The sequence below is a fragment of the Pongo pygmaeus genome, chromosome 21 (genome assembly GCF_028885625.2).
Source record: "Pongo pygmaeus isolate AG05252 chromosome 21, NHGRI_mPonPyg2-v2.0_pri, whole genome shotgun sequence".
Taxonomy (NCBI): domain Eukaryota; kingdom Metazoa; phylum Chordata; class Mammalia; order Primates; family Hominidae; genus Pongo; species Pongo pygmaeus.
This window is the reverse complement of record NC_072394.2, coordinates 55360424-55432512: the sequence shown is the minus strand read 5'-3', so window position 1 is coordinate 55432512 and position 72089 is coordinate 55360424. Positions and strand designations below refer to the sequence as shown.

General features: G+C 39.7%; 1 long non-coding RNA gene across 1 annotated transcript; it reads left to right on the top strand.

Annotated features, from left to right (window-relative positions):
• Positions 1-33982: 33982 nt before the first annotated feature.
• Positions 33983-71452, top strand: LOC129021635 (uncharacterized). The gene is made up of 4 exons (XR_008496098.2): positions 33983-33994; positions 43956-44018; positions 47890-47938; positions 71388-71452. It is a non-coding gene; the product is annotated as an uncharacterized LOC129021635 (long non-coding RNA).
• The last annotated feature ends 637 nt before the right edge of the window (positions 71453-72089 follow it).

Here is a 72089-nt window from a genome sequence, read left to right as displayed (position 1 = left end):
GTTCATGACCAGGGAAAATGCCCCGTTTTTCTCCACTACAATTGAGGTGGGAAGCATCTCTCTGAGCCCACTTTTAAGACCAAAATAAGTGAATATGAGCTGGGCCCATTTAATTTTAGACAATTCAACTTGCTGTGGACTGTTCAGAGCACCTACCTAGGAGGTGATATGGTTTGGCAGTGTCCCCACCGGAATCTCATCTTGAATTGTAACTCCCATAGTTCCCACGTGGTGTTGTTCTCATGGTGGTGAATAGGTCTCATGAGATCTGATCGTTTTATAAGGGGAAACCCCTTTCACTTGGCTTTCATTCTCTCTTGTCTGCCACCATGTAAGACGTGCCTTTTGCCTTCCATCATGATTGTGAGGCCTCCCCAGCCACATAGAATTTTGAGTCTATTAAACCTTCTTTTCTTTATAAATTACCCAGCCTCGGGTATGTCTTTATCAGCAGCATGAAAACAGACTAACATGGGAGGAGATGGGAGCAAAGTGTTTGGCACAGCAGCCATTATGACCTAGGGGAATAAGAGAAGAGGGTGATCCCATATTAACTTAGAAAAGATACGTGAGTCTCTTCTCACGTTTGGATTCTCTTAGAGTTTCCCTCCCTTTTCCATGCAACAGGCTCATGCTGCATATGACTGTTCAAGAATCAGTCAACCCTCCCTCTCATTCCAAATCTTTGTCTTTTTCTCATAATTTGTCATCCACTTGTGATGCTCCCCCTATGCAAATCCTAAGCCTGAATTCTGATTGGCGCCCCCTTGAGGTGGGCAGTCAGGTAACTTACTTTCTCTGAGCCTCCCTTTTGTCCATGTATCAAATGCGAATATTAACAGCCCCACCTCCTTGGGATGGCATGAAAAGTAAGTGGAATAAGTGCATTCAAGCCTGACAAGCCCTGTGGCTGGCACCTGCAAGCACTCCTATTGGTGGCTTCTATTCAGTAGTAGGTTTGATCTTAATCCAAATGCTTAGGGTGCAAAAAGACACATTTACTTTTCTGTCTCCAAACTTAATTTCATTGTCATTTTTTAAATCAGGTGGCATAAAATTAATTTGGAGTCTCCCAAACCTCCTTTACTTGAGGTTGAGTCTTACATTCTAGAGATTGGGGTTCTGGTCACTGGTCATCATTGCTTTCTGTACCGGTATCCAGTGATATGGCCTCATTTAGTCTTGATCGTGAAAGTTAAAGCTGCTCTCTCCTCACCACAAAATGCAAATCCCTATCAGTAATCCTGCCACTTCCTGATTCTCCGTGTTTGAATGGAATTAACATTCTGATTCTCTTCACTTTGCAACATGGTAGGGGAATTTCCCTTGCAGCTGCTTTAAAACTATCAGCCTACCATCCTGCATCAGTAAGATTTGGATGCAGAGAATATTTAATGTACTGGGGCACCTAATGATTGCTGGAAGGCCTGAAAAATCACCTCTAGGAGTGAGTGGAAAAGTATGGCAGAAATGGCCCACTAGGAAACTCTGAGCTCTGCAAACATCAGAAATATGGTGAATCAGGAAGCTGCCACTGCGACACTATGGCCTCAAGAACACTTCCTGATTCAGGATTAAGAAGCTGCTTCTACGGTGACCGACCCCAGAGCCACTTTGTGCCTGCAACATTTGTAACTGTCAAAAAGAAAGATGCTGTGTACTCTGCCTTTCGCACCACAGACCAGAGTCTGGATACTGGGATCGCTTTTAACATGGCCATGGGAACCCCAATTTTCCATGACTGCTTTCCAGAAGAAAACACAGAAGCAGCAGGGGTGTGACTCCAGGCTCCCTCCTGTCCTCTATTTTTAGAAAAATGCAAAATGGGACAAGATGAAGAAGGATGGAGAACTTCCAGACAACTACCAAGTAATTCTCTCCCCATCTCTTCCAACTCAATTTCCTGACACCCAGGAAAGATGACCCTGTGGTGGTCAATGCAGGAAGACTCATATGGATGGGTTAGCAAGTTCTCCCTTGATGTTGAGCAGCATTATTGGGGATAAGGTACCTGACACCTTCAGTATAGTCCAGAGCCTTTGTAGACTCTGCATAGAGTCTACATATTTGCACAAAAATGTCGTTATACAAGTCCTTTCTGGTTATTTATTCTTGTAGTGCTCTCCTCCCAATCACCCTGCTGGTGTTATTACCTCCCATTTTACAGATAAGAGAACAGAGGCCAATACAGATGAAGTGTTCAGTGTCACAGAGCTGCAGGGCAAGATTCAGCTTATGTTGATTCTAAACCTTATTCAATTTGGATTCTCCTTTAAAAAAGGAATCAAAATTACAGATACAAAATTAGATAAGAAACTGAATATTTATTTGAAATGAGAAAATAAATCAAGACAAATCACAAATTTTAAAAAGCTAACAAACCACAAACATCACAAAATCTAGAAAAATAACTTCATATTTTATTAACTGCCTGACATCTCTAAAACATTTTTCTGACATTTTTTGTTTTATACTCTTTGATCACCTCTTCATGACAAAGATTTTATAAAATATTTTTCTATAGAGAAAATAAAAAAAATAATTCTAGTCTTTTCCCCTAGCATGGTTGATCAAAACCTTTTCTATTATTGATAGTTTACAAATATTTATGTGAGCTCTATAACACATTACTGGTAATGTCATAGACATTTTTAGAATTGTCAAATTTGGGAAAGCCTCTATGAAATTTCTTTCATACATGAGCTGCAGAATTTCAGGGAAATTTCAAGCTTCTTTGTGTAGTGACTAATCTTAAACATGCTTTGAATTAAGGATCCCCAGTTACCAGTTTGTCACTTATACACTTACTTAATGGTGTATTATGAGTTTTATGTTATCTTCATCTATGTTAGTGTTCTGTGTCAAATCAGCAAGAAATTTAAACAGTGGAATTATGATAATTTTTTAAATTTCCATCAAAAAAGAAAAATAATATGTGGTACATTTATAATTGTGCATGCTGCCTTAATGAGTATACTCTAGAGAGAAGAGAACTTCCAATTTAGCTAAGTGTTGATGAGAATCAAATCCTCCACTTACAAGGGCACACATATCTGATCTTTAGAAGAATTTTCAGCAGGCTAGCTTTCTGCTCCTTTTATGCCAAACTCTTTTTCTACTCTACTTACCATTGACAGTACAGACACCTTACAATATGTTTATATTGCTGTGCTGCCATTGGCCCCGCACCTGCCCACTGCAGCATTGGCTTCATAGGCCTAGTGGGTGCATGAGTGTTCCTAGAAGTCATTCCTATACCAGGATACTAGCAGTACCTTAACCATAAATGAAAGTGATGGACCACCACATGTATATATCCTGCTGCTCCCCATATAAACCTACCCTCAACTCACCTTTCCAGGAACTGGATCTTAAAATGCCAGTGGCCATTCTAATGCCATCTAACTCAAAGAGAAGTATTGTGGAGGGGAAGTAAGAGTGGGAAAAGATAACATCTTAACGAGAATGGCCACTGGCATTTTAAGATCCAGTTCCTGGAAAGGTGAGTTGAGGATAGGTTTATGTGGGGAGCAACAGGTTAAGCATAAAACATTATGCTTTACAGATTTTAGAGATACATATAACCATGACAACAAGTTGGTAGGACCCTCCCAGGGCCTGAAATGAGAGAGTCTCAGAAGTTTAAGCTTGCTTGGCCTCAAGGTTTATCAGCACAACTGGAAACCAGATCTGGAATTTCTGACTATCGCAGCGCCTCTTCCCACTATGCCTGAAGACATCCCCATTCCGAGAAGTGTCTGCATAGTCTGGGGACATCTTCTTTCTCAATATTAGCCACAATTAATAATCAGAAGCAGAGACACAGCCACTTAACATATATCAACCACTCTTCTGGGAGTGAGCTGTCATCCTCCAGTTCACTTTTCCCGAGATAGGGAAATTGATAGGTCACTAGTGTCTGTGAATAGCACTCAAAAGGTATCATATTTATTTTAGCTGCAGCTTCAAATCAGTGGCTATCTGCATTATGAAGAACATCATTCTATAAAACACATTTGGTCTTCATTTTTCAAATGCTCCTGAAGGAAACATATGGTAATCTGTTTAACTCTGTATTCCATAGAGATACCTAAACTCCATCCACCAAACACTCATGCTATTTTTATTATAAAATTCATGTCCTTTTTCTACCTTAAATATTCCCCCTTTCTGCTTAGATGCTTAAAAATACCCGAGGCCACAAGACTACCCTGCTTACCATCAAATTCATGAGTCAGGCCCAATGGTCATTAAATATAACAGAAATATTATTCACCAGGGGGTTGACAAGTACACATTGGTGAAGCCCATATTCTTCTGAATTTCAGACTTGAACTATTTTGAAGTTATTTGTTTTGTATCAAGACTCAAACTAACACACAGCCTTGATTTGATCTTCTGAATTATTTGTCTCCTGCTAGAAGCTAACCTCTGCAAGTTTCTTTTGACTGTCCAGTTTTGAGGCTCTGTCTTAGAATCTGATTAGTTTTCCAGATCTGAATACGCTTCTCCTTGCTTCTATTCTCCCACCCATAGTGTCATTTAAAATATGGATTCTACTTTGTAAGTACTCCTAAACTGACTGCCCTTCCCTTTTCCCAATGAGAGCTCCATGTGGAATGTGACAATGAGAACTCCAGGTCTCCATTCTAATGATACAATTATTATTGATGTTTAAACCATAAACCAGAGTTGGCATTTAATTGGAAGTTGCTTGCCAATGCAAGGAAGGAAGCATAGTTCCTAAAATTTGGTTTGTGGGATAAGTGGAGTTCCTCTTAAAATCAGTACAGTTCTTTGTCCCAAAGCAGGCATAAACATGAAATATTAACCTATCTTTTGCTACACATAGCAGTATTTCCAAAAGATGGTCTATGACCAGATGATTCTCTATGGTCACATATATTTAGAAAACGTATCATTTTAAATCCTCCTCTTTGGTTTTCATAATGCTCATTAGCATACTTAAGGCTCTAGGGGTCCTTCACTAAAGTAAACAAACAAAATCTTTTTGCTTTTTTAAGTTTCCCAATTGCACTTGATCGTGGAATATTTTTTTCCTCTAACATCCAGTGAAACTCATACTCCCAAACCACACTTCGGGTAATGTTGCCATAACAAATTTTAATTTTTCATTTCTAATTTTTCAGTAACATAGTATGCTTTTAATGAGTAGATTTTATGCAATAAAGAAACATCTTAATATGTTTAAAACTGTTTGATTAAACCTTTTTTTAAGATTGAGAAAAACAATAGAAGAAATGCTTGCATAAAATAATGTAGAAATTTTACGTAAACCTCAAAATAAGAATCAGAGTTCAGAGTCTGAGTTCTGAAGACCTTGAGTTGCCTTTCTGCAGCATCCTCAGAGCATAATTAATGGGATTAAACAACTGACTAACTGTTTATTTACTCATTCGTTAGTCACTAGTTTATTCTTTGATTTATTGAGCAACTGCTAAGTGCCAAGCACTTTTCTAGGCTCTAAAGATATCATAGATGACTTGCCCATAGGGAGTTGTAGCCTTTTGAAAAAATAAACATTAAATAAATAATAGCACAAACACATATTTAATTTTAATTGATGTTCTCTAGAGGAGAGGAAATTGGTGGAGTAATGACATGTAACAGGAGAAAATGGCCCAGTTTCAGGGAGGAGGATGTTGTTCCCTGAGGAAGTAACAATTAGACTGACATGGACAGAATGAATTGAAACAGATCAGGTTAAGGCAGGAAGAAAGAGGATGTTAGTCCCCCAAATAGAATATGCAGGAAGGAATTTTATTGGTTGAAGGAAATGGAGGGAGTCCCTGAGGCTTGAATTTGGAAAGAAAAAGAGAGAGGAGTGTGATGAAGCTAGAGGGGTGGACAGGGGCCAGGCTGGCTTAGGCCTGGCAAACCAGGAACATATATGTGCATGTGTTAATTCCAAGATCAGTGGGAAGCATGACTGATCCAACCTCCCACTTTCAAGGTCATATGAAAAAGAGTTATTGATTTAGAGAACAAAGTGGATTCTATCCTGATCCACTTAAGCATCATTTAATGATAAAACATTGCATGCAAAAAAAGGACGAGAATTAGGCAATGCAAAATAAGAGGCTTCAGTTATACAAAGTGAACTGAGCTGGTTTCAAATCCAAGAATTCCACAGTTATGAGATGAGAACGTGCTGCTGTGTAACCGGAGGTGGTATCCCACATGAAAGCAACCAAAAGACCCGTCACCTAACCGGGTGGCCCCAAATCCACTTTACTTATTATCTCTCTTTGATACATCTCAAATAAATTGGTTTTAATCACAGTTCATGAACAAAGACAGAAGGTGGGATTTCCCTCTCTTCAGCATAACAATTTTCTCAGAACAAGCCATCTTTATAAATAATTCCATATTATCCCAGTCATACTGTCTGGATATCCGGGACTTATTTAATGGAATGGTTAGCTTTAAATATTTCTGGAAGAAGGCTTTTAAAATTTAGAGTGTATGTCTTCATGACAAAAGGTTAGGGTGTGTGATCAAATATTATGTCTTTGGATTTAAAATATCAGAGTTGATATGTGACTGGGAGAGGGTAAACCTCCCAGAATTTAGTAGATAATCCTTGGGAGGGAAATGCCTGCTTGACATTATTTATGATGGATAATAGCAGTAGTATAATTGGCTTAATTCTCCAAGCTATTCCTTTTGTCTTCTTTATCTCTGCAATATGGCATTTCCAAGATTCTAGGCACCCACCAACATAATTTTTTCTCTTTCCTATGTCTTAATGGCCAGGTAGTCTTTAAGTCTTTTTGGATCTATCTCTCACATCTGCTTCCTGCCCCTTCTCAGGCCCAAGAAACCCAGATCGGTTTTCATTACCTCTTTTTAGAGTGGTAATTGTTTTGAAGGTCTCATAAAGGAATATTAGGTAAAGTGGATTTGGGGCCACAACTACTATCTTAGAGTAGTAAAAAGACCATGAGCTTAAATTCGGGTTCAAATCTCAGAGAAGTCATTGAACTTCCTTAAGGCTTGTTTTCTCCATCTAGAAAATGGAGATAGAGCCAGGTTATGACTGCTGGCTACCAGAATGGATCCTGGAGTCCAATCTGCCTAAGTTCTATTCATTGCTTTCCCATGCGACTTTGGAAAAATCACGTAACTCCTATACACCTTAGTTTTCTCATGTAGAAAATGAGAATAAAAATGGTAGCTGCCTAAGGGGTTTGTTGTGAGAACACAGTGAGATGATATATTCAAACATTTAGGGTGGTGTCTAGTGCCAAGTAAGCACTCAGTCATTATTAGATGATGCATATTAAGATTACACATGACCACGTTAGGGCTCGTCCAGATGGCACTTTAGGACTGGCACTTTCTCCTAAAGCCACGTGTCACTCACAAAGTCATAATCTGGTGCCTGTCTGCCATACATGCTGACACAAATGCACCAGTCCCTGTTCCCCCTGGAAACCCTGGAACCATCCCCTTCTTCTTCATTTCCCTTCCCGCATCTCAAGGCAGCCTCACGTTCTCCCATCTCCTTGCTTGATAGCTCTGTAGGCCAGGGATGATGTCTTGTTTCACATTCATGTAATTGGCAATAAATATTTCTTGACAATAAATATTTGATGCATTTGTTGCATGGCCCCATAAAGCTGTATTCTCAATGGATTCATTCCACACTGGAAGGTCGCCATTACAGTCCTGCAGAGTGTTGGGCTGGCCTCCCTGCTGCAGAAAGCAGCCCCATGCAGAAGGATGTCAACCCCCTCCAGATAGCTTAAAGACTAACATACACAATTTCACCCTAGGCTTTTGTAGGTTCAGAATGTTAATTTCCCAAAATCAATCCAAAGGTGGAAATTTCGCATTTTGAAAATTGACTGGTTTTGCTAGGTTTTCTCTCTGATACACTACGACAATGTCACCTTTTCAGTATAGTCAGGTTTTTGGTTTTTGGTTAAGGGATTTTAACTTTTTAAATTTTTTGGTGGGGGCTATAGTAGAGATAGCATATTATACTGTTTAAAATCAAGAATTAGACTTTCTGGGTTCTAATCCCAGACTTACTAGTAACCTTATGCAAGTTATTTATGAGTTCTTTTCTTATCTATAAAATGAATGATAATGTTGACTCTTCATAAAATTGTTAATACTCAAAAATGGTTAGAACATTGCGTGGTCCACAATACTTTTCACTTCCTGTTAGCTACTTGACTTAGTAGTTCCTTCAGTGATAGTTTTTAGTATCAAGTATAAAACTTGATCCTCTCCAGGACCAGTTAGGTCTCACTGTTGAAAATGTTCTTGTAAGTTTCCTTTATAGCCTGCAAGTGTGACGGTTGTGGTTGATTGTGGGTTGGAGGGAATTCTGCTATGTGCCAAGGTTCCAAGAGATGTAAAGACAAACAGGGTCTCTGCTTTTATTTAAAAAGAAAGATTGAACAAAAATGTGAACATGTAGCTCATAATGCAGGATGTGTGATAGAGAACTACCAGAGGGACAATTTTTTATCCATTTTTCATAGGTGGTGAGGGAGGAGCTCTTTAAGAAGGTGGCAGTTAGACTGAGATATGAATATAACAAAGGAATTATCATGCAGAAAGCCAGGGGACAGAATACCAGACAGATGGTTTGGAAAATATAATTAGTGAAGCATGTATCTGAATAAAGTCTGTCTCACTAATCTAGACCAGCGATCAGGAAGCTCCAACTCATGGGACATATCTAGCTAGTGGCTTGTTTCTTATGAATAAAGTTTTGTTAGAACACAGCTACACTCATTGGCTTACATATTACCTGTGTCTGCTTTTGTGCTACAATGGCAGAGCTGAGGAGTTGTTACTATGAGACCCTATGGTACACAAGTCTGAAATATTTACTATCTAGCCCTTTACAGAGAAAGTTTGTTGACCTGTGGTCTAAACCATAAGACCCACAAGGGTGAGGACCACATTTGTCTGCCTTTCTCATTGCTGTTTCCTTCAACCTGTATTTGACAGTAGACTCCGGAAATAACTGGAGAAGCAGCCAATGTAAGGTATTAGGTGCTGGTGACAATTTTTTTAAATCTCTTCAAAGATGAATTCAGAACACATAGTTGTCCTTTGAGAGGACACCATTTGTTCCCACATATACCGAGAAGCAGAAATACAAAGTGTTGGCCTAGGTAGTAGCTACACATTGTAATCCACCATATGAATGCCCTGCAAGGTACTTAGATTAAGATTGTTTCCACCCTGAAAAGCAGCAGTGGTTCTGTAAGATGTCACCCAATTTGGCAAGGAGCGATGTACAAGGAAATCATCCACTTTGCCAGCTTTTCAGGAAACCTCAGCATGTGTGATATGCTAATGCCAAGCAGCATTTCTTTAGCTTGGCACATACCACAGCTTCTCCATGATGGCACCATGAACATTTGGGGTCAGAGAAGTCTTTGTTGTGGGGACTTCCTTGTGCATTGTATGATTGATGGTTAGCAGCATCTCTGGTCACTACACAATAGACACCAGAGCACGTACTTCTCCAACCAAAACATATCTGACAAATGTTAGGGGCAGGGGACATGAGGATGAGCAAAATCACCATCAGTAAAGAAGTACTGACGTACACTGAAAATCTCCTCTTCCTTCTTTCTTTTCTTTTTTCTTTTTTTGAAGATAGTCTTGCTCTGTTGCCCAGGCTGCAGTGCAATGGTGCCATCACGGCTTGCTGCAGCCTCGAGCTCCTGGGCTCAAGTGATTCTTCCACCTCAGGCTGCCAAGTAGCTGGGACATAGGTATACGCCACCATGCTCAGCTAATTTTATTATTATTATTTATTATTATTATTATTATTATTATTATTATTATTATGTGTAGAGAGGGGGGGTCTCCCTGTGTTGCCCAGGCTGGTCTTAAACTCCTGGGCTCAAGTGATCCTCCTTCCAGAGCCTCCCAAAGTGCTGGGATTACAGGCATTAGCCACCACCTCCTCTTCTTCCTATGATAACTTTTAGGTGTTGGAAGGAGTTGCTCTCACAAATGAATGTGTAGTGATCTGTGATTTTAGTAGCCAACTTTTCAATTCAAATCACCCTGTGTATGTTTGCATCCATTGGGATATGGGTGCCAATCAAAGATGACAGTATTATAATTCCTAGTAACATTATGGAGAGTAACTTTTTCTACTATGAGATAAACTTTTTAAAGTTGTGAAATTTAATTTGAGGTTGAGAGTTCTGTGCCCTCTTTGGAGTTGAGGAGTTCTTGTTGTGATTTTTTTTTTTTTAACATTTTCAGGCACAAATGCAGTCTGGATGCTATAACTCCCACACCATTCATAGATTAGATGTGATAATAAACTTCTGAATTCTCTCTCTGCTCTTCATGATGGCTGAACTAAATCTGCCTTTTTGTCTACAGCTGGTACACAGCAAGATGCAGTACAAGAAGCAGGTGCACACATGGGTGCCATTCTTTGCCAAGAGGATCCAGGAAGGGAGAACAAAAAGAGAGAAATAGAAGAAGAGAATGCAGCAGGCAGGTGCATTCAGTCTTCTCAATGAAAAAGGAAACAGCAGGAATATGTCCTCTTGGGAATGAAAATTCAGAACAATGCCATCTTGGCCTAACTGGATCTTGAGACTAAACATTCATAGTTACTTTGCTTTATACTCCCAATATGACTATAATTTCTGATATAGTATATTTTATTATTATATATGCAATAAATTTCACAAAATTACAAAAATTTTAGTCTAGGTTGCAAACGAGACACCTACAAATATATATATGTGTGTGTGTATACATATATAAAAAAATGTACACATGTGTGTATATATATAAAATACACACACGTGTGTGTATATATATTATATGTGCACACATATATAAGTATATATACACATATATGTATACGCATATGGGTGCATACATATATACATCTATAATATATACATTCTAATAGATATGTATACATATATATTAGGTTCACATTTTGGTTTTAGCTTTGAATTGTAAATATTTAAAAATAGAGAAATTGGCTGGGCATGGTGGCTCATCTTTGTGATACCAGCACTTTGAGAAGCCAAGCCAGGAAGATCACTTGAGCCCAGGAGTTTGAGTCCAGCATGGGCAACATGGTGAGACCCTGTCTCCTAAAAAATTAAAGTAAAAACTGGCCAGGTGCAGTGGCTCATGCCTGTAATTCCAGCACTTTGGGAGGCCGAGGCAGGTGGAAGACCCGCCTGGCCAAGATGGTGAAACCCCATCCCTACTAAAAGTACAAAAATTAGCCGGGCATGGTGGCGGGTGCCTGTAGTCCCAGCTACTCTGGAGGCTGAGGCAGGAGAATCGCTTGAACCCAGGAGGTGGAGGTTGGAGTGATCCGAGATCATGCCACTGCACTCCAGCCTGGGCAACAAGAGTGAAACTTCATCTTAAAAAAAAAAAAATCAAAGTAAAAACAAATTAGTCTGGCACGGTGGTGAGTGCCTGTAGTCCCAGCTACTCAGGCGGCTAAGGTAGGAGGATTGCTTGAGACCGAGAGGTTAAGGCTACAGTGAGCTGTGATTGTGCCAGGGTGACAGAGCGAGATCCTGTGTTAAAAAAATAAATAAATACATACAAATTAAAAAATAAAAATAGAGAAATCTTTCATGGAAAAATTTGGATCTCTGTCTTCTCTTCAAAATCCAAAAGTTATGACACCTCCATCATGCGTGCCTTCTTAAATGATGACAGTCCAGTCGAGACAAGCAGCAGGGCATGTACTTAGAGTTTACCACACTCCCCACCATTCCCCAATACCTTTTCCTTGCCCATTTCACACATTTAGTTCAGCTGCCTGGGATGCGTTGCCATCTCCACTTGCACCTCTTACATAGATTAATTTGATCTTTATCTTTGGCCTTTTTCTGGAGCCAAATCAAATCCTTGTAACTTTCAAATAATCTTGCCCCAAATGCATTGCTTCCATAAATGTTTGTCTGATAGATCTTACCAAGATTTATTTCTCCCACAGTTTTCTCCACTCAAATATATCATACTTCATTTATGACAGCATTTCCCAAAATATGCACTATGGAACAAATATATAATGTAGAAAATATAAGAATTCTATGACTGAGCAAATTAAGAATATTCCATAGTACACAAAGTTAAAAATGTCTTTTCAGTAGTACTTCCCAGAGCCTATAAAAATGCAAATGTGCTTTGTGACTCTCAAAGAATATGTGAGCATTTCTTAGTTTTCCATGGAACTTCAGAAGATTCATTCTGTCACGAGGCAAGATTTGCTTGCTTTTTAAAAAATGTACATTTATAGTCTCCAATATTTTTGTTAATTGTTTTCAACCATAGATACGTTGCAGAAAAGAGAGGCATAGACCATCATCGGGTCATCGACTTTTCATTTTGCAAAGATCATTAAAAAGCAAAATGTAACTACCATCCATAACAAATACCTTTACATAGAAAAGCCATTTAACAAAATAGAAAAAAAATAACATCTAGGTAAAAGACCATCATTTAAATGGAATGTGTTTGCCTTGTAAAATGTGTGCTGTGTTTCCTTTATTTCATTGAATATTTGTATTAACAAAAACTTTGTCACAGACTGTCACCAGTATGCAAAACTGAATTGGGGAAACATTGGTCTACAATGCATTAAATCTGGCCATGACACACATTCAAAAACCACTGTAAAAAGAGTTCACACGTGTGAGGAGAGACCACTGGTTTTCAAGGAAGGATTTTCTGTGAGGCTGTGGAAGTAAAGCTGAAGCAATGGCAAGAGAGGACAAAAATAAGACGAAACCAGGCTTTCCTTCTCAGTGTTTGCAGGTTTCTTTCCACCAAACGTGGTCTTACCTTGGAGTCACGCTGGGGAGGTTTTGAAACCTTGCCTGAGCTGTAGGGACGGCCCATCATAGACTGACGTTGATGGGGACAGAGTGATGATCAAGATACAAAGTGAATGGCTTTAACAGTTTGGATCAGAACAGAGAGAAACAGAAGTGGTACTTTGAGAGTTAAGCCAATGCAGTCTAAGACCTTGAAAATGTGTTATTTATTTAATCCATTGTAAGATGGAAAACGATGATGATACTTATGGTAGATTTTAAGGAGGTAGAAACGCAAGACATAAATATGTTCCAATTATCCATCGTATACATAGATCTTGCCTTCTGACTGGTGGGATGATATTTCTTGCTGAGCAAATTCCTTGAGTTATACTGGATAGGAATTCATGAAAATCCTGATGTATTTTATAGAGTTTTTTTTGTTTTGTTTTTGCCATTTGACCATTACCACTTGAGGAGGGTGATAAAATATAGAGCCTTCAAGTGATCCATTTTTATTTTAAGAAGGATTTTTATTTATTTTTTGTTGTTTTACACATTGGTGTCCTGTTGAAAGATTAATAAATCTTTGAGGGCAAGAACTAAAACTACACATTTTAGGATCCTCACTGCCTGGTGCCCAGAAAGTCCTTGCTAAATACTTTTATGAATAAATGAATGTAAAAATAGTGAATGAAGAACAGAAGACAGCATGTTTATTTTTTTTTCCATTTTTCACTTTTTATGTTAAAATTCGTATTTTGAGATCATTGTAGACTCACATGCAGTTGTCAAACAATAACACAGAGAGATCCTTGACCCAGTGTCTCCTGGTGGTAGCATGTGGCCAAACTATAGGACGATGCCACTACCAGGACAATGACATTGATACAAACACAGAACATTTCCAACATCACAAGGATTCTTCATGCTGCCCTTTCATCGTTACTTCCCTCCTGTCCCAGGTATAATAGAAGTCCAGGCTCCCTACTCAGCCTCTGATGACAACAGAAAGGGGGGCACTGGGATCCCTAACTAATGCTAGGTTGGGGGTGGTTCTAGATCTCCCTTAGGCCGCGCCTGACACCTCCCTGGCTAGAAGGGATAGAAGCACCTTGTTATTGCTCCCTCATGGCCTGCACTGACACGCCAGGGGAGGGGACAGACTTGTTACTTTGGGACAGTGGTGAAGTTTGAATGCTCCCCTGGGCCTCTGACACCAGCCAAGTGGAGGCACTGGGGTGCCTCACTGCAAGTCTCGGGAGAGGGGAAATCTTAGCTTTCCAGTTGACGTTGGCTTGCATGAGTAGGTTTGGGCCATATATTTTTTTTCTATGTTGTTTGGCTAAAGTAGAATGTGTTTATTATTGAAAAGTGTTCTGTCTTACTAGGCTGCCCCTTTCTGGGCCGCTTGGTTAGAAATAACAGGTTTTTGTTATGGCTTTTTTTTTTAACCTGTTGGTGTGTGGCTTATTCAGCTCCAAGTCTGGCATGTATGCAGCACAGAGAAAACCCAGGGAACTCACCACCATGTAATTCTTTGAGTCTCAATAACCCTAGCCAATCTATCCTCTTCTCTCCACCTTTTAGTTTGAGATATATATACATATACATATATATATTACATATACATACATATATAAAAAACATACGCCCATATACATATCTAATACATACACATGCATATATCTAATACATGCACATATATAACATGTACACATACATATCTAATACATACACATGAATATATAATACATGCACATATAATATGTGCATATACATATGAAATACATAAATATGCATATATAATACATGCACATACATATATAATACATGCACATGCATGTATAATACAAACACATAAATGTTTAATACACATGCATATATAATACATACACATATGTGTATAATGCATGCACATATATAATATATACACATACATATATAATACACATATAATACATACACATATGTATAAAAAACATAGAAGTGCACATATATAATACATGCACATGCATATATATGTAATACACACATATATAATACATAAACATACATATATAATACATACACATACACATATAAAATATATGCACATACATATGTGTACATATTTATAATGTCCAGATTTTTAATAGTTAGTGGGAGAAATAGGAAAAATTATGTATACTCGATCTTTCTGGAAATGGAAATCCTCACTTTACATTTAAAAGGGGGAAGTTAAAAAAATCCCCGAGTATAACACATTTCAATGTTCTCCTTGAAGAGTGTGTGTTTTTTATCTAAATGGACACCTACCCAAATATTATTTTAGTGTTCACCCATCTAAAAGCCGTACCAATCGAAATGTAACTGGTGAGTAGTAGGTACCCCATAGTCAATTTAATATATAATAGACCTTCTATTTCAAAAACAAATTCTCACTCATCCTGGCTTTCTTGCTTGCATGCATAAAATGTACATATTTACATTTTGATGTATTACTTTTCTGATATCGACTATCCCCTCATAAAGGCAAATGGTTTACTTTGAATTAACTTTTCTGAACATAAAAGAAACAAAAGGTCAAAAATCTGTAGTTAGAGGCATGCATCTTGATTTTACTTCCACTCTTTTTAGCTAAGGTTAACAGAAACAAACACGCCACAAAAAGTATTTTCTCTAATTTTTCCCATAAAAACACGTTTTTCCTTTTTTTAAAGGAAGTTCACAAATGTAAGAAATCACTGAAGCCCTTTCAAAATAGGGAAAGAAGTTTCAAATCACAGATCCATTTCTGATATGTTCTCATTTAGGAAATGGCACATGTATACATATGTAACTAACCTGCACATTGCGCACATGTACCCTAAAACCTAAAGTATAATAATAATAAATAAATTTTTTTTAAAAAAGGAAATCATGTCATGTTAACACATGGGGGTTTTAGCACATGTGATGCTGAAATTTGCCAGACTTTGGAGACGGTTGCAAGAATAACAATGACGATGGGAAGACGCCTTATTCCTAAGATATTTCGACCTTCCCCACTTGCATGCATGCCAGGCCCTTAACTTAACTTGACCTTTCCTTCTGCCGTTGTGTGGGGCAGGCCTACTGGCAGTCTCAGAGGAAAACACACAATTCGAGATCTAAGAATCAGAAGTAATTAAGGAAGAGAAACTGATATTACAGGCTTAGAACGTGGTGGAGATAAAGTGAGGCCCTAGGGTTATGACAGGAAATTTGGAGCTGAAAACCAAAAATGACTTTTAATTATAAAAATTCCAATTTGAAACCTCAATGACTAGAAACCCAGCTAACAGAGTCACTAGATTAACTAGAAGCAGCAGATTTCTTCCTGCCTTAAATACACACACATCTATATATACACACACTCATATACTCTATCCTTTAAAATTTCCAAGACACATCCTGGGTCAACAGACATTCACAATTCATTAATCTTCTCCCTATGGCTTATCACCTTCTCACCATTAAATAAGAATACCCTTAGTGATGTGAGTCATAGCCTTCATACAAGATCACATTATCTTCCACAAACTGTCTTTAATAAGGTTGGAAGGAAAGGCCTGTGCTTTTTGAAGAACAATTCAAACGAGTGGAATCAAATTGACAACTCCTTTCCAGGGAGCCTTCTCCAACTCTCCATCACTACATCTGGGGGAGACGTCCTACTGTGTGCCACCAGCATCCCTTGAACACATCTCTGTCACAGAATTTATCACTTCAGCTGCTTGATGAGGGCTAGCGTGAATGTCTTAGTTGATTTGATCTGATTTCCCCAGTACCTGGCAGAGTGACTGACATATGGTGAGCGGGTCACAGTTGAGTGGAATGAATGAGTCTTCTACCAACTGACCAACAAATAAACTAAAACAAAAACAACAGGGAACTCTAAGAGACAATACCCTGGTGCCACGTGACCAATGTGAAGCGTAGTAGACAAAGTAGGATTGTCATATTTTTCAAGACAGATGTGTACTGCAGCACCATTTATACCAAAAAGTTTGAAACAACCTATGCCCTCAACATGAGACTAGAGAAATTAATTGTAGGATATTTAGCTGTTTAAAAGGAATGAGCAAGATCAATATCAACACGAGGGACCTTAGAAACACGGTTGAAGGGAAAAAGCAAATTGCTGAATGATTGCGCATCATAATATTTTTATATAAAAGTAAAAAGAACACGAAGCAACTCTACACATTTTGTGTAAAAATAACAAAACAATGATATACATTTTCTCAGGGAATAGAACATAGACGCAATTTAATTATTTGAATTAAATCAGAGGCTATATTTCAAACCTCATAACTGGTTTCCTTAGGGGAAGGGAGGAGAACTAAAATGAGGATGATATCAAAGGGGCCTTTACTTCTATTCATATTGTTCATTTCTTTTTAGAAGGAACATACTTCAGTTACATCTATAACTTGCAATTTTCCTACACACTTAAAGCTGGTACGTTCCTAGACTTGAAACCTTTGCAAATAGTGACCCCAGTGCTCTAGAATATCTTATGAGGATTTGTGGGATTTTTTCCCCCTTTCTCCTTCTCTATCAAAAGCTGAGAAAAACATTTGTGAAGGATATTGTTTAGGCCAATCCTCCTCCTTTTGGAACGATCTCCTTGTTTGTCAACTGCCAGCTTTGACATTCTCTCTCACTTCCCACGGTCTGGCAGCCGAGCAGGGATCTGGAGCCAATTTGATTCTCCCCCTCTGAAGAAACAGCCTAGCAGTCTGTACTGTGTTTGGAGAGAACTAGTAAAACGTGCCTTTTTTTCCCTCTTTATTCCAAATGCCCCGGCGTGCGTGTTAAGATAGAGGAAACCTGCTTCATGGCAGAAATGTGCTATCAGCATCTTCCATAGTAATTAATTTTCTGATATGTCTGGGTGTTTGATGGAAGACTCGATAGTACAACAAAAAGCTTCCACACTCCACCCATGATTTCCAAAAGTTTGCAATTGAAAACAGACAATATGGACACAAATGTTTCATAATAATGACAAATGTTGATTGAGTACCATAGATCACAACAACTCTCTGAACTAAGTCCTACTGCTAGCATACCCATTTTAAAGATGAGAAAACTGAGGTTAGGTGAGTTGCAGAAGGTCACATCCCTAACATGTGGCAGAGGCACACTTCAAACTCTGGCCATCTGGTTCCAGGTTTCCATTCTGCCTCATGTCGGAATCTCTCCTATCTAGTTCTTAGCATATAGAAAACCCTCACTAAATACTTCTTGAATACACTAATGAATATTTTACATCTGATAGACCCTTGATTAAAGGGCATTGTGCAAAACCAAGGGCATGGCTAACCTCTTTAGGAATGTTGACAATGAATGGCAGGACGTCAGTAGAAATTTGAGTCAGAAACACATGGATATTCTCCTTGACTTCTACACTGACAAACCTGGGTAGTTTCTCAGTCTCAGGCAGGATTCTAAGATGCCCCCAAGATCCTCTCCCTCTTGTGTTCAACAGCCTGTGTAGTTTCCTCTTTTATAGTGTGGATGAAACCTGTGAATATGATGGGATATCACTCTTATAATTGGGTTACTAATCAGTTGACTTAAAGTTAATCAAAAGAAAAATGATCTGGGTGGGCCTCTGACCTAATCAGAGGAGGCTTTAAAAGAAGACGGAGCGGCTGGGCAAGGTGGCTCACGCCTGTAATCCCAGCAATTTGGGAGGCCGAGGCGGGTGGATCTCTTGAGGTCAGGAGTTGGAGATTAGACTGGCCAACTTGGTGAAACCCCGTCCCTACTAAAAAATACAAAAATTGGCCTGGTGTGGTGGTGCATGCCTGTAATCCCAGCTACTCAGGAGGCTGAGGAAGGAGAATCACTTGAACCCAGGAGGTAGAGGTTGCAGTGAGCAGAGATCGTACCACTGCACTCTAGCCTGGGTGACAGAGCAAGACTCCATCTCAAAAAAAAAAAAGGAGATGGAACATCAGAGGGATGAGCTCCTGCTGGCCTAGGGGAGAAAGCACACTGATGTGCTATGAGCTGCTTCTAGGGCCACATGACAAGAAACCATATGTGACCTCTAGAAGGTGACAACAGTCTCTGGCTGAGAGCTAGCATAAAAGAGGGTGTCAATCATACATCCACAAGCAAATGAACTATGTCAAACACCAGCGAGAGGCCAAGTATGGTGGCTTACACCTGTAATCCCAGCACTTTGGGAGGGAAAGGCAGGCGGATCGCTTGAGACCAGGTGTTCAAGAACAGCCTGGGAAACAGAGCAAGACCTGTCTCTACCAAAAATATATATATATATATTTAGCCAGGTGTGGTGGCAAATGCCTGTAGTCCTAGTTACTCAGGAGGCTGAGGTGGGGGGCATTGCTTGAGCCCAGGAGTCCAAGACTGCAATGAGCTATGATCAAGCCACTGCACTCCAGCCAGGTGACAAAGTGAGACCCTGTCTCTAAAATCTCAGTAAGTGTGGAAGCAGACCAGAGATTCAGATGAGAATCATAGCCTCCACCAATACTTGTTTTCAGCCTCGGGAGGCCCCAAGCAGAGGACCAGCTAATCCATAGCCTGACTCTTGACTCATGGGAATTGTGAGATAAAGTTTGTGTTTTTTTAAGCTACTAAGCATGTGTTAGCTTTTATATAGCAATAGAAAACTAACCCAGATAGTGACACATCATATAGGGACATAACAATAAAATAAAATCATATAGGTGAATCATCTAGCACATGTGTTCTGGCAGTAAATTTTTTGGCCTCCTACCTTCCTTTGAGATGTGAGGCTGCCACTTACTGCTCTGAGGGTGAATGTGATGGCTGGAGCCCCAACAACCATCTTGGCCAATGAGGACAAGAGTCACATTAGAGATGATGAGTGGAAAGTTGGAGGGAGCCTGGAGTCTTTGACCATCACAGAACAACCACACCAACCAGGACTTATGTATGAAGCAATGGCTGTCATGATGAAGCTACACTTCTGGAGTTGCCGTGTTACTTCAGCCCAAATTAATTCTAACTAAATCAGTTATGTAAATTGGCACATAATTCAGCTTACTGACTCACCATCAAGCTCTCACCAAACAAAAAATTGACAATGCTGACTTTATGTCCAGAAGCAGGGTACTTTGGACTTTCTGGAACACAGAAACCCAAGTTATATGTATATGTGTGTATGTATGTATGCACACACATATATATGTGTATATGTATAACTTGGTACATATATATGTGTGTATGTACATACTTGCATAACTCGGGTTATACATACATACTTGTATAACTCGGGTTATACGTGCATACTTGTATAACTCGGGTTATACGTGCATACTTGTATAACTCGGGTTATACGTGCATACTTGTATAACTCGGGTTATACGTGCATACTTGTATAACTCGGGTTATACGTGCATACTTGTATAACTCGGGTTATACGTGCATACTTGTATAACTCGGGTTATACGTGCATACTTGTATAACTCGGGTTATACGTGCATACTTGTATAACTCGGGTTATACGTGCATACTTGTATAACTCGGGTTATACGTGCATACTTGTATAACTCGGGTTATACGTGCATACTTGTATAACTCGGGTTATACGTGCATACTTGTATAACTCGGGTTATATATACATACATAAATATATATGTATTATGTATATACATACATATATAAATATATATGTATGTATATACATACATATATAAATATATACGTATTATGTATATACATACATATATAAATATATACGTATTATGTATATACATACATATATAAATATATATGTATTATGTATATACATACATATATAACTTCAGTTATACATATATACCTGTATAACTTGGATTATACATACATACATATATAAATATACGTATAAATATATGTATATATAAATATACGTATAAATACATGTATATATAAATATACATATATTTGTATACATATATTTGTATGTATATATGTATATATAATACATACATACATATGTAAATATATTTATACATGTAAATATATATTATATATGTAGGGTTACTTCATTTTTGGTCAAGAATTCTGAAGAAGAGAGGAGAGATTTTGTCTTTGATTGTAGGAGGTAGGAGTAAATACTGAGATAGAGAGAGAAAGAGAACAAGGCCTCCAACCTATTTAAGACCCATTCTTCATCAGCTCCATCAGAGTAAGAGGAGGACCATCAGCAGAGGAGAATGTGCTTCTCTCATGGAACCCATTTCAATGCTTAAACCGCAGGCCTCTCTTTTTCTGGAGAGAATTCCTATTTTATTAAAACTGCTGATTGTAACCCCACTTATATATGAATATTGCTCACACACACAGAAAAGGAGCTAATGCGATCAAATACAACACTAATATTAAATTACCGTAACTCATTTACCCTGCCTGCACGTGACTTTCTCCCCCCTCCCTTCACAAGAGCTTGTACATGCACACAAAATCTATAAACTCTTCCTGGGAATACAAAAGCATCCTCTATGATGTTGATAAGAAACAGGACAGTCACTCTCTCCTGACATATTTGTTCTTTAAAAACAAATCAATGGCACAGGCATTTGGCACCTGAATGCAGAACAACGGCTTGATGAGGCAAAGATTGTCTTCATTAAGGACATTAATATTCATAGGGAGTAGAAAATCTGACACAAGAGAGGACTCACTAACCTTTTCTCATATTAGATTTTTACTTCTTAACACAATTACAGTCCGGCAATGACTTAATTAATGCTGCTTTTCGTCAGCCGCCTTTAAAGAGCTGTCAATTTGGTCCTGCAGAGGCTGTCAACGAAACAGAAAGACAGTCATCTCGGTGAAAAAGACACAGGAAGAAATTCAAACACTTAATAATATTCAAAGTGCTAAGCAAAGTCACATATCAACTGGGATTAAGGAGAATTTTTGTCTTTCCCTTCCATCTTGTTTAAGTGAGTCCTGCTGATGGCGTGATTAGGACTTGACTATTGCTTGGGTTTCGAAGATGCAGAGAAACATAGAGTGAAAGATATGGGATGGAAGGAAAGGACCTCCCTATTATAAAAACATGGCATGTCAACTACCTGGGTGTTCTGCTTTTCCACGGTCATGGGGTGTGGAATTGGAAACGACTTGAGAAAGCACATTGTCCAAGAACCTCTCTTTATAGATGAGGAAGTCGGTCAATCCCCTGTGTCTTTGACCCAGATGTCGCAAATTTAATCTCTGCGGGCCAAAATTTCATCTGCAAATATTTTTTTCTTTTCTTAGCATGCACAGGTTTAAAAGTGATTAAAATAAAGGATTTGCCAAGATGTAAAGTTTCAAGATGCAAGCTTTTCTTTAAGACTTAGAGTGTTTAGCAGCTCTAAATCGACTTTTCTTCACAGTCATGACAGGCAGAACCTCAGAGCTGGTGACTGTCTGCGGTTTTAACACGATTTCCCTTGCACGCACCTGGTTGCTTCACTCCTTTCTTTTACCCACTTAGGGTTTCAAGGCCCATGCAATTGTCTCTCTTGCTTTGGGAAACTTAACTTCACCTCTCTTCAAAGACAACCTCAGGATTATCAGTTTGAAAAAAAATTGTACTTTTTCTGATAATATTTCCGTCTGGCTATTTCTTGGCTAAACAGCCTATTCTTGTCACATGGCTGGAATACTCCTCCCAGCTCTTAGCCTACGTCAGAGTCTCCCAACTGTGGCACTATCGATATTTGGGCCTGGATCATTTCTGTGGTGGAAGCTTTCTTCTATATTGTAGGATGTTTAACAGCATCCCTGGGCTCTACTCACTAGATGCCAGTAGCACCTCCCCTACCTTTCAGTGTGACAACGCAAAGTGTCTCCAGACATTGCCAAGAGTCCTCTAGTGGGCAAATTCACCCTCAGCTGAGAACCACTGATCTAACTACCTCTTCACTATCTTCAACTTCAATGTCCCATCCTCAGTGAGGCCTGCCCTGATTACTCTAACCATTCTTCCCTTACGCCCTGCTGTGGCGCCCTGTGCATTTCATACACTGTATCGTGCAGGGTTTGTTTTATTTGTTTTTCTACTCAGTATCTAGATTAAAAGCAGCATGGGAGTAGAGGCAACTATACATTTTATTTGAATAAATAGCATTTGAATAAATGCTTCAGCCTCTAACAATCCACTATAAGGCCAACTCTTAATTATGCCTCATCAGCAATGAGTTTCTTAGATCCAGTCTCATGAACCAATGGCTTTGGGGAAGAAAGGCACAAGGCCACCATTCCTTCCTGTTATGCTATCAGTGATGGGTCACATGGACTTGAAAAACACTCTTTCTTATGACTAAGCAGCTCTGATTTCAGTACTCAATGGTTTCGGAGATTAAGTCCCATTTGTCACACTCTGGACCTTGACTTTTGGTTTGGAAAATATGAATAATCACATAAAAAAAGTGACAGCATGGGGATGCCTTTATCTTTCCTGCCTGAGAAGCTGCTAGCAGTGACTCTGCCTATGAAGACACAGAGGAATATTTGTGGATTTTCTTCGCCCTGGGAGGCTGCTAAACATCCTACAGCGTACAAGACAGCCCTCACCACAGAGAATTACCCAGACCCAAACGTCAATAGTGCCACAGTTGAGAGACCCTGATGTATGCTAAGAGCTGGGAGGAGTATTCCAGCCATGTGGCAAGGGTACACTGTTTTAGCCAAGAAATAACCAGAGGAAAATAGCCTCAGAAACAGCATAGTTTGTTCAAACTGATAATCCTGGGGTTGTGCACAGGCAATGGCATCTGGAAAGGTCTGGGATTGTGTTTGAGGAAGCTAGAGAGGCAACCACATGAGCTAGAGGGGGCTAGGTGGCAAACTAACTGCCGGGAGAAGCACTGCTTAGCCACACAATAAAAGTCCAACAGGTACTCGTTTGCCTCAAGAAGAAGATATTGCAGGACTTTGATCTGTAGTGGCCATCAGAGTCGGGCACTGCTAAAGAGATGGTCAATTTACATTGAGGCTCATTATTATTAGACCGTCTCTGACTGAGGTATTCCCATGTAAGTTCTCTTGACAGGCCCCAAAGAGCATTTCAGTACGTGATCCAGAGTCAACATCAGTCCCTAAAGATCTGTTGGAAAGACCTGTCCAGGACATATCCCATGTGACTAGGGCTGGAGAGACTTTAGATCCTGCCGTTCCAACACAGAATGGCGTACTTTCCAGAAATTGTTGAGCACACAGGTAAAACCTAGTGGGACTTAACTGTCGGATTTTACGTTTAAGCTACCACTCTGGTGGGAGTTAGGATCTTAAGCAGCAAAAGGCATCATTTCTGGGGTGGGCAAATCAGCAGAGGCTGCGTGCGACCCGTTCTCAACAGTGACACTGCGTGGAAGCACCAGAAACAGCAGCAGCTGGGACCTGCGGTCAGTTTCCAGACCTCTCAACCCACCAATTCTCCCTCTGACCAGCTTTTGAAGCAAAGGTGACTCTACAAAATGAATGCAACCCCTGAGATTCAGGACCAATCCATATGGGCATGAGAGCTGGGCATGAGGTCAGGGAAAAATGGCAAAAGAAATATACTAACATTTCTGCTTATGAGTGTTTATGGGAGCTTGAGTAATTAAATGGAACTAATAAAAGAGGTGTGGCTGTTTTTATTCCTCAAGTTGTAGAATCACATTATACTAGTCATGCCTTTCAGAGTTTGCAAATCAACCTGGTATTGATGTCAAGGAAAACTACCAGTAAGGATAACCTAAATGTTAAAATCTCAAAACTTAATATGTGAGATTTATTGCATTTGTTGTTAGTCTTTTTATCTATCTATTAACCCATTGATTGATGGAAGCACATTCATTCAGGCTGGCAAGTTTTAAGATACAGAAGCAAAGAACTAATCATACCTTCCTTCTGTACCTTCAGCCCCTAGTTACATAGGATTAAATACGTAGGCTTTAGCACGACACAGGTCCGGGTTCAAGCCCTGGCCCTGCCACTTATTAGCTGTGCAGCCTTAAACAAGTTACTTAACCTCCCCAAGCTTCAGTTTCTTCAAATGTAAAATTGTGATCATGATTTCATGACAAAGTTAGCATTTACAGTATGGAGAATTTATTGTAAGCCCAGGTACATGGCTTCTTTTTCTGCATTATTTTACATGATCTTTTCAAAATCTCTGTGAGGTGCAGACACTATTTTTTGCAAGCAAAAACCGAAGTTTAGAGATGTTAACAGATTTACCAGATTTTTGAGGCTGATGCAGCTAGTAAGTTGTAACGTCAGGATGCAAACTTAGGCTGCCTTAGAGCTTGTGCTCCAACCATTACGCTATGCTGTTTCTGTCATAGGGCCTTGTGATTATCAAACAACATCAGGCATGTATAAGCACTTAGCACAGATTATAGCGCATTGAAAGTGACCAGTAAATGCTCTCTCTTATAATTTACACACATTAGTATCCTACTCCTAAACATCACCTCCTCCTTACCCCTTTCAACTTATAGTGAAATCACTTTGTTCACTTATTTCACCTTGTCCTAACTCCACACATTTCTGTCTGATGTCAAAGTCTTCCTTCCAAGAACTTTTGTTCACCGAATTATTCCTGTCATTGCTTGAGCTCTTGTCTTCTTGCCCATTTACATGTATGCAGTAAGTGAAAATTTTCATACAATTCTAGCAAAAATGTCGGAGCATCTAAATTGAAATTTGGGATCGATAATAGCATCCTTGCCCCTAATAAGACTTCCCCAAGTTGTGAGTGAGCTTTTCAGTATAACTGCATGTATCGAACTGAGTCTGCAAATAGATTGAGAGCTATAGTTGACTGTCAGTGGAAGTTGATTTGACCTAGAAATCTCTCCAGGGGTTCAAAACATATTTTATCATTATCAGATTCTGTAGATGAAATAATTTGCCTTTAAAATTATCATTGGAAGAAAGATGTCCTGATTTTCCCAATGCAGTACCACCTAATCCTTAGCAGGCCTGAGGCACTGATATGGTGGGGTGGTGGAGTGGGCATGGAGGGCACTGATATTCTTCATTCTGCCAAACTTGGACTCAAGGAAATGTCACCCACAGGTGGTCCAGCAGATGCTCAGAGGGTGAAGCACATTTATCACTGAATGAACCTACTTATCTCTGAGGACTTTACGTCTTTTGGGAGTCACACCTGTCATGGAGAAGACTGAGAACACCTTTCAAAGAAAACCTAATTTACTTAAAGAAAAGTGTGTGTGCCCCTTCAACAATCGTTTTGTGTACTATTCCATGGACAGGATGATGGAACAGACAATTTCAAGCCAAGGCACTTTTCTAAGACACCTGTCTGCAGATAACTGATCATGAAATACAAGTGTCTCCAACGCCCAGGAAGAGGGATTACGGCTGCATCCACCGTGATAGGCTGGGGCAGAGATGGATGTTTGCACACCTGTTTTAAGTAAATCCTTCCCTTCTTAAGGAAATGAAGAAAGGTTGTCAAATCTAACAAAGAGTCATCTTCATCCTGGACTCCCCTTGCCTTCCCCATTATGGAGTCTGAATCATGTGACAGGGAAATGGAAAAGACCATTCTCATTCTATAAAATGGGTTCAAAGTAATGTGGGGAGAGAATTCACGATAAATAATGATAAGCAATCTACTTGTTTGGGAATCAGAATGCAGGTATAACAGAATACACTTAAAATGCAGATCACACTACTATTTTCATAATCATCAACATTTGTTTGTGTTGATGTATATTTACATAACATTAATTGTAATAATAGACAAATTTATTGAATGTTTACTGTGTGCCAGGTAAAATTCCAGATTATTTACATGGCCTATTGTATTAGTCCATTCTCATGCTGCTATGAAGAAATACCAGAGACTGGGTAATTTATAAAGAAAAGAGGTTTAATTGACTCACAGTTCCACAGGGCTGGGGAGGCCTCAGGAAACTTATAATCGTGGTGGAAGGCACCTCTTCACAGGGTGGCAGGAGAGAGAATGAGTGCCAGCAGGAGAAATGCCAGACGCTTATAAAACCATCAGCTCTCATGAGAACTCACTCACTATCACGAGAACAGCATGGGGGAAACCACTCCCATGATTCAGTTACCTCCCACTGGGTCCCACCCATGACACATGGGGATTATAGGAAGTACAATTCAAGATGAGATATGGGTGGGGACATAGCCAAACCATATCAGTTATCTAATTTATTCCTGACAACAATTCGATGTGGAAGTAATCACTATTTGCATTCCATGGGTGGGGAAACTGAGGCTTGTTGAGGCTAAGGTCCTTGCACAGTATGACAGAAGTAGTAAGGAGAGGAAAATTCAAGCGAAGCCGGTTCTCTTTCACTTTGACATTATATTCTTAATATTCGGCAATATAATCTCATCTCACACACACAATGTGTGTACAAATTTGTGTCTTTGTGCACACTCCCAGATTCTCATATATGTTTGTAGATTGCATTCTGGGATGTCTCAGATAACGCATGAATGCAGAAAGAGTGGGATTGAATAATTGTGCACAGCAATAATCTTCAGGGTGGCTGTCAACAAGCCTTAATTTAGAAATAAACAAAGTGAAACAAAACATGCAAATATGGTAATAGCAGGATGCTGCATTTACCCCTTGTCTCTTTAATAAACAACTTGGAACCCTGAAACAGAGAAGCATTTAGTGTTTGGGTGTGTGGAATCTCATCTAAATGCCTAACACAACTTCTATATCAAAGGCACTCTGTGACAGGAGGTATTGCATTTAGCTGCACCCATTTTGGATACTTTTCAGAAGCAGTTATCGGAGGAAGAGATAAAAATAAAATTTTCAGTATAAACTTGTGCTAACTCTTACTTTCACTTTTAATGAAGAGGTCGTCTGTGGTTCTAAGTATGTCTGCAGTTTTCTTTAGACCTCATTTCTTCCCTTCGACTGTAATGAGAGGGGAAGAGAAAAGTGGAGAGCCACTACAAGTCTTGCAATAGTTCATAAATATGTCTTTAAATATGAAACTATCTAAACCCTCGGTGGCCATTACTTATTTATTAAGCTCCCTCTCCAAACTTCTCTCCATATCATGACCACTTTCTGAATTCACACGATGGTCTTTCAATATGTCAAACATTGAACCATTCTCTCTCAGATCCTCTCATTCTCTTACACCTCCACAATCACCTTTGCATTGGCCCAACTTCTGTTTTATGTTCAAATTCAGTGCAATGTGCAATATGCCATTGATTCTGTCATGTCCAATGCCCTGGGATCAGGGATGAAAGTTGGAAATCATCCTTAGAACATGCATATGTTCTCCAGCCAAAATCTTTATCCGAAAGGTAGAACCACAAGCGTGTCACTTTGCATCTATCTAACAATGCACTTATTTTTATAAAAAATAAAGCAAAATGTATAGGGTTCGTTAAAAACATTTTTAAAACACAGAAAACAATGAAGAAGAAAAAAAATTTTAAAACATGACAAATAGTGCCACCCCAAAATAACAATTTTAAATATTTTGGTGTGTTCCTAAATGGCCTTTGTGTGTGCATTTTTTGCACAGCTTTTAGATTGTACTATAGGTAATATTGTGAATCCTCCTGTTAGTAGAATATAAGATTCTCACATGCCAGTAAGAATGTCTTCTAGTCATCATGAAAGAAGCGCAAAGGGAATGCAGTTCCTAAAACACACAAAAAAATAGCATAAAAAGAGGGGGTAAAATTTTACTCCAAATATTTAGTTTTGAAATGCCAACTTGCTTAAAAGTCAAATAGCACTCTTCCTAGTCTGCAGTACAGTATATCTGGTGTATTCTGGATAGTGTGTGTAGCTGAGTGTTGTCTTGCTTATTTACATTTATTCTACTAATTAATTGCCCTTATTAATATTTTACCCGATTCTAAATTCCATGAGACAAGGTACTGTATTTGTCTGATTTTCTCTGTAAATCCAGTTCCTAGCACAATGCCAGGCACATAGTAGAAACTTAGGAAGTATATGTTGAATGAGCAAGTGATTTATCTCAGTTTTCTGTCTAATCCTCAGGTGAAAATTAAATGCCAATCAAACGGCATTGAGATTAGACTCAGAGAAAAGGAAAACAAGGACACTCCATTTTGGTAGTGAACATAACAAGAGGTAAAGAGGCTCCTATCTAACGCAGCATTGTTGTTTTTTTAATTATTCTGTCTGTTTAGAGAAATAAATAATTACAAATCCTTTTGTGAATTTTAATATGTTTAATCTCTGAAAGATTGGACCCAGCCAGGGAGCCCTTATAAACGTGTTAAGCTTTCTTAAATGCCTTTTGGGCAATTCTAAGACTTCTTCATGTTGGGTTGATGGTAATTAATACCATCCCAATAGTACACCTGAGTACTTTATTATTCCAAAAGGCAAAGACAGGAAGCAGTCTTATAAAAATAGCAAGCAGAATTAGGTGACATCATTACATATTGGGTACTTCATTGAATTCTGTGAGATGTTTTATAAGCCTCAGTGTATGAGAAAATTGTATGCATAAGACTCCAGATGTAGAAAGAATCATGGCTCTTTCCCAGGCTTATTTACCAATTGTACTTATTTCTCCTTTAGAAATAGGGATAAACACTTCTACCTCATAGAGTTATCATGGTAGTGATTAATAAATGAATACCTTCAAGCATTGCCTGGCACAGAGTATGTACCCCAAACTGTCCATACTTCTGCCCCTTAACGGATAGTTTCCATACATATACATATATATATATACACACACACATATACGTATATATACACATATATATCTTATTTCTCATTAGAAATGTTAAAATATTTTTTACTGTAGAAATTTTAAGAAAAAACAGAAAAGAGTGAAATAAATCACATTTCATTCTCCATCCAGAGACAAGCATTACTATTACAAATAAACATCTTTTTATTTCAGTAATGCCGCTGGTTTTTAAGTGTTCACAAGTCCTTTAACATTCCTCACTTAAAAGGTAGAGCCTGGTATGGTTTAGATCTATGTCTCTACCCAATCTCATCTTGAAATATAATCCCCAGTGTTGGAGGTGGGGCCTGGTGGGAAATGACTGGATCATAGGGGTGGATTTCTCATGAATGGTTTAGCACCATCCCCTTGGTGCTGTTCTCATGATAGTGAGTGAATGAGTTATCACGAGACCTGGTTGTTTTAAAAGTGTGTAGCACCTCCCTCCATTCTCTCTTCCTCCTGCTCCAGCCATGTAAGATGTGCCTGCTTCCCCTTCACCTTCTGCCATCATTGTAAGTTTCCTGAGGCCTCCCCGGAAGCTGAGCAGAAGTCACTATGCTTCCTGTCCAGCCTGCATAAACTGTGAGCCAATTAAACCTCTTTGCTTTACAAATTACCCAGTCTCAAGTATTACTTGGTAGCAGTTCAAGGACTGACTAATACAGAACCTAATTCTCCTTGACTTGAATGGGGGCCTGGCTTAGTGATTTGATTCTAATGAATAAGTTGAGGAAGTGATGCTGTGTGACTTCTGAGGCTCAGTCATAAAAGGCATCACTTCTTCTGCCTTACTCATCTGGATTGTGCATTCTAAGAGAAGCAGGCCACCATACTGGGGTGGGGGGGGCATCAAGCAGCTTGAGGACATGCCTGCGTGAGAAGGAACTTAGGCCTAAGCCTGTCTCAAACAACTAGAACCTTTCCAGCCATGCGAGTGAGTCATCTTGGAAGAAGAGCTTTCCAAGATGCAGCCCTGGCTCAGATTTTGACTATAACTTTATGTGAACTTGGGCTGGATTCTCTCAGCTAAGCTGCTTGCAAGTTCTTGGCCCAGAGAAACCACAAGATGATAAATGTTTGAATTTTTTAAGCCACTAAGTTTTGGGGTAATTTGTTACACACCACTAAATAACTAAAACAATGACTTTACTTAGTCATGTATTATTGCTAGAATTTCTGTTAGTTTTTTTTTCCTTTCAACTAAGTTCATTCTTTTTTCATAAACTTCCATTGTAAAATATATATGTGGCTTCATCACTTTGGATACTTTACCATAGTGTCTTAAAGTCTCTTTTAGATTGTTTTATTATCTGTAGTTATTTAGGAAACAAATTCTGTCACTTTTTATATGCTTTCTCTCTCATGGTTGTTTACTTCCTTGTGGGAATTGTAATTTCTGACTCTAAACTCATTTGGCAGTGAGTTCAGGGAATTCCTTTGATTAGGAACACCTCCTTGAGGGTGGATTTACACGTTCCTTTGCTGGAACCTAATGGCTTCTTCCAGTTCAGACCAGTTCTAGGTTAATTTGCGGTTTCCACGCTTCACATTCAATAAATAGTGTGACCAAGGACCCTACATCCATGCATGATGTGATGCAGGGTTGGGATTTTGAGTTCTTATTTTAGATTCTTTCACAGGGCAACTAATAAATAAACTTCTTTAAAGCTTCTTTACAATGGCCATGGAAGGCAGGAGAGTTTTTTGAGCTCTGCTTTCACTGATTGCTGGTTTCTGACTTTATGGTGGAAGCTTATTTCCAGCTCCCACCCACCATACAAACTTGAGGCTTCATTCTTCCATCCCCACAGAGACATTAACCACCAGCATCGAATAAACACTTTGTTTGAGACTTCTAAGGATTTCCCCTTCAAGCTTAGCTATGTATTTAAATATATAATTTTCCAGGATTTGTATGTTGAAACAGGACCAGGAAATTTCATACATCAGCGGAATTTGCCCTATTAACCAGGAGTCCTCCAGAATCAGAATCTTCCCTATGTGTAACATTTTTGTGTAATTATATTCATGGTGGCTGTGCAATGTTTTATTTTGTTTTTTTAATTTAATATTATAATAAAATTATTAAAATTTCCAAAGATTATTAAAACTCTTTTAATAATGGTTGTAAAATATCCCATCAAATGAATATACACCGATTTACTTAATAGTCCCTGTTTTTCGGACGTTGAGTTTTTCACTGTTGATGAATAAGAACTCATTTTGTCTTTTGTATTCTTCAGAAAGGAAGGAGATATCTCAGTTTTTTTTTTTAAGAACTGAGGGTGGGAAGCGATGAAATAGTTTGTTCATGGCCATATGGTCAGACAGAGACAGAAGGATGCATTCAGGTAGTTTGACTCCAAAGTGAGCACTCTTCCTAGGTACATTGTGGTATCACACTCTCTTAAGTAATAAGGGGAATGGAGAACTTGTCATTACAACTGCATTCTCTAGCAACCCAGGTCTGCTTACGGAAAGCACCAGGAGATGGCATCTCTCAGCACAGGTTTTGCTGATAGTGCTGGCAGGCAGGACCGGCCAGTCAATATGGATCTCCTAGAAGTTGAGTCATTTATACTGATTGTTCCTAAAATGAAAACCAACATGGAGAACTGCATCTGGGAAGCTCTGTAGTTTGAGCTTCAGCATATTTCTAAAGACTCAAGGGCCCTGAACATACGAACACTTTTATTGTGTGCAATAAACATGAAATTTTATTGTGTGTTCTTTTAACAAACTCTTTCCAAAACTTCACCATAATTTCTTATTCTCTCCGGTGATGATCAGAGTACAACTAAAAAGTCTCCTCCCTTTTTAGCTTTGTATTTGAAAATATTATGCTCACTGAGACAACGGCATTAAATTCTATTGATTCAATACAGTTTATTTAGTCCAAATATAAACTATTTCCAAACATATGTGCTTACTTACAGAACCTCTCTACAAGGGCTGTTTTTCCACAAATACTGTTTAACCCTATTATTTGTCGCTCCATGACCATTACTACCTATAACATAGCATTCTTCCTCTTTTTTAACACACAGATAACAAAAATCATGTCAGATCCTCTTTAATATCACCCTGGATGTCCTGGGGGATGAGGGTCAGTGTCTTATATCATGAATAGTGGTTTACTATTCAATTTCAACTACAATAATCTACCTTATTGTCCAAGGTATTTGTGGCAACACCACGTGGCCTTTTTTCTTCTTTTGATAAAATGGATGCCTTAGCCTAGTCTCGGGCATCTCATAACATGCCAAATTCCTCTCCAAAGCACAGCTTAGAAACTGGCACACAACTTGCATTGGGTCTCAGAACACAGTGAGCACACAACTTGCATTGGGTCTCAGAACACAGTGAGCACACAACTTGCATTGGGTCTCAGAACACAGTGAGCACACAACTTGCATTGGGTCTCAGAACACAGTGAGCATGGGAGCTCTCGTTTCATTGAGAACAGCTGCTCATTTGCCGTGGTGAAGAGGCCTCAAGGTTAGAAGGGACCGAACTGCTCAGCCTTTAATGTTTTTGCAAAATTATCTTGTTGACAAATGCAGCATTATAAATTTGAAGCCATTAGTTAAAAGGATCCATAAATATTTGAATAATGGCCTTTTTAGATTTTCACCAGTCTATCAAACTTGTCACATGTCCACTTCTTACATTTTTTTCTACTGCTGAAAAGAAAAGAACTGAACTAAATCTTATGGGTGGTTTCTAGACATGGGTATTTTGTCCTTGCTTTCAAAATGGAAATGCTTTGCTGAACAGAAGTTGATTAACCAAACCACACCAGTGTGTACTTGGCAGTAATAGCAGAAGGTATACTATCCACTAACATTTTCCTTCCCAGTCCACGCAGTGGCATCTGGCCAGCAGGGCTCCGTTTCCTGGCCTTCCGTGCAGGAACATCCCAGTGATGAGCTCCGGCCAATAAAACTTGAGCAGATATGACCTAAGTCACATGCAAGGAGAGGTTTTATGGAACCCATATGTCTGCTCTGCTGTCTCTTTTTCTCATTTTCTTGCTAGAAATGGAGAACTCTGGGGAAGTGAATGATGGAGCCATAAACTAGAAGTAACTTGGAATTTTGAAACACCTCCTGCAGTCAAGCGAGCCACATGCGAACCATGAACACCAACACTGATGGGTTGCATGCTTGAAAATGCGCTTCTACGGTGTTAAGTCTTGGAAATTTGAAACTGGTTTCAGCAGCTAGCCATAACCCAACAAATACAGTGACCCATTATAAGTTAAAATGGTAGCAAAACTTGTTTTTTATATTCTAGAATTTCAGATTTGTTTTCTGTTTGTTTTTCAGAAAAGATCAACTAAATTTTGAAGCAGTGACCCTTGAATGTTTTTAGAAGGTGAGATGCGACTTGGCTCTGTGTTGTTTGTATTACATGAGGAGTCTATCAAAGAGTGTCTGAACATCTTGGTGACTAGCATAGGTAGGTATTTAATATGTCTTTCTACCACCTGCTTATCTTATTTCTAGAGAATGTGCTACAGTGCTCAACCAACAACTACAAATAACAGCACTCTGAACTCCTGGCAGAGGGTTCAGCCTCAAACTGTCTCTTTGGTGATATCCATGGAAGGTCGTTGTACACATTACATTCATCCACGTTTCTAGGCTTTTTTTTTTTTTTTTTTGAGATGGAGTCTCGCTGTGTTGCCCAGGCTGAAGTGCAGTGGCACAATCTCAGCTCACTGCAAGCTCTGCTTCCCAGGTTCATGCCATTCTCCTGCCTCAGCCTCGCAAGTAGTTGGGACTATAGGCACCTGCCACCATGCCCAGCTAATTTTTTGTATTTTTAGTAGAGATGGGGTTTCACCGTGTTAGCCAGGATGGTCTCGATCTCCTGATCTCGTGATCCCCCTGCCTCAGCCTCCCAAAGTGCTGGGATTACAGGCGTGAGCCACCGCGCCAGGTCACTAGTCTTTCTTAAGGCTATCAATAGATGAAACAGTTCACAATAGAACTTCACCCTTCAGCCCCTTTCAAACCACAACCATCTTCGGGGAATAACACTTTAGTGTTCTCTCTGCCTATGAAATTATTTTAATGGCTAACATTCACTGAGCTTTTCCTATGTGCCAAGTACTGTGCTAGATGTTCTATAAACATGATTCCTGCTAATCCTTATAACAACCCTATAGGATTCACATAATTATCTCCAGGAAACTGAGACTTAGAACGGTTAACCAAGTTGCCAAAAGTTACACAGCTGCTAAGTGGTGGAGCATGAATTTAAACTTGGATCTGCCTTGTTCTGAAGCCATGTGCTGTGGGAATATCACTGAGAACATTATGAATATCCACACGAAAAATTTATTTTATAACCCAGGGTTTCTCAACCTTGGATTGTTGACATTTGGGGCCAGATAATTCTTTGTTGTGAGGATGCTTGTAGGATGTTTAGCAGCATCCCTGGCCCCTACTCATTAGATGTGAGCAGCACCTCCCCTCTCAGAGTTTTGACCACTAAAAATGCCTCAAAGCATTGGGAAATATTCCAGGGGAGGGGGTAATACTGCCTACAGTTGAGAACCACCATTAATACTTAAATGTTAGAAGTAAATTTTCTTCCCCTAAGGAACTGATGTAGTCCTTTCTTTCTGATAAAGAAAATGATGTAAGTGATCATGTCTCCATTTTTGCTATGGCCACCAAGAAGTTTGAAGGCAAATTCAAGTTTCAACTATAGCCAAAAGGTATTCCCAATGTCCTGGGCAATTTTCATTGGTCGTTTTCTAATTCTTTATTTTCTCTGTCTTTTTGCCCCTCTTCCTTATTTCTCTACTTATGTTTTCCATTATAGATGTCTTCTTCTAAAGTCATTTGAAATGCTTCACAGAAGATAGCAAGGTATAGATACAAAAACATTTTTATACTGATTTTGAAATTGACTTGCTTAATTACTTGATCAAAGCTGAATCTTTCTAAGAATAATAAATATTTCTGTTTTTTTAAAAAAATCTTTTCAATAATTCTGTCTGATATTAAGCAAAATCAAAGTTGGATTAGAAAACTGAACTTTATTGAAATTTTCTGGCTCCCAGAATCTTATTTTAAAATAGGTTCAGGGATATTAGAATACTAGAAAGAATAAAATGGAAACCTAAAAGAGCTTCGGAAATAAGTACATTTTTTCAAGTTTTTCCATCACAAGTGTTGAAAAATACCATTCTATTAAAATATTTTTATTATTAAGATTCTATGGACAAGACGTGATGATAAAGCGGATACCTTTCTAAGATGCTTTTCTAAGATTTTGCTACTACTCATGCCCTGAATTGACGCACAGGGATCAGTTCAGCCAGTCGAGAGGCTCCACTTTTAGAATCCTACCACATGTTTTCACAAGTGAATTTTCCAGTCTGTCAATTACTGGGCAGATAAAAATTGGGTCCAGAACAAAGGGTGACTCAGAGGCTCATTTGGAAATTTGGGATTTCTGGTTCTGCTTTGACAGATTTGGAAGAAGAGGCAAAACATTTCCTGTAAATACCATTCACAGTGAGACGAATTCTCACTCTCCTGTCCCTCCATCAAACAGAAATCTATATTGTGCCTTGAGTTGAGGTCCAGAGAAATTATCAATATTCACACATCTGGCACAAATCTGTTGGAAGAAAAAAAACCATCATGCCATCTGTATTTCTTCAATCGTTTTATAGCACAGCTCCAGTCTCTGACCATCATTTTGTCACTCGGTCTTGTAAATATAAAGTTATATTACTTTTTGGCTTGTTTGAGGACACCGTTCATCATAAGGGGAGGATGAGGAGATGATGTCACTGCCGGGAAAAAAAAAAAAAAAAAAACAGCTTTGCCTTTCTCAATCCCCCACCTTCCCTGGAGTGTGGAGGAGCCAAATTTCATCTAGTTTGGCACAGTTGTAGGAATTAACATGACTGAAATGTATGCCAGATTTCAAAACAATTTCTAACAGTTTCTGTGAGACCGTGTAAGCAACTGAAAATTGACATGTTGTGTTGTGCCCGAGTCAGCCAACTGCTGTCACTGCATAATTAGATTTTCCCGCATGAGAGGAAAAAGTGTTCCCTTAAAAAATTATGAAATAAAGCAGAAGCTAATATAAAATATAAGTGGGCCCGTTATTCACAAAGAGGTAGCCTTCCGCCAAAGAATGACTTTGGACACACACACACGTGCACGCACACACACTCACACATACACACCTCCAGGAGAGGCTGATGGCCCTGGATTTCTGCGCTTCACATGCAAGAAATGCTCTTTGCAAAGGGAAGAGGATTTATGGCACAGGCCAGATGGAAGTAGGCCCACTTGGCTGCCCAAGGAATGGCTGAAACCCAGAACCAAGAACAGATTTGGAGCTAATGAATGTGCGGTTCCTTCCTTCTGATAAGGAATAATAGATGGGGCAGAGTATGCCAGGTGCCCCAATACTTATTCTCCCCTTGTCCAACAGTAACAGTAGTTTTTGTTTGGCGCAAAGGCGCCCAGCTAAAGGCTATATACCCCAGGCTCCCCTGCACCTCGGTATAACCATATAACTAAGTTCTGGCGAATGAGGTGTGAGAGGAAGTGGAAGTTTCCAGATTCCATGTCATGTCCTTAAGAGGAAAGGAGGGGTTCCCCCCTTTCTCCCCTCCCGTCTTCCTGAGGGTGGGAGCGCAGGCATCTTTGTCCAGGAGGATGAGATCTATACCATGTGGACAAGAGCTGCACCCTAGAGGCAGCAAAGCAGTAAGACAGAAAGCTCAATGTCCCTGGTAGTTTTAAGTCACCTTACCGACCTTGGACGATGTTCTGCACTGTTCCATCAGAGAATCGCCATTTACTGCTCATTTAAACCATTGTATTTTCATATAGCAGCAGCCTTTTCTGCATCCTAACTAATACTGCTCTCTTGGAAATGACCTTCAGAGTTCATCAGAGCTAGACCCTTGCAGACAGGAGTGTTTACACCCAAGGACATATGTATCTTTGTTTTCTAGTCATGCCTTTCAAGGTAAAGACCTTTCTTCAAATAATTGTATATGTTCAAAAGGCAAAATATGACTCAAAGCATCACATGTGTGATAAGGTGATTACAATTATTGTTACCATTTTACAAATGAAGAAACTAGTTTACAGAAATGAAAAAAAAACCTACCCCAAATTACATATTACATGGCTAAAAATTTTAGTTTTTTTTCATAACATGCTCAGGTGAAATGAGTTTGTAACATATGGACAGGCATTCCAAAAATATTGGCTGATTAACTGAATCAATGACTACATTCTTAAAATAAAGCAGTAGAGGCAAGACTAGAACTCAGGTCTACTGACTTTAAAGACAGTAGTTTTTAACTCTGCACTCTCTTTGCTCCCTGACTATGTCTTAAATTAGGATACTTTGAGTTAAATTTGTGAATAAAAGTTTCAGTGCATCTGTAAAAAAAATAATAATTAATTTAAACATTTTCAATTTGTTTAAATCTTCTATCAAGTGTTTCGTTCCTCTGTGCCCTGTAGCCAATAACAGAAATCTTTAACTTAAACTGGCTTAATTATTACTGGGGCCTTGTTGACTGATGTCACTGAATCCCCAGAATATGATTCGTGCCATCCCTCAGCACAGCTCCTCTCCAAGTTGGCTCCCCTCCCAGGTTCCATATGATATCAGCATGGCTGCCAGCCCCTCCAGGCCTACATCCCATCCTGTTTCATTCCAACAGAAAGGAGCCCTTCCTCCTTGATCTGATTGCTTTATAAGCCTGTTTGTCAACTAAAAATATGTCCTAGAGCAGCAGTCCCCAATCTTTTTGGCACCAAAGACTGGTCTTTGTGGAAGACAATTTTTTCCACGGACTGGAGGTCGGGGGTTGGTTTTGGGATGATTCAAGTGCATTACATTTATTGTGCACTTTATTTCTATTATTACGTTGTAGTATTTAATGAAATAATTATAAAACTCACCATAATGTAGAATCAGTGGGACCCCTGAGCTTGTTTTCCTAAAACTAGAGGGTCCTGTCTGGGGGTGATGGGAGACAGTGACAGATGACATCAGGCATTAGATTCTTATAAGGAGCATGCAACCTAGTCCTCTTGCAAGCACAGTTCACAATAGGGTTCGCACTCCTATGAGACTCTAATGCTGCTGCTGATCTGACAAGAGGCAGAGCTCAAGTGGTAACTCGAGCAACGGGGAGCAGCTGTAAATACAGACGAAGCTTCACTTGCTCACCCACTGCTCACCTCCTGCTGTGCGGCTCTGTTCCTAACAGACCATGGACCAGTACCGGTCTGTGGCCCGAGGGCTGGGGAACCCTGTCCTAGAGTGTTCAGAGCTCTGATTGGTCAGGTCACTAGCTCTAAGAATGTAAGATATGTGGTTCCCAAGAGGTCAAACAGAGTGCTGTTCCCAAAAGAATAAGAAAAAGATATTGGATAAACAACAATAAGAAATACCCACTGCAAGACTCCTTATACATTCAAAACTGCCCCATCATAGGAATCGCTTATGTTTTGCTATGCCTTCCCCCAACTTTGGCCTAAACCATCATTATCGGGAGTTCTTGGCTGATTTCTAATCCTAGACACATACTCATAAACATGTATATAATGATCTATACACAATCAGTACACACATTCAGGTACACACACACTGCTTATTCCTCTGCCCAGTGCTGCCCAGTGCTCATTTCTCTAAATATCACTCATCTTCTGGATGCAGCACTCCCAGGGGCAATCCTGCACCACAGTCCTGGGTTCCAACCACCAGTTGGTCTGTAAAAAATTTGTTGTATAATCTTGAGCAAGTAACTTAACCTTTGTAAGCCTTGATATCCTCATCTGATAATGGGATCACAATCATCCCCATCTCATTGAGAGGATGAAACAAAGAATGCACATAATACTCTAAGCCCAAGGCCTAAACTGACAGTGTATGCTAGCCGGTACAGGTGGTAGGTCATTGAGCCCCCTCTCCAATCCTCCTTCCTCTAGAGAGCCCTAATTTCTGCTGACAATCTGGCCCGAAAAGTCCTTCTTTGAACTTCCATAACACTTAGAATTGATGCAATGTTTATTGGCTCTGAGGCATAAACTATCTGCATTAATTATTTGTCTTCCCAATAGATCAACCTCTGTACCAGAGGTTGGCCCCATTCCCACACTGTGATTTTAACCTCTTTTTGAAGGCTGAGCTTCATAGTAGATCCAGAGTAGGCTAGACCAGGGTCCAACATCCAGCTTTGCCGTTCACTAATGAGATCATGAGCAAATTATTTAACTTATATAAACTTCAGTTTTCTCCTCTGTAAAATACAGTTGATGTCAAAAATAAAGAAGACAATGTATATAAAGTGCTTTAGTATGGTTCCAGACACATAGTAAGTACTTTAAATGACAGCCATTATTTTATATTCCATGTATTTTTAACCTGCTTCAGTGCTTCAATTTCCTACCTTAATCATCCTGAGAAATGGCCATAGAATGAGTTTAATTGACCTAAAGTCCCACCTCTTCTGTGCATGATTGAATCCATCTCCTGACATGTTTTGCAAATATCATTTGTCTACGTGGTCACATCAGAGCAGAAGGTACACTCAGATTTTTGACTAAGGAAATTTCACCAGCCAAGTTCAGAGCCGGAATAATGACAGGGAACTGAGAAGAACTGAGTTCCAATTATGAATTGAAAATGCACCAGAGACTACTTTCATTGTCTCACTTGGTCTTCCAATAATCCTGAATAATGAACCACCCATAATATGTAGTGACTTAAAACAATAATCGTGTAATATTTTCACAATTCAGTGGGTTGGCTGCATAGTTTCTCTGGTGGTTTTATTTGGGCTCATTCATACAACTGCATTCAACATGCAGGTGTGCTGTAATATTCAAAGTAGCCTCACTCATAAGCCTGGAAGTTGCTGCTGCCTATTAGTTAGATCACCTTGATTCTACTGCAAGCCATCTCTCACATGAGCCAAACTATCTTCCTTGCAGCAAGGGAATCTTTATGCAGAGTTCCAACAGGCAGTTTCCAACAGGGCAAGCACCAATGGGCTAGTGATTATCAAGCCTCAGCTTGCATAGTTTATTCCAATAGAGAATAATGTCCCACTGGTCAAAGTAAGTCATATAATCAAGCCCAAGGCTAATCTTGATAGGCACTTAGCCTCTACCTCTGATTGAAGGGTGTGGCAAAGAATCTTTGGCCGTTTTTAATCTATTCCAGAGAGTTTAAACAAGGTAGTATGTGGCAACCAAGTGACAGAGTTTAGGACCAAATTCAGGTTTAAGCATTCCTGTATTTCTTTCACTACACTGATATATAGCATCAGAATAGACCAAGGATGGTAATTTGCACAATCACTTAGATTTGGGTTTTATTTCTTGTAACACATATTAGAGTCCCTACCATGTAATAAACATCATTCCTAGCTCTGGGGATGGAGCAGTGTACAAGACAACCAAAGACCCCGCCTTTTGAAGGATAAGAACATGTCATAATGTAAGATTAATGGGATGACAGTAACCAAAGAAGGGGAAGACTTTAGATTGATAAGTTAGGAAAGGCCTCTCTGTGGAAGCCTGAAACAAGAATGGAGAAACGAAGGCAGCCATGGGAAAACTGTTTTTAAGCCAAGTGTCTAGCATTTGCAAAATCCCCAAGGCAAGAATGCGTGGTGTCCAAGGGACACAAATAAACCAGCATGGCTAAAAGACAGAGGGCAAGAGTTCAGAAAAGTAGAAAGAGACTAGAGCTTATGGGAACTTGCAGGCACAGAAAGGTGCTTGGATGTAATTCTAACTGAAATGTGAAGCAATGGGAGCATCCTGAGCAGGGGATTAATCTAGTTTACATTTGACCTAGGTAACACTTGATAATGCACAATAGCTCTAGTTGCTAGGTAGTATGTAGATTATGGGGCAGGAGAGGAGAAGCCGAACTCAGTTGGAAGGCTAAGTGCTGACCAGGGCAGTGGGCAAAGAGAGAAGAGGATATTTTGTGGCACACTTTAGCATAAAGGTTTATGAGACTTTGTGATGGATTTCTTATGGGATGCTGGCCAGTAAGGATAGAATACCAGAAATAGAGTTAGGAATGTCAGCAAATGCCACAAATCATCAACAAAGGGTGAGCCTACCTAATTATAAAACTAAATGTCTTTGTTTTACCTTGTTTTCAAATAACATGAATAAGAGTCTTTTTAGATTCTTTTCAAATTCATACAGGTGCAATAGATGGAAAGGACAAAATATTTTAGTGATGTACAAAGGGAGAAACAGGAATTCAGAAACGCATACTTCCTGGTTTCTGAGAATGCTTTATAGCCCAATCATCTTCTCTGATTAGAATGTGAGCATTCACTTGTAAACTAAAAGGCAGTCAAATCTAATAATGGGAAAAGAAGAGATGAACATCACCTGGGTTGTATCCCATTGTCCATACAGACACTTAGTCAATGATACATCCCAATACAGTGCAATAATCATGGCAAAAGTAATATTTCTTAATAAAATTGAAACACATTAGCCTCTCCCTAATCTACTTCCCAATCCCTATGGCTCCTCCAACCTCTACTCAGCCCTTTCCTAATTCACAAAATCTAAAATTGTCCTTGGCACATACATAAGTGGAGCAAACATCCAACTTTTACATATACCTGTTAGCTTCAAAATACCTAAATCAACCCGTGTGATTCAGGAGGCAACTATACCGTGTCAAGGCAAAAGACCTAGATCCCTGTCTTGTCTAATAAATTACATCCTGAGACTTAGTTCTCTGTTGTCTGCATATTTTTCCTGCATAAATCTTCCCCAAACAATAAATCATCTTTCTGTCTTACCCATCATGTATGGGCTCATTACTTCACACATCATAATTATAATCAACGAACAAAACTCAAGAAAAAAAATCTGAACAATGGAATGGTACTTTTTTTCTTAACATCAGTGCAACTTTATATGATCAAAGCTTATAATAAGATAGATGGGTGCTTTGGATAATTTCAATGTAGGTCTTTTTACATTTTGCAGAAATCCTTAACAGGTCCAACTATCTAAGGAAAAAATAGCTCCTTTTGCCTTTAAGACTTCTAACTCTGATTTTTTTAAGGCACAGATAACTTTAATACCTAAATTGAAAAATGAGAAGAATATCCGCAGGGAAAAAGGAGCTCATTGCTCCCTCCCTGAAGTTCATCAAATGTTGTCACATATTTCTCTAACATTTTTGACTTGGTTAAGTGCAAATTTAGGTGAACACACTCTTTTCCCAGGGTTCATGGCAACAGGAATATAATATGTATTTTCCGATTAATGAGTGCAGCTCTGCAGTCTGAGTGATCTTAGGCAAAAGGAACGTCCTAGAGGCCGAGGGCAGAACCAAATGACCTCTCATTTCCATTATTTCATGACTTGGTTGTCACTAACTTTTTGAACACTCTCTTCAAACTCCTTCTTAGGTATATTTGTGGGATATAAAACCCCAAAATCCCCATTCTCAGAATTTAAATAATAAACAAGAGTACACATTGATTTCTCCCATAACTATGGAAAAAAACTTAAGTTAGTTATTAATAGGTGAAAGGTTAAAAAAAAAAAGCTCACCTTTAGTCTCACCAATCAAGTTATTATATCACTTGGGAAATCAGTGAATTATAATTCATGCGATTAATGAAATACTGCCATACATAAAAGTCCAAATCTTTTTTTAATGTGTGATTTTTTTTGCAGCAATGTATAATTCATTGATAATAGACAGGATTCCCTTGCCCATCTCACTTTTTATTTCATGGTTATTACTGATGCTGTTTCATATGGCTTGTGGTTATCAAGGACAAATTGGAATTGACTCCTAGGTCATGAGGAACCCAGTCTTGACTGGGAAGCTTATAAAATGCTGACCCCACACAATAAGGCTGCCTCTGAGAAGATTGTATCCACAAACCATGAACATCTCATTTTATGTTATAAATTATTTCTCTGAAGCTTTGTCACCTATTAGCTATGTGGCTGTGAGTGTAAAGCTTAACCATTCTGTGCCTCAGTTTTTCCATCTCTTGAATTTGGGGCTTTTAGTCAGGATTCAATGAGTTAACACTTGTAAAAAGCTTAGGATGATATTTGGTAAGTGTTAGAGTATTTGTAGTGTTGTGGCTATTGTTATTATGTTTCTTCATTTAGTAAACTTATATTTGTTCTTCCTGATTTAACTGTTTAAGCCCTTCTCTGAGAAGTCTTCTTGACCTTCATAGGCAAAGTTACTCATCTCTTCTTCTCTACTTCCATATTTCTTTGATTCCTAAGAAATGTGATTATAATGTTTGTTCTTACATCTGTCTCCCACACTAATCTCTGTCTGCCACTTTTGTTGGTGTCGTTCCAGAGCAGAAACAGTATCTTCTGTGTTTCCACCCCAGGTACCAGCGTATCTCCTTGCACATGTGAATGAAAAAATGAATCTGCTCCTGGCAAGTGTATTGGTAAGTAATTTAGGCTAGTTCTAGAAATAAATATAAACATAATGAATTATTTTGCTTAGTCTTCATGTTTTTAAAAGGCTCATTTGAATTAAATATCACCATTTTGCAAGAATAAAAGAATGAATCTAGTCAATGATCAGTATTTTTCTACACCAGAAAAAATAGATACAACTGGATAGCATGTACCTCCTCATGGAGAAACCAACACTATCTTTAACATAGTCCTTCCACCCCAAAAAAGAAGTGGTCCTGAATTAGATTAAGCCCCTTCACCTATTGATTAACTTACAGAAAATACAGGGGACAGAGGAACATGTCATCAGACATGATGATGATGAAATTAGTAAAGTCCAGACTGTGACAAACTCTGCAGGGAAAACTGCAAAATAAATGATCAAACAAATTTCAGGTGAAAAAAAGAAACAGAGAAAACTAAGTTGAAAGGGACTTAAGAGACATGTCACCCAACTGCAATATGTGAATTGTACTTGGATCCTGATTTAAACAGGATCTGAATACTAAAATTCTAAAATAAATCAAATATTGCCTGAAGATTTGATAGTATTTTTGTTTGGTCTACATAGGGCTTAAAACGTCTTTGAATAAGTTGCCAATATTCAGAACTCATAAGATTTCATGTAAAAATCTATATTTGGGGCTTTCCTAAAAAGAAAAAAAATAGAAGATCTAGCAACACTGGGCCTATGTTTCTACAAAGTCATTAGAAACTGAAGTTCTGAAGCAGGAGAGAGATTTGCTGAAGGTAACATTTTAAGGAATAGCATAGAGACTGCATGTAAGGGAAAAAGTGCTAAAATCAGAAATGCTTTCAAAATCTGGTCTGATAATGAGGTCCTGGCCAACTTAGAGGCAGACAGAGTCAAAAGAAAGGAGGAAACATCCATGTACAGAAGTGTCAACAGGACTTGGGGACAGAATGGACTTGAGAAGTGAAGGGAGGAATGAAACATAATTGGCTGTAGGTCATATAACCTGCAAGACTAGAAGAATGAGGATTTGGGAGAAGAACCTTTGCCACACTGGGATTCTTAGAAACCAGGAAGGAGGTTGAATTTGTATTGACATATTCTGGGATATGGTGACACAAGATGTCAATATAGAAAATTACTTAAACTAAATAACAGTGTAGTTTCCACATTGACATCTTATAGACACCGAGAAATATGGAAACAAGATTTATGTAAGAGGCAGGAAATGTAGATATTAGAGAACTGGTAAGCCCTCTGATGACTGCTTCAAAAGATACAAGGCCAAAAGATAATCAGTCCTCCACTCAAGAATGGCAGTAAGATCAGAGAAAGGAGTATGCATGAATAGTGGATGCACATGGCCAGTGTGCATCTGAAGAAGGCAAAGCAAAGGAATGTTTGCATGCTCCAGAGAAATTTCTTGAAGGAATCACCTCCTCTTGAACCATCTCATGAAGGAACAGTAGACACAGCACAAGAATGTGGGATCAATATGACAAAGTTTGCACTGACTCAACCAATATTTAATGAGTGTATGCTAAGTGAACAACACATACAACATACTTCTCCCCTTGCTGTATTTTTCCTGATAGCACTTATCAGTGGCAGATATCATATTCTGTATTATATATGCACTTACTTGCCTGATTCTCCCCTGTCTCCCCCAGTAGAAGGCAAACTCCATGAGCACCAGGACTTCCTCTCTTAATCAGAGTATCCCCAAGGCTTAGAACAGTTCCTGAAACATAACTGAGTTCTCAAGTAATATTATTTGGAAGTGTCCATCCTCATGGAGTTCACAGCCCAAGGTCAGAGGCAGAAAACTGAGCTGGCGACTACATATAGTGTGAGCAGAGTGGAAATTTCACAAGATTGGGAAAGCACTCAGGCTTCCCCGAAATGTCACTGGAAGAAAAGCTGTGGTCAAATCCGGCTGACAGCCTACCTCACGGAAAAAGAAACCCAGAGAGTTCATTGCATGTTTATTAAATAGCTGGTACTGAAAGACATACAGCCCAAAGCTAGAGGGATGACAAAAATCACACCAGTTACTGGCTTCTATATCCAGCTGAAACAGACCTTATGCAAATTAAAAATTCTGGGTGTGATTTTCTCACCAAATTGGTTGGTTTCTGGTAGCACTTAAATCGGGGTGGGGAGACACAAGCTGGAGATGAGTGTGTCCATGCCATTTCATAAGACACACAAAATCAGCTCAACTTTGGCGGAATTAATTTAAAGCATTGGATGAGAGGGGTGTGTGTGTGTGTGTGTGTGTGTGTGTGTTCCATTAGATGGCATTTTCAGCCTTGTGAGGGAAATCAGGGAACACTCATCATGCACTACCCAGGGGGCTAGGAGACCGATGCTTTCCCTCTCACATCGGCTAGCCAGTCTGAATATCAGGGTAAACACCACCGCCCATCTTATCGAAATGCTTCCGTTGCAAAGCAGCAAGAACTTGTCAGATACAGATGGTGATGCTGACTTCTCAATAGGGGAAAAAAAGGACCTAAATTAGACTTCTATAAAAAGAATATTGCATATTTATTTCCACAATAACACCCAGGAAAAACGTTAGTCAAGAAGCAAGCAATTGGGTGAATAAATAAGCTTGTCTTTGTTCTCATCAATTAAGTTATTACATCAGTTGGAAAACCAGTGAATTATAATACAGATGTTTAATGAAACACTGCTGAGCCTATAAGTCAAACTCCTATTTTGTGGTGTGATTTTGGCTGCATAGTTTTGTGTGTGTTAAACCGTATTTATTAGCTGATACCCATTATTATTTTGAGCAAGGTATAATTCAGTTGTCAGGCTCCATCGCAGGCAAGGAGATTTAATCAGTAAGAGGCGCTTTGCTACTGAGTATAAAACAATGTGGGTTTCATGAAGCAATCACAGCAGTGTGAAAAAATGGGATTAATTAGTATTGTACAAGAACAGGCAGCATGCTCATTAAAACCTTGTGAGGTGGCTCTTGATAAACTGCCACTTGATAGGACCGCATTAATGTGACAAGGCAAAGACTTCATTTCCAAATCCTTTCTGATTGTATCTCGCTTTTAAGTTACCTGAAATGACCTGCGTTGGTGTTTGGAATACAGAGATCAAAATGACTGCCAGGGATCCCCGAGCCACCTGGACCCAGGAAGCCAAGCATAGATGGGGAAGCTTCAAAGACAACTTTTTTTGAACTCGCAGTCAAACATGAATCAATAACTGCAAATGAGGCAGCGCCAGAGGTGGTGGATTTGCATTTGCACTCGGCAGGTTGGGCAGAAACTAATTTGACAATTGGCACCCACCTTAATGAAGGCCACATACAAATCCTCTGTCTGTTTGTTTACCCAGAGCTGGTGATGGTTGGAAATGTACATGGCCTGAGGAAGCGATCAAGGGCTCCAGAGAGATATGGGGGAACTGGGAGGGAACCAGGAAGCAGGAACTCAGAGGGCTGGCCCTTCACATACCTCTCTCTTAGTGCTGGTGATAATTACAGTCATGTGTTGCTTAATGATGAGGGTAGGTTCTGAGATGCATCGTTAGGTGATTTTATTGTTGTGTGAATATCACAGAGTGCACTGACATAAACCTAGATGGCACAGTCTGCTGCACACCTAGGCTATATGGGCTAGCCTCCTGCTCCTAGGCTACAAACTTGTGCAGTGCATGACTGTACTGAGTACCACAGGCAAATGTAACACAATGGTTAGTAGTTGTGTATCTAAACATGCTTAAATGCAGAAATATTGTATATGCAATCCCTGGTTGATCAAAAAGTCATTATGCAGCTTATGATGGTATTCAGATTTCCAAAATGCCTCTCTCGCTTCCTGAAATGTAGAATCATTAATTATTTTGTTTTGTTTCCACAGTAAAAGCATCTGCACACGAAAAAACCCCTGTGAGAACAATCTGCTTTGGGTAAGGAATATTTTTGATGTGCTTTGGACTCATTTTCCTCTTTGTTCATCCAATTTTACTCTCTTTCAGACGTGGAATGGTTTGGGTTGAATGTTCATGCTACAGTCATTTGGGGAGGGGGTGTGCTCTCAATTTAATGTCTGTGGAAATGCATTCTGAACAGTTCACCAAATCTATACTTTCCTCAAAGGATCTTCTCTTACCTGTATCCCTCCAGCTTCTCACTTTCTTGGCGGCTTTAGTTAACACAACATGTAAGGCAATTGTACGTAGCACAACTATTTGTTGAGGGTATTTCTAGGAATAGAAAATGCTGCTCAGAAACCTCAAAATCCCTGCACCCACCCACCCCCCGACAACCATTTTACTAAAAGAAATTAAGCTTGTTACATCTCACCAGTATATTAAATTAATGCTTTCTACCATGAAGCTCAAGTCCTCAGCTCACAATTACAGGTTGTTTCAATTGAACTTGGGTAATTCTACGGCAATCTGCAGATTCAAGGCACTGGGCAGAAGTCAGGCTACCTGAGCAGGCTAGATGGGATTAAATACACCGCTTTAGCAAGTGATGTGTTGCAATATTATTAATTTAAACCCTAACATCTCATTGTTGTGAATCGAGCTGCATGATGTAATGCAATACGACAGCCATTGAATTAATAGAAAATGGAATTCATCTCTCAAAATTTCACACAAAGTAAAGGCACAGAGACAGACAAAAATAAAGGGAGAAAGACAGACAGATAAATACCTTTAATAGGTTCTCTGTATTCAATTGAGTCTGTCTCTATCTGGTAGCATTTGGAGTATTTCATAGCATCAGCCCATTTGCAGAGAGACCCTTGCCATCTTATTTATTCCTCTGTAATGCAAAGAAGCGAATATGTTCCTATTTTGTTTCTTTTATTTTAGCCAGTGAATTGCATAGAGGTAATATGCTGTAAGTGGAGGTTCAGGCATTACCATTTATGCATGACACAGTAATAGGAAATTTTCTGCCCCTCTTAGCTTGATGAGAACCTTCTGCAAAGACCCTACAACTCCTTCAGGTAGTAGCCACCTACTTGATTTATAATCTTGCAGTGGCGGAAGAGGTTAGCTGGGCAATTTAAATCACTAGATTTCACTAATGAACTAGGGCCAGGGAGAAAGCACTTTACGTTGTAAAGGCTCCATTTCACCTTCCTTATGCCCCACATACTTTATCTCCAAATTTTTACATTATTTATATAAAAAGGGAAATGGCTCTCTCACGGGGAAATGAGTGAGCAAAGCATCTCCGCTGATAGGGTATCTTCTACAATTCACTGCAAATCAGCTACCCTCTCCCAGGGCAATAAAAATAGAGTCACCAGATTTAGTGACTAAAAATACAGGATGCCCAGTTAAATTTGAATATCAGAAAAACAGTAAATAATGCAATATTGGAGATATTTATATTAAAAGTTATTTGTTGCTTATGTAAAACTCAAATTTAACTGGGCTTCTTGCTTTTTATCTGGAGCCCTAAACTAAAAAGGTGGAAAGGAGCCCTACTTAACCCAGCGAGGACATTACATGACATCTCAGGAGCAAGTGCTCTGCAAAGCTTGGGAAAACTGACTGTCCAAAGAAGCCTTCTGGCATCTCTGCCTCTCAGTGGAGCATTTATATTCAGCAGATTACTAAAGGATTCACTAAGCTTTGAAATAAACTATTGATCACTTTTTTCCCCATATGGATAAGCAAGATTTTGTTGTTGTTGTTGTTTGGTTGGTTGGTTTTTTTTGAGATGGAGTCTCACTCTGTTGCCCAGGCTGGAGTGCAGTGGTGCTATCTCAGATCACTGCAACATCTGCCTCCCAGGTTCAAGCAATTCTCCTGCCTCAGCCTCCCAAGCAGCTGGGACTACAGGCGTGCACTACCATGCCCAGCTAATTTTTGTATTTTTTAGTAGAGATGGGGTTTCACCATATTGGTCTGGATGGTCTTGAATGCCTGACCTTATGGCTCCACCCGCCTGGGCCTCCCAAAGTGCTGGGATTACAGGCGTGAGCCATCTCACCTGGCTGAGACTTTTATACTGTTATATTTTGTATAAAGAAAATATACAGTGGCTTTCAAACCTGAGAAATCCTAGAGCCTTCCACCATCACCACCCAAACATCAAATATCTCCACCTATCTCCACAGACTGCAGTTTCAAAGACATCGAGCTAATATGTACCCAAAAGAACTGAAACAGATATGCAAACAAATCCGTGCAGGTGCATGTCTATAGAAGCACCATTCACAATAACCTAAAGGGTTGTAGAAGCAACCCAAAGGGCCATCCACTGATGTGGATAAACGAATTGTGGTCTGGTCTATACCTACAGTGAAATACTATTCAGCCATAAAAAGGAATGAAGTACTGATCTATGCTGCAATGTGGATGAGCCTAGAAAACTATGCTAAGTGGAAAAAGCCAGACATGAAAAGTCACATATTCTATGATGAGTTTTATATGAAACATACAGAATAGGTAAATCCATAGAAACATACAGCAGCTTAGGGGATTTCAGGAGCCTGGAAAGGTAGGGGGTGAGGGGCGGATGGGAGAGTGACTGCTAATGGATACAGGTGTCCTTTTGTGGAGAGGAAAATGTTTTGGAACTAAATAGAGGTGGTGGCTGCAAGGCATTGTGCTAAATTTGCTAAATGCCACTGAATTTCTCACTTTAAAATGGTGAATTTTATGTCATATGAATGTCATATCAATAAAAAGAATATATAAATAAACAAATAAGTCATCTATCTTAATGAGAAAATGAGATTTGCTAGTCTGCTTTTGGACTCATTTTGAATTCTTTACCAGCTGCGAAAAGACCTTCTCATTTTCCATAAAGCTTATCAACTAAAAGACATTCCCATGTAAGGTATTAACTAATATGAATTGAGTGCATATTAAAGAGTCACAGGTAGCTTTGCAGACCCTTCATGCAAATTATTAATAGAAAATGGTGCCCCACTTGAGGCTGCTTGATGAGCAGAGGTTTTGAGGTCCATGTATAGTTTTTTTGTTGTATATTCTTCTTTGCCTTTTTAAAGAATAACCTTCTAAAAATGTCAAAAAAAAAAAAACTCTTCACTCATAGGCCACACAGAAAACATTCCATAGGGTCGAATTGGCTCACAGATAGCAATTTGCCAACCTCTGCTCTGTATCTTGATTAGATGCTGGTTGCATGGATATATATATATGTTTGTCAAAACTCACTGATCAGTACACTTAAGACCCATGCTTTTTACTATATGTAGTCTCAACAAAATATAGAACAGTTCTTGACAGTTGAGTTAATGCTCAAATGAATGCTAATGTTATTTTAGCTTCATATAATGACATACTTTATTTTTAATTATAACAAAGTATTATTCTTCTGCATTATAAAACAAATTCAAGCTATATGTGTGTGTGTATATATGTATATATATGTATATATATGTATGTATGTATATATATGTATGTATATATATGTATGTATATATGTATGTATATACATGTATGTATGTATATATGTATGTATATATACATACATGTATATATACATATATGTATGTATATATACATACATGTATATATACATATATATGTATGTATATATATATATACACACACAGAGAGAGAGAGAGGGAGAGAGAGAGATTGAGAGAAAGAGAGTCTCACTCTGTCACCCGCACCCTGGCTGGAATGCAGTGTCATGATCTCAGCTTACTGCGACCTCTGCCTCCTGAGCAGCTAGGACCACAGGTATGCACCACCAAGCCCAGCTAATTTTTTGTATTTTGGGTAGAGATGGTTTTCACCATGTTGCCCAGGCTGGTCTCAAACTCCTGAGCTCAAGCTATCCACCCACCTCAGCCTCCCAAAGTGCTGGGACTACAGGCCTGAGCTACTGTACCCAGCTTCTAGCAATATCTTTTAAGATTTCCATTATGATTCCCTCAACATCCTACTACTACCCGAACACATACTTCTGTTCCCTTCTCACAAAGAGAATTTGACTTATTGGGGAAGTGTCTTAAACCTGGGAGCACTCCAACCCAGAGAAAATATTCTCAGACCTCAAGGGGTCCTTGAACCCTAGTCAGAGAATCAAGCATCTGTGATGGACCAATCTGTTCCTTCTACCTGGTGCCTGAGTAAGAACTAGCCATAAGACCACAAGGCCACCTTGCCTTTGATTAGCATGCTTCGTGTCTCCTTTCCCAGTTAGAGCTCTTACTAGTGTCAGCATTGACAGGAAGATGTTTTTGAAGAACGAGAATGTATTGCATTTAAGATCTAGCCAGATAACCATTTGAAACATTTCCAAAGGCTAAGACACTATTTTTGAGAATATTTTCTGTGCATTAATATTTCCTTATGTACATATTGGTATCACTTTTCACACATTCTAAAGAATATTCTCTATGGAACCAGCAATTCAAAACTGCCGAGCAAAACCACATTAGATAGTGTCATGAAGAAAACTCCACGTGGAGTGAAAAAGTTCTCATCTGTTTCCAACAATGGAAGCCCTCGTATTGGTGGCAATAGGAAATGTGAAAGTATTTTGCTAATTGAAGCTTATGAGAACACTGAGGCATGGCTGCCACAAACCAAATGATTGAACTTTTTCTTAAAGTTCCCTCAGAACCTTGAAGTTGAGAGATTGCTGGGGGCATACTGTTCCTAGCTAGGGCTTCCGATACTTAACGTTTCTTTCCTCTTTTTTGCTTTCTTTCTTTTTTCTTTCTCTCTCTCCCTTTTTCTTTCTTTCTTTCTTTCTTTCTTTCTTTCTTTCCTTTCCTCTCTCTCTCTTTCTTTCTTTCCTCCCTGTCTTTCTTATATATGCCATATAATTGGGATGGGGAACAAACTGCTTAATTAACAGAATAAATATAATTATATTGAACGATTTTTATCACTTATCATGTCTATATGTCTATGGTTGACACGTGCTATTTGGAAAGGGGGGAAGAATGAAGAGGTGCTGTCTACTGTCCTTGGGGAGCCCACAGTCCTGTTGGGCAGCTAAGACGATATCCTCACACCCTCATTACAGCAGGTATAATGCCTGGCCTTGAGTCTTAGGTACCCTGATGCATTTAATCATCATGATACCCATGGAAAATTCATAGTATTTTTACATGCATTTCACATATGCAACAACTGAGGCTTGTCAAGTAACCTGGCCAAGATTTGACCCCAACAATAAAAAACAGTAAGGGAGCCAGCATTAACACACAGTTCCACCCAACTCTAAATTCTATGTTCTTAACCTTATCTCCTTACTGAGTTGTCGAACGTAAACTGAAAACATAAGTAATTATGGGCCACATAGTAGCTAAAATTCCAGAAAAGCATCCAAGATGACTAAGGACTAGAATGGAAACACAAAAAATTAAGTAAGACTTTAGCTGCACCCAAAAATAGGAGTAATGTCTGAGTATGCAAAGCTAGGAGAGAATGGTATTTTATAAGGAGATCCCAACTTATCTGGGATGGATTCCTGGAACTGACGATAAAAGAAATTAAATTCTCACAAGGGGACTTCAGTCCAATTAAAACAGCTTCAATTCATTTGCTGTCAAGCATTATCTTTTTACAGATACCCTGGTCTGTTAAAATTGATCAGGACATGAATATTTCAAAAAAATCACTCTTCTTCATGGTTGGAACAGTGACAAGTCATAGAATTTTGGCCAAATACTCGCATTAGAGTACTGCAGGGAGCACTGAAATTTTGCCTGGTAAATGTAGATGGGTATCATGTCTCAAATACAAGTTGATGCATAGTTTATGTACATAGAGGTTGATGAAGAGAGAAAGGGGCCAAAGGAATGAAGAATTGCTAAATAATTCCAAAGGAGTATCCAGTCTAGAAACATCTAAACTGTGTCGTTTCTCTCTTCTACAGTAGGTAATAGAGACTGAGTAACTTTCCTAAACTGTCAAAAGGAATATAGTTGGCAAACTAGCTGAGTGCCTGGGAAATGCCCTGAGGGCCCCACAGCTGGGAGGACCATCCTGTTGCCTCCCTTGGCCAGAGGGATTCTGGAGAGAAAGAGGAGGAGCTCTCATGGTAGCTTCTTGTGGTCTCTGTTACTATAGCAACCTTCTCCTTTGTTTTCCTGGATCTAGAGCTGCCGCCTCAATCAGCAACTGGCATTCAGGTGAGGCAGCCTTGTGATGGCATTAGGAAAATGAGGAAGTGGAAAAACAAACCTGCTTGAGCAAACAGACACACACACACACACACACACACACACACACATCCTGGCACTCAGAATTCATTGTTGGGATGAGTTTCCAGACCTCTTGCCATTTTCTCTTTAAGTCTCAGTATCGCAGGTTTGCAACTGCTGTTGAATAATATGCTTGGGGAATTTTTGCTTTATTCTGGCTGTCATGTGGATGGTTACCTTTTACATGCTGTTTCACTGCCTGCCATGCTTTGCTCTTCCTTACCCTGTGGAGAGGTCACAGCCTCTAATAGGCTTTCCCTGACCACCACCTCCACCCTCTGCTCATATTCTCTCTCTCTCAGCATCCTGTCTGGTCCTTCCTATCAATGAACACAATTTATGACTATTTTTTTGACTGTCTTGTGTTCATCAGCTTTTGCTTCAACTTCCCAACTAGATTCCAAGCCCCATGAGGGCAGGAACACCTACCATTTTTGGACAGTGATATCAAATGAAATGTGTCATGCAAATGGCAAATGAATATGCATGGAATAGGTGGAGGAGCCAAGATGGACAAATAGGAACAGCTCCGGTCTACAGCTCCCAGCGTGAGCGACGCAGAAGATGGGTGATTTCTGCATTTCCATCTGAGGTACCGTGTTCATCTCACTAGGGAGTGCCAGACAGTGGGCACAGGTCAGTGGGTGAGCGCACCGTGCGCCAGCCGAAGCAGGGCGAGGCATTGCCTCACTCAGGAAGTGCAAGGGGTCAGGGAGTTCCCTTTCCAGGGGTGACAGACAGCACCTGGAAAATCGGGCCACTCCCACCCGAATACTGTGCTTTTCCGACGGGCTTAGGAAACGGTGCCCCAGGAGAGTATAGCCCGCACCTGGCTCAGAGGGTCCTACGCCCACGGAGTCTCGCTGATTGCTAGCACAGCAGTCTGAGATCAAACAGCAAGGCGGCAGCGAGGCTGGGGGAGGGGCGCCCGCCATTGCCCAGGCTCGCTTAGGTAAACAAAGCAGCTGGGAAGCTTGAACTGGGTGGAGCCCACCACAGCTCAAGGAGGCCTGCCTGCCTCTGTAGGCTCCACCTCTGGGGGCAGGGCACAGACAAACAAAAAGACAGCAGTAACCTCTGCGGACTTAAATGTCCCTGTCTGACAGCTTTGAGGAGAGCAGTGGTTCTCCCAGCATGCAGCTGGAGATCTGAGAACGGGCAGACTGCCTCCTCAAGTGGGTCCCTGACCCCTGACCCCTGAGCAGCCTAACTGGGAGGCACCCCCCAGCAGGGGCAGACTGACACCTCACACGGCCGGCCGGGTACTCCAACAGACCTGCAGCTGAGGGTCCTGTCTGTTAGAAGGAAAACTAACAAACAGAAAGGACATCCACACCAAAAACCCATCTGTACATCACCATCATCAAAGACCAAAAGTAGATAAAACCACAAAGATGGGGAAAAAACAGAGCAGAAAAACTGGAAACTCTAAAAAGCAGAGTACCTCTCCTCCTCCAGAGGAACACAGTTCCTCACCAGCAACGGATCAAAGCTGGATGGAGAATGACATTGACGAGCTGAGAGAAGAAGGCTTCAGACGATCAAATTACTCCGAGCTATGGGAGGATATTCAAACCAAAGGCAAAGAAGTTGAAAACTTTGAAAAAAATTTAAAAGAATGTATAACTAGAATAACCAATACAGAGAAGTGCTTAACGGAGCTGATGGAGCTGAAAACCAAGGCTCGAGAACTACGTGAAGAATGCAGAAGCCTCAGGAGCCGATGCGATCAAATGGAAGAAAGGGTATCAGCCCTGGAAGATGAAATGAATGAAATGAAGCGAGAAGGGAAGTTTAGAGAAAAAAGAATAAAAAGAAATGAGCAAAGCCTCCAAGAAATGTGGGACTATGTGAAAAGACCAAATCTACGTCTGATTGGTGTACCTGAAAGTGATGGGGAGAATGGAACCAAGTTGGAAAACACTCTGCAGGATATTATCCAGGAGAACTTCCCCAATCTAGCAAGGCAGGCCAACATTCAGATTCAGGAAATACAGAGAATGCCACAAAGATACTCCTCGAGAAGAGCAACTCCAAGACACATAATTGTCAGATTCACCAAAGTTGAAATGAAGGAAAAAATGTTAAGGGCAGCCAGAGAGAACGGTCGGGTTACCCTCAGAGGGAAGCCCATCAGACTAACAGCGGATCTCTCGGCAGAAACCCTACAAGCCAGAAGACAGTGGGGGCCAATATTCAACATTCTTAAAGAAAAGAATTTTCAGCCCAGAATTTCATATCCAGCCAAACTAAGCTTCATAAGTGAAGGAGAAATAAAATACTTTACAGACAAGCAAATGCTGAGAGATTTTGTCACCACCAGGCCTGCCCTAAAAGAGCTCCTGAAGGAAGTGCTAAACATGGAAAGGCACAACCGGTACCAGCCACTGCAAAATCATGCCAAAATGTAAAGACCATCGAGACTAGGAAGAGACTGCATCAACTAACGCGCAAAATAACCAGCTAACATCATAATGGCAGGATCAAATTCACACATAACAATATTAACTTTAAATGTAAATGGACTAAATGCTCCAATTAAAAGACACAGACTGGCAAATTGGATAAAGACTCAAGACCCATCAGTGTGCTGTATTCAGGAAACCCATCTCACGTGCAGAGACACACATAGGCTCAAAATAAAAGGATGCAGGAAGATCTACCAAGCAAATGGAAAACAAAAAAAGGCAGGGGTTGCAATCCTAGTCTCTGATAAAACAGGCTTTAAACCAACAAAGATCAAAAGAGACAAAGAAGGCCATTACATAATGGTAAAGGGATTAATTCAACAAGAAGAGCTAACTATCCTAAATTTACATGCACCCAATACAGGAGCACCCAGATTCATAAAGCAAGTCCTGAGTGACCTACAAAGAGACTTAGACTCCCACACATTAATAATGGGAGACTTTAACAACCCACTGTCAACATTAGACAGATCAACGAGACAGAAAGTCAACAAGGATACCGAGGAATTGAACTCAGCTCTGCACCAAGCAGACCTAATAGACATCTACAGAACTCTCCACCCCAAATCAACAGAATATACATTTTTTTCAGCACCACACCACACCTATTCCAAAATTGACCACATAGTTGGAAGTAAAGCTCTCCTCAGTAAATGTAAAAGAACAGAAATTATAACAAACTATCTCTCAGATCACAGTGCAATCAAGCTAGAACTCAGGATTAAGAATCTCACTCAAAACCGCTCAACTGCATGGAAACTGAACAACCTGCTCCTGAATGACTACTGGGTACATCACGAAATGAAGGCAGAAATAAAGATGTTCTTTGAAACCAACGAGAACCAAGACACAACATACCAGAATCTCTGGGATGCATTCAAAGCAGTGTGTAGAGGGAAATTTATAGCACTAAATGCCCATAAGAGAAAGCAGGAAAGATCCAAAATTGACACCCTAACATCGCAATTAAAAGAACTAGAAAAGCAAGAGCAAACACATTCAAAAGCTAGCAGAAGGCAAGAAATAACTAAAATCAGAGCAGAACTGAAGGAAATAGAGACGCAAAAAACCCTTCAAAAAATTAATGAATCCAGGAGCTGGTTTTTTGAAAGGATCAACAAAATTGATAGACCGCTAGCAAGATTAATAAAGAAAAAAAGAGAGAAAAATCAAATAGATGCAATAAAAAATGATAAAGGGGATATCACCACCGATCCCACAGAAATACAAACTACCATCAGAGAATACTACAAACACCTCTACACAAATAAACTAGAAAATCTAGAAGAAATGGATAAATTCCTCAACACATACACCCTCCCAAGACTAAACCAAGAAGAAGTTGAATCTCTGAATAGACCAATAACAAGAGCTGAAATTGTGGCAATAATCAATAGCTCACCAACCAAAAAAAGTCCAGGACCAGATGGGTTCACAGCCGAATTCTACCAGAGGTACAAGGAGGAGTTGGTACCATTCCTTCTGAAACTATTCCAATCAATAGAAAAAGAGGGAATCCTCCCTAACTCATTTTATGAGGCCAGCATCATCCTGATACCAAAGCCAGGCAGAGACACAACCAAAAAAGAGAATTTTAGACCAATATCCTTGATGAACATTGATGCAAAAATTCTCAATAAAATACTGGCAAACAGAATCCAGCAGCACATCAAAAAGCTTATCCACCATGATCAAGTGGGCTTCATCCCTGGGATGCAAGGCTGGTTCAATATACGCAAATCAATAAATGTAATCCAGCATATAAACAGAACCAAAGACAAAAACCACATGATTATCTCAATAGATGCAGAAAAGGCCTTTGACAAAATTCAACAACCCTTCATGCTAAAAACTCTCAATAAATTAGGTATTGATGGGACGTATCTCAAAATAATAAGAGCTATCTATGACAAACCTACAGCCAATATCATACTGAATGGGCAAAAACTGGAAGCATTCCCTTTGAAAACTGGCACAAGACAGGGATGCCCTCTCTTACCACTTCTATTCAACATAGTGTTGGAAGTTCTGGCCAAGGCAATAAGGCAGGAGAAGGAAATAAAGGGTATTCAATTAGGAAAAGAGGAAGTCAAATTGTCCCTGTTTGCAGACGACATGATTGTATATCTAGAAAACCCCATTGTCTCAGCCCAAAATCTCCTTAAGCTGATAAGCAACTTCAGCAAAGTCTCAGGATACAAAATCAATGTACAAAAATCACAAGCATTCTTATACACCAATAACAGACAAACAGCCAAATCATGAGTGAACTCCCATTCACAATTGCTTCAAAGAGAATAAAATACCTAGGAATCCAACTTACAAGGGATGTGAAGGACCTCTTCAAGGAGAACTACAAACCACTGCTCAAGGAAATAAAAGAGGATACAAACAAATGGAAGAACATTCCATGCTCATGGGTAGGAAGAATCAATATCATGAAAATGGCCATACTGCCCAAGGTAATTTATAGATTCAATGCCATCCCCATCAAGCTACCAATGACTTTCTTCACAGAATTGGAAAAATCTACTTTAAAGTTCATATGGAACCAAAAAAGAGCCTGCATCGCCAAGTCAATCCTAAGCCAAAAGAACAAAGCTGGAGGCATCATGCTACCTGACTTCAAACTATACTACAAGGCTACAGTAACCAAAACAGCATGGTACTGGTACCAAAACAGAGATATAGATCAATAGAACAGAACAGAGCCCTCAGAAATAACACCACATATCTACAACTATCTGATCTTTGACAAACCTGAGAAAAACAAGCAATGGGGAAAGGATTCCCTATTTAATAAATGGTGCTGGGAAAACTGGCTAGCCATATGTGGAAAGCTGAAACTGGATCCCTTCCTTACACCTTATACAAAAATCAATTCAAGATGGATTAAAGACTTAAACGTTAGACCTAAAACCATAAAAATCCTGGAAGAAAACCTGGGCATTACCATTCAGGACATAGGCATGGGCAAGGACTTCATGTCTAAAACACCAAAAGCAATGACAACAAAAGCCAAAATTGACAAATGGGATCTAATTAAACTAAAGAGCTTCTGCACAGCAAAAGAAACTACCATCAGAGTGAACAGGCAACCTACAAAATGGGAGAAAATTTTCGCAACCTACTCATCTGATAAAGGGCTAATATCCAGAATCTACAATGAACTCAACCAAATTTACAAGAAAAAAACAAACAACCCCATCAAAAAGTGGGCGAAGGACATGAACAGACACTTCTCAAAAGAAGACATTTATGCAGCCAAAAAACACATGAAAAAATGCTCACCATCACTGGCCGTCAGAGAAATGCAAATCAAAACCACAATGAGATACCATCTCACACCAGTTAGAATGGCAATCATTAAAAAGTCAGGAAACAACAGGTGCTGGAGAGGATGTGGAGAAATAGGAACACTTTTACACTGTTGGTGGGACTGTATACTAGTTCAACCATTGTGGAAGTCAGTGTGGCGATTCCTCAGGGATCTAGAACTAGAAATTCCATTTGACCCAGCCATCCCATTACTGGGTATATACCCAAAGGACTATAAATCATGCTGCTATAAAGACACATGCACACGTATGTTTATTGCGGCATTATTCACAATAGCAAAGACTTGGAACCAACCCAAATGTCCAACAATGATAGACTGGATTAAGAAAATGTGGCACATATACCCCATGGAATACTATGCAGCCATAAAAAATGATGAGTTCATGTCCTTTGTAGGGACATGGATGAAATTGGAAATCATCATTCTCAGTAAAGTATCGCAAGAACAAAAAACCAAACACCGCATATTCTCACTCATAGGTGGGAATTGAACAATGAGAACACATGGACACAGGAAGGGGAACATCACACTTCGGGAACTGTTGTGGGGTGGGGGGAGGGGGGAGGGATAGCATTGGGAGATATACCTAATGCTAGATGACGAGTTAGTGGGTGCAGCGCACCAGCATGGCACATGTATACATATGTAACTAACCTGCACATTGTGCACATGTACCATAAAACCTAAAGTATAATAATAATAATAAAAATAATAAAATAAAAAAATAAAATAAAATAAAAAAAGAATATGCATGGAATAAATAATATGATAATTTTGAAAACATAAGCTAGGGAGCTGGGATACTGAGTGCTATTCCAGTTGCTTAGTCTCTCTCAATTCTCTTAAATGAATAATAAAATGAGAATGCATATCATTCTCATACGTATGCAAAAAACAACAGTATCAAACAAACAAAAAACGAATTTAAAAACCTAAACAGAAGCTAGTGTGAAAAGATCTGTTAATTCCACAGCAGTGGCATTCTAGAAGGTAAATCTAGAGATAAACTTCATGGAAAGGCAAAGTACCCTTCCTTCCTATCTCTAAAAATAGTACTTGGAAAGGGAAGCCATGAGCTATCAGACTCTTGATAATTTGTCAGTGTTTATACTAATGACAAAAGCAGAATTAGTTTGAAGAGCTGAAGGCAGATCTACCTTTCCTGAAAATCTAAAAATTATCTCCAGTAAGATTTTCTACCTTATTGACTAATGCAATCAAGGGTCTACATTGTTCCTTCTTTGCAACATTTCAGGCTTAATGGTCTCAAATAGGTATGATGGGCCAAGCCTAAGTTTTGAGCTTATTTTACAAGCCTAGCTGCAAAGGAGCCAGGAAAATGAGTATCTGGTCTTCAGGGCTTAGATGTGGTATATGGGCTCTACCTTTCACCAACACACATATTATGATATTATGGGAAATTCATTAAGTCTACAAAAGAAATTGAGATTATGGTCAACCAAAATTCAGTACAAATGTCCACTATATATCTGGAAATGCAATAGGCTATGCAAAACTGATGAGTCTCTTGACTCAAAACTGTTTAAGGAGAAGTTGGGTGATCTGAGGGGTTGTAGGCAAACGTTTTTCTATAAAAGCCCCATAGTAAATATTTTATGTTTCGTGGTTTCTGTCACAACTACTCAGCTCTGCCATTCTAACATGCCAACAGACATAGAAAATGCATAAACAGGCTGGGTGTGGTGGCTCACACCTGTAATCCCAGCACTTTGGGAGGCCAAGGCAGGTGGATCACGAGGTCAGGAGTTCGAGACCAGCCTAACTAACATGGTGAAACCCCATCTCTACTAAAAATACAAAAATTAGCCGAGCGTGGCAGCGTGCACCCCTAATCCTAGCTACTCAGGAGGCTGAGGCAGGAGAATCGCTTGAATCCAGGAGGCAGAGGTTGCAGTGAGCAGAGATTGTGCCATTGCACTCTAGCCTGGGTGACAGAGCGAGACTCCATCTCAAAAAAAAAAAAAAAAAAAAGAAAGAAAGAAAAGAACAAACGAAAGAAAATGCATAAAAAAATGAGTGTAGCTATGTTCTAATAAAACTTTATTTACAAGCACAGGCAGCAGGCTGGATTTCATCTGCAGGTGTAGTTTGCTTACCATGGTTTAGAGTATGTGTTCTGCGATGTGGCTGCCTGGGCCTGACCTTAGTCATGCTCACCACTAGCTATGTGATCTGAGGCAATTTCAATTAAATCTTCTCAGTATTCTCATCTGTATTGTGTTGCTCTTAATAGTACCCACTTCACAGAGTTACTGTGAAAATTACATAATAACTGTACAATTAATGAAACTGAGCCTGATACATAAAAAGCACTCAAAAAAGTTCACGATATTCTGCTATTCTATAGGGAATTTAAGCATCAGATAGGAGTGTCGTACACAAATTTACTTTGTCTCCTCATTATCCTTTCTTTGGAGGCAGCCCTCCTCTACTCAACAGATAGATCCTGCAAAATTTCTATGGAGGGTGAGGTGGGCCACATCATCTCTTTGATTCAAAGATGGGTGACCCCAGTCACATCAAATAGAGCTTCCTTCCTCTCTGGCCACAATGAATATCTTTTGGTCAGTACATGACCCAAGCTGAGTTATCCCTGAGACTTTTCTTTTTTGAGACAGGGTCTTACTCTGTCACCCAGGCTGGAGTACAGTGGCATGATCTCAGCTCATTGCAACCTCTGCCTCCGGGGCCCAAGTGATCCTACCACCTCAGCCTCCTGAGTAGCTGGGACTTCAGGTATGCACCACCAGGCGTGGTTAATTTTTAAATATTTTTTTGTAGAGACGGAGTTTCACCATGTTGGCCAGGCTGGTCTTGAACTCTGAAGCTCAAGCAATCTGCCTGCTTCAGCCTCTCAAAGTGCTGGGATTACAGGCGTGTACCACCATGCCTGGCCCCCCAAAAGACTTGTCTGTCAAAAAACACTTTAATAAATACAATATAAAAGGTCCAAGCTGAGGAATCAGTAAAAATACTATAAATATAAAATAAATGTCATAGTGAGAGATGGCAACGTGCTAGCAGCCCTTGCTTGCTGTCGGCGCCTCCTCGGCCTCAACGTCTGCTCTGGCCGCCCTCAAGGAGCCCTTCACTCTGCCACTGCACTGTCGTGGCCCCTCTCTGGGGCTGGCCAAGGCTGGAGCCGGCTCCCTCCGCTCTTGGGGAGGTGTAGAGGGAGAGGCGCCGGCAGGAGACCGGGCTCCGCGCGGCGCTTGCGGGCCGGCGTGGGTCCCTTGTAGGCGCGGGTTGCTGGTAGGTGCGGGCTCCGTGGGCCCCACACTTGGCGCAGCCGGCTGGCGCCTGCTGGGCTTCACTGGGGGACGAGCTCCCTCTAGGCTGCTAGAGTGCCCAGGCTAGGTGCCACAAAGTCCCCCGGTGAGTGCCACTGAGAGGTGAAACTGGCTGGGCTTCTGAGAAGGATGGGGACTTGGAGAACTTTTGTGCCTAGCTAAGGGATTGTAAACGCACCAATCAGCACTCTGTCAAAACAGACCAATCAGCTCTCTGTAAAATGGACCAATCAGCTCTCTGTAAAATGGACCAATCAGCACTCTATAAAATGGACCAATCAGCAGGATGTGAGTGGGGCCAGATAAGGGAATAAAAGCAGGCCACCCGAGCTACCAGCTACAACCCGCTAAGAATCCTTTGTACTCCGTAGAAGCATTGTTTTTTTGCTCTTTGCAATAAATGTTGCTGCTGCTGACTGTTTGGGTCTGTGTGGTTCTTAAGAGTTGTGACACTTGCTGCAAAGGTCTGCACTTTCAGTCCTGAAGCCCGTGGCCAGTGAGACCATGAGCCCACTGAGAGAGACAAACTCCCGGCAGGAGGAAACAAGAACTCTGGTTACGCCACCTTTATGAACTGTAACAGTCTCCACAAAGGTCTGCAGCTTCATTCCTGGAGCCAGTGAGACCACGAGCTCATTGGGAGGGATGAACTCCAGACAAGAGGAATGAACAACTCTGGACGCGCCACCTTTATGAACTGTAACACTCACCGCGAAGGTCTGCAGCCTCACTCCTGAGGCCAGCAAGACTACGAACTCACCAGAAGGAAAAAACTCTGGGCACACCATCTTTAAGAACTGTAACACTCCCCACCAGGGTCCGCAGCTTCATTTTTGAAGTCAGCGAGACCAAGAACCCACCAATTCCAGATACAATAGAACCTGTAAAGCTGTGGTTCTCCATCAGGCATACCTGGGATTTTTTATTTGTTTCAAGTACCTACTTGGTCTACCCCAAATAAATCTAATCAGTATTTCAAGAGAAAGGGGTCCTGGTATATCTCTCTAATGATAAAGCAGTTTTATAGAGATATTAGGTTGCTGTGGGCAATTGAGCTATGCCTTACGTTTTATTTGGATCCCCAAAAGAGTAAGATTAGAGGGAATTCATTGAACTGCAACTTAAAAGGTCTTTCTTACAGTAAAGAAAATTTATACCATAGAGTTAATAGGACAGAGGTATATAGAGCTATATGTATAATGTAACAGATTAAAGTTAAGAATTATCAGAAATACATAGCCATATTAATCAGGATTTTTTTGGTTGCAAGTGACAGAAAACCCAAATAAAATATTTCAATTTAAAAGGGAACAATTGATTGGCTCATACAGTTCAGAAGTCTAGGGGTAGGAGTACCTTCAGGTAAGGCTGCATCTAGAAGGTCAGTATTATCCAGGCTGTCTCATTTCCTCTATTTTCAGTCCTGCTTACCTTTGCTTGGATGTATTCTTCAATGTGATGGGAGAGATGACCCCCACATACCCCACCCTCTAGGATCCACTGTTAAAAGCTCACCAACTGCAGTGGAAAGATTTCTTGTCTTCAGTGTCTGTCTGTTAATCCTAGAGAAGACCCTAGAAAGATGAACTGTTTAATAGTTCATGCCCAGACTAACAAGGTGACAAAAAAGATAATGGGTCCTATTAGGAGAGGCCCATTTGAAGTCGCAGTTCATAAAATGGAAGATCTTGATTAAAATCCTCACCGGAATACCTCGTATGAGGAAACAGAGGTCAACTCCTTCCACCCCAACCCTGCAAAGGAGTGATAGGGAGATAAAAGCTAACACATAACCACCACAAGTCATGCATAGGCTCCCAACCCTGCAAAGGGGTGACAGGGAGATAAAAGCTAACGTGTAACCACCACAACCATGCATAGGCTGAGTGCCACTGAAGACTTATCTTCATTCTTCATTCTCTATGACCTGCCAATGACTCCCAGATGGATTCGATACTTAGAACAATAGAGAAATCTTATTACTGCTCAAGTGCAAATCGATGTGTATGGCACTGGCCTGGAGGGCTGTCAAAGAGAACTCAGGTCTGCAAGAGCCTTCCTCAATTAGAAATGAGTCTTAGTGGACAGAAAAATCTGAGCATTTCGGATCACTGGGGCTTTGTATTATAGAACCTTTCTCTTCTCTTCTAGTGAATGTAGTCTTCTTGGTGGTAAACTGAGTCCAAGAAAAGGGAGGTATCTGAGTAAATCTCATGTGATTTTTTATAGAAGCTAATTCCTGAAGCCAGCGAGACCAGGAGCCCACCACTAACTGTTGAGCGCAGCTAGTTTAGGAATCCGGTAAACTTGCTGTGCTGTAAAACATGCCAAATACTGGTTTCTAAATCAGCTTCCAAATGGAAATAATACCATTAGTGCAAATAGCTGCCTTTCCATGAAGACTTTCGGCCAAAAAGTTTCACAAACAAAATTTTACAAATCAATTCTGTTGGAATGATACCCCCTTCAAATCACCGTCACCCACCACCACCACCACACATATACTGGAAGGCCAACTGGGAAAGCACACGATAAGAGTTCCAAATGCACCATGATTGGGAATAAAAGAATATCCGAAACTCTGGGAAGAATTTTAGTATCTCAAAGTGTCAGGAAACAGGCCCACTCCATCAGATTGGCTCCATCAGGCCCCACAGTTGGAAGTGTGGACTGGCTAATGGGTTATGAAGACAATGAATGAAGCTGTATAAAGTGACTGCCTCCTTTGGGATTCATAACATTCTATAGTGCAGAGCAGCCTTTTATTGCACTATGGATTAGAGATTCAGATGATAGAAAACTCAGTTCCAGGGCCCCTAATATTTGCATTATATTTATCAAACAGGGATATATTGTGAAGCGAAGATTTTAAATCAGATTCAATCTAGCCTGAGTGAAATCTGAACTGGGGTTTGAGCCAAACTGTAAGGAAAACCCCCAATTAACTCCAGGTTCTTTAACTCCAACATTTTTGCTTTACAAATAAACCAAAGATCTTCGTTAAAAAAATTATTCTCCAAAGTTTCCAACGAAACTATAGATTTGCTTTGCAATTCAAAACAGTAGAATTGCAAAGCAATTGTTGCACAACCACCATTTGGGGAGACATTTTGGTTCACTTGTTTAGCCCATATTTATGGAACACCTAATATGCCTTTATGTATTTAGCATATAGTGGTAGTTGCAGCCATAATCTGCAGTGGTAGGTTACTCAAATTACATTGCTGGCTTCATTCATCTCCGAATCTAATGGAGAAAGATGCATAAAAACCTGGAAAGTAAATACATGCACACAAAAATTTAGGGCACTACACTATCGTTCTCTTAAAGCAGGGGTTGGCCAACCATGTCCCCACAGCCTGTATATTTACAAAAAGTTTTATTAGTTCACAGCCACTCTTGCTTGTTTACATAACGTCCATGGCTACTTTTACGCTACAGTGGACAGTTGAGCAATTGCAACAGAAACCGTGTGGCCCACAAAATCTAAAACATTTGCTATCCGGCCTTTTACAGAAAAAGTTTGTTGACCTCTGTAAAGAAACTAAAAGTTCAACGTGTTGAAGTGACTGCAGCGGGGAGTTGAGTAGAAGGTCTGGGAAGAGCTCACTAAGGCTGTGGGTGGCATTTGAGTTGAGACCTGTGCGATAAGGAGCCAGCCTTGGGAAACCAAGTGCTTTAGACAAACAGAATGATATGATGATCTTGGTGGTTTGGGTTTGTTTGTTTCTAGTAAAGTATTGCCTTAAAGGTGATGAACAAGTTGCCAGGCTGTCATATACATTAGGCAAGCCTCAAGTGGTAAAATAAACACACACTCAACCTTCAGCTTGTTTCCTGTGTGAGGTGATAAAAGCATTTTCTAGTCCTCTCTGTGTTCTCATTCAAAAAAGGGAGGGAGTTCCCCATAGTTCGATAAGCAACTCTACAAAAAAGGGATGCCTTGGCCCACCCCTAGAGGACAGCATTAATTTTTACGGTCAAGGGTTAGAGCAAAACTCTACTTTCTTTAGGAAATTTTTCTCCTTGCTTTGCCTGGGATGAACTCACTCTCGTCTTCAATTCTAACTCTCTTTCTCTCATCTTCATGCTTTTGTGCTGTTACAACACACTTGCTTGAACCTTGCTGGGGATATCTTTTCCCAAAAAAGGTATTCCAATATCATTTGGGGAGAAGCAGAAAAATCGAGACCAGGAAATCCAAATGAACAAGATAAGTCCAGACTCTTGTCCGTTTATTTGCACCCTAAGTGGCCTGTGTTTCTGGAGAGGTGGACACAGTACTGGCCAGGGACTGCTATTCTTCTTCTGTAATGCTCCACGTCTCCAGGTGTTGCACCTATCAGGAAAGGCTAAAAAACTCACCTCGCCTTTTGTGCAGTATCTCACACCAATGTCCCTTTAACTCTCAATTCTAAAACCACATTTGAAACTATTTCAGGTGGAAATCCACACTTAGCAAGCATGTCTTTGCCGCTATGAAAAACCTCATGCTCCAATTTCAGATATTTTCACCGTACTTGTGGTGGTCTTAATGGATAAATTAAATCTACTTCTCTCCTGATTGCCTTGCTGGCCCTCTTTGTAACTTCACTTTGTATTCCTTTCTGTTCAATACTTTTCAGAGTACTGAGAGTTTAAAGAGGTACAATAAATCCCAGATCAGTTTTTAATGACCACGGTAAGCCTGCTTGTAATATGTCAGTAAGCTGAACCTAAAAGCCAATGGGGAATAGGCCATTTCTGCCTTAGTAATTGCCTCCACAGAAAGATTTATAATGTCATTATCTGAATCTATAAGAAATAACTCATGGAGCTGAAATACCCTAAAAAAAATTACAATTTTCTTAAAATCTAGTCATTCATAAATGCTAAATCATAAAACTTTTTTCAAGATGCTTTATGTTAAAAGTAAAACCCAGTAAAAATATAAATGCTCGTTTCTTAATCAGATTCCTCTTTCTTTATGTATCTGTTTGTGGTTTTGCAGTTTTCTGGGATATATTTATAAACCTAACACTGGGCTGCCAGAATCTGCAACTACTACAAGAAGCTACGGCATCTGAAAAGGCATTTCTTCTTGCCTTTTTATCTCTGTGTGATACCAGGGAGTGAGGAGGAAGAGGGTTAGTTAGTATGGCAATAAAATTAATTTCAGCAATAAAAGTCACCCTTTTCCTTAATTTCTCCATGTAACACACACACACACACACACACACACACACACACACACACACACTTCCTTTAAAAGGCCCTACAGAGCTGTTTTAAGGTATTTCTGCAGCTTCCCTTCTCCCTTAACATTTCCAAATAAAAAAAGAAAAAGAAAAGGGGGAAAAAAGATCAGTCACTTCTTTCAAATAGCAGAAAACATCCTCCTCAATTTGTCCAGAATTTAATAAAGTCCTGATATCTCCCTATCTTCTCGCCTCCCTATAAAACAGAGCAACATTTATACTAATTTCTGCAGTTCTAAAATGTTGTTGGGGGTAGAGAATGTATTACAGCTTTTAAATGACACTCAAGATGTTTTTCATAATTTGGGAAGTCATATTTTCTCCCTTTAAATACAGTAACTTGCCACAAGCTTGAACATTAAATAGGGTTCTTTTCAAAATTGCCCCCTTCCTTCATGCTCCAGGTTGGAAATTTTCTCTCCATTTTTAATGTCTAGGATTGCAGCTAAGCCTTGTGGTGGATGGGGTGTCCACAGAGGGTTCTTTAAAAGCATTTGGGAAAGAAGGCAAACCTGTGTCTGTGTTCACCATTCCTATTGACACCTCACTGAGCCGGCCATCATCACTACATTCCTTGATTACTTTCCACTTTGACATCTCTATGAATGTTGACTTTCAAGTATCTTAAGGTATCTTGAGTCAACATATCCAAAACTGAACTAACCTTCCTTTTGGGAGCCTGCTTCCCTCCGTGAGTAATACCATCTGCCCATCTGTTTCCTAAAAACCAGAAAGCTGTGGAGAAAGGCAAAAAAAAAACACCTTTTCTCCCTTTCTCCCAGCATGTGCATCCAAAGAATCACCAAGAAACATCCTACCTGCAAATGTCTTCCATGTATAAATATTTTTTCTGTCCCTACCCTACCTTAGTAATTTCTCACCCAGACTTGCAACTATCCCCCAACTGATTGCCATATGTATGTGTATATATACACATATACACTTCTTTAAATGTACATATATATTTTATGTGTTTGTTTCCACACTAGCAATTCTATCTGTCCTGTTTTATTTTAATCTATATAATTTAATTTTAATCTATATAAATTATTTTATACATTTTATATAAAATATATATTTATATAAATATATAAGAATATATTACATGATTATATATAATTATGTAATATTTTATTTCCATATAAAGATAAATAATACATACATAATTACTATATATAATATATATCAATACATACATATTTATAAGATATATATCTATATATGATATATAAAAAGTGATATATAAATAATTTCTATATATCATATATATGTTAGTGTGGAAACAAAAAGTGAAAAACTATATAAATAAAATAGTTTTAATAGTGATAAGAGCTATGAAGAAAATACACCAGGATCATATGACAGCAATCCAAGGATGTGGAATGAGCTTAGACATGAATGCAGACAAGTAATGGATCATTGAAAAATGCAGAGGAAGAGTGATCCAAGTCAGAGGCCAAGCAAGTAGAGGGCTCCTTTGATAGAAACAGGAATCCCATAATGAAGAAAGAAGACAGTGGAGCTGGGACATTGTGACTTGGGTGCAAAGATGCCTAAAATGAGGCTGAGACTGGATTGCAAAGGTTAATTTATGTGTCCACTTGACTGGGCTAAGGGATACCCAGATAGCTGGTAAAACATTTCTGAGTATGTCTATGAGGGTGTTCCCAGAAGAGATTAACATTTGAATCTGTAGAGTTAGTAAAGAAAAATCAACCTCCCCAGGGTGGGCCGGCATCGTCCAATACATTGAGGGCCTGAATATAACAAAAAGGTAGAGAAAGGGCTGATTTTTCTCTTCCTGAGTTGGGACATCCACCTTCTCCTGCCCTCAGACATCAGAGCTCCTGGTTCTTGGGCCTGTGGAGTCTGGGACTTACACCATCAGCTCCTTTGGTTCTCAAGCCTTGAACTTGCACTGAATTACACCCCCAGCTTTCCTGGTTCTCCAGCTTGCAGATAGCAGATGGTGAGACTTCTCATCTTCTATAATTGTGTGAAGCAATTCTCAAGACAAATCCATTTATATCTATACTTATACCTATACCTATATTTATCTATATCAACACCTATATTTATACCTACACCCATATCAATATCAATACACTATTGGTTCTATTTCCTTGGGGAATCCTGACTAATACAATATGTAAGCTGCACTGTGAGATGCAGGTTGTATTTAGGTGCCATAGAAAGCCATCTGATGGTTTTAAGTGAGGGACCAACATGATCAGATTTTTTGTTTTAGAAGAATTGGTCTGCCTGACTTGGGGAGAGTACATTAGATGGGGGCTATGCATGAAGGACAAGATCAGTTAGGAAGCTGTTTTAATTTGCATGCATGCTTCTTCAGTAACTACCCATCGCCTGTGAAACAAGTTCAGGTTCCATCACATGACATTTAAAGTTCTCTAAATCCTGGCCCCTGCTACACCATTAGGCTTACCTCCTAATACTCCATGATGGTCTCTCCACTACAGCTTGCCAACACAGCATCTTCAGCCCATTGTAAATGATTTCCCTCCAGCCTTTAACATATAGAATTCTCACTTTTTCCAATTTCCCTGAGAATATATTCCCTCTTTCAAATTCCACTGTTATGTGAAGACTTCTGAACAAACCAAGTCATAGCAAACTTTATTCTTCCTAAACAATGGGCTACACTTAAAAAAAAAAGCAGATATATCTCCTGCCACCTCTTGGATGATTGCTTCATATTATCATTTACCTTTTGTTTAGTTATTTCATTTTCCATGTGTATACATATGTCCCATTTTCCCAACCACAATGTAAAATCCCTAAGGGCAAAGACCTTCCTTATGTTTCTGTGGATCTCCCGCAGACCCTGGCACCATGCCATACCCACAATGTGGCACTGGGTATATGCTGATCTGCTGTGGAGGCAGCACTAAAACCCCTTCTCAGAACCGAGATAACCATCAAGTAATCTAATGACTAGGTAAGTAAAGCAGTTGAAATTTGGAGAGAGATTTTTGAAGTACTCTATTTTTTAACAGTTTCTTTCCTGAAAGCTTTCTTTCTATAAAAACCTCCATGCTTTGAGTAGAACTGGATAGGAAGTGTAAAATAAACTCGATGCACTGTTGAACATTAGCTCTATAATTCTAATCTGGATTGAGATTGAAGATTTAGAACTAAACCCCTCTGAAGGAGCAGTGCAGAGAAGCTTACTTAGGACAAGGTTGCATGCTCGAAGTGGCCCTGGATACATCCGACATTCATGCAATGCGAGGTTTAAAGGTAGACTAGATTATAGAATTGAGGCCAGAGAGAGGCAAGTTCAGGTGAAAAGAGAAAGATAACAACACAGTCTATTGCACTGTATGTGAGACCATCTACCTGTTACAACCATAAATTTGGTTTGGGGAGAAGTGGGCTCTGGTTTCACATTTCTTTGCAAGTATCTCCATTTTTGTGGGCAGGGAATTCTGTTGACAGGTTAAGATTTTAATTGAGTGAATCTCAGCAAAGGTACGTCTATTCTCTTCTCTAAGTGCAGTTTTCTGTGTTGATCATGGGAAAG